This window comes from Sceloporus occidentalis, unplaced genomic scaffold (genome assembly GCF_023333645.1).
Source record: "Sceloporus occidentalis isolate IW3139 unplaced genomic scaffold, rSceOcc1.0.p SCAF_316, whole genome shotgun sequence".
In the NCBI taxonomy this organism is placed as follows: Eukaryota; Metazoa; Chordata; class Lepidosauria; order Squamata; family Phrynosomatidae; genus Sceloporus; species Sceloporus occidentalis.
In genome coordinates, this window is record NW_028317296.1 from 348,314 (window position 1) to 420,402 (window position 72,089).

The window sequence follows — 72,089 nt, forward strand, 5'->3', positions numbered from 1 at the left end:
GCATTCTTCTTTAACGTTCTTTGTTATTGTGGCTGTCAATGACCATAAACTCTCTCTTAAAGTGGTAAAAAGTGGTATATTTCGTATTTATCGCAGCTAAAGATGCTGTACCACTTAGCCATAACATTATGTTATGTACATAAACTTTAGCATAATTTAAGGTAGCCCTTTGAGTCCCATGCAAACAACCTGCGTAAGCAATGAGTGCGCATGTAGAAGCCGGAGCTGTGAAGGTAGCTGCATCCAGAACAACCGCCATTGCTCCAGATTTTAAAATGTAGGTTAATTAAACGTGATCGCGGCAAAACTTCCTGATGGGCAAGTGGGCCATTTTATTCTTACACTAATGAAATCCTCTGCAATTAGAAGAGGACTAATTTGTTACCACTGGCTGATCTTTGTGTGAAACTCACACCTTACTATATAATAACAATATATAGATGATTACACATCTCACACACACATGAGGTGATATGTTGAGTCAGAGCCATATGGAACAAAAACAGTATACATGCATGTTGGGCCCCTAAACACAGTTTACAGGGGGCTGCGTTCTGTGTTACTCTTTTGGCCATGCATTAGGCTGCAGATGTATCTATACCACCAAAAGCATAGTTATCTCTTCTTACGGTTCATTTACAGAGCAACAACAGAATCTGCAAAAGCCTTTGCAACTGGGCTGACAATATATAATGATATGGTAATGTATTTAAACAATTGAGACAGAAGATGCAATGAGTCTTGATTGCTTGAACTTATGGTCTATTCCTAACGCCCCAGAAGCTAAGGGTCCTCTGATATGACATAACACTCTAGGGCTCACAGTCAGTGATGGCACAGACTGATACATGGGAACAGGAGAAGAGCACTGGATACCATCCATCCTGTAGCTCACCATTATCACTGTCCCTTTAAACCACATACATACTAAAGAACTAAGCACACTAAGCAAACATTTAAACAAAGGGCATTAACTAATATCAGCACCTCTTTGATTATAAAGACTAAATGTGTAATGTGTCTATGTGTCTGGCCATAGTATTAGGATAATTATAATACAATATGGCATGATCATATTGTATCATAGAAAAGACCTTTCTTTTCTATGTCTTTTAGCAACATCAATATTTGCACATTAGACTTGTAGACTAGGAAAGAAGATGATGAGAGTTGGAGTCAAACAACATTCGGATGACCACATACACACATTAAAGTTAATATGTGGCACAGAATAGGAAAATAATTTAAAATCCCACAGCAGCATCCTCCAGGGCAAAACTGATGAAGATGAATGCATTGCTGAGTAATGATCTACACAGCGATAATGACTATAGTGAGTAATACAATGCTGGATATCCCCTATAATATATACCCTACAGAGAAAGGTAATGTACTGCACATGAGTGATCAGTTTAGGATCAATAGGTCAGCCTGCGAGAAGTGGCTTCTCATTATGTACAGGAGAAGAGATTCTGGGAGAGCCCATTGGCCTCTGCAGCAACGCTTTCTCTGCAGCTAGTCTTCGCTGACGGATATAAATATTGTGTTTCTGCAGGTGTCAGCAGACTTGTTTCTTAAGGACATCAAGGGAGATCCCTGGTTATGCGAAGGATTTCTGATTATCGTGGTCACAAAGAATAAACAGAAATGACTGCCTAACACAATGCACTATTTTCCAGGATCTTAAGATCAGTTACCAAGCTGAGTGCCACAGATCACTGTAGGGATGTAAAACAATAAAGACTTTATGGGCTTTGCTGTAATGTGTTGATTTGTCCTCATCTCAGTGCTGCGTGATTATCTACACTATATTCTATACTATATCTACATCTACACCGTATTCTATACTATATCTATTATATCTATATCTACGACGTATTCTATACTATATCTATTATATCTATATCTATACCACATTCCTGAGGTTTGTGTTCACAAACATTAAGTGATATCGTTAAAACATCTTCAGGAAATCTTACAATGGGTCATCAAAAAAAGTAGTTACCTACGGACACTGAACTTTAACCCAATCTTTGTGTGCCAGCATCAATCAGTTTAGCTTAGACATTTGCAGATGCTTTGTTCTGTGCCTGCCAAATGTTTGGCAGTGGAATCTACAGATGTGCTTTTTTGCTTTATTTCCATTCCCAGGCTAAGTTGGCTACGTGTGATAGTAGTTGTAGTGTAACTAAAGCAGGAGGATACGGATAGCTAAAAAGCCCAGTGTAACCCGTTTCACAGGTTCTGTAACCTTAACCACATGAAGGGTACAAAGCAGGAAACACACATGCACTCTACAGAGGGTGGTAGGGGCAAATACAGTGAGGGATAAAGGGGTAAAGCTATCCTGAATCTAAGACAAGACCAAGGACTGATTAAGTTCTCAGTCTATGCAGCAGGAAAAAACTAAATGGTAATGGTTAATGATAATGGTTCTTATCTGCTGACAAATTCTATGTTGCTATCTTTCAATGTAATTTCATTTAAACCGAGCTTATCACCTTTAGTTGCATTTGGGCAGATGTGACACAGAGGGAAACCGCCACACGATTAGAGTCTGTGAATGTGTGTTAAACCATCACAGTTTGCAGGAGTGTGTCTAAACCACGCCATTGCCCTGTTGTGTTTTTCCTTTGTACAACGTTGCACCTTGCATTAGCACTATATAAATAAGCACATGTAGACAGAAGTATGTTTGATTTTATACAGCACAATTTATTTTCCGCTATGGCACATGGCTTTGCAAATAGAATAATAGATCAGGCTTAAAATGTTCCATCCCAGGAGACTCGATAGTTACTTTACAGTGTATTATATAACGCTCTATATGCTGCTCTTCTAGGGAAACACAGCCAATCACTAGAATTCCGAGTCCATCTATTAGGGTTAAAGGACCATGGACAGCTCCTTTATTCAGCACGTACATTTGGTTGGTGATTGAAGACAATACTGCCCTTCAAACATTGACTATAATTCCCATTCCCAATAGATCACATTAGAAGTTTCCTGAAAATCCACTTTATCTGCCTTTTACATATGGCTAAACGTTATGTCGATTGCTTAGTTTTTGTTGTTGCCAAAGCCTTTGGGATGAACTGAACTTTAAAGCTAATTGCCCTTGCATATAGCTGTTATTAAAGCTTGTCAATATAAACTGATAATGAATAAAGAATATTCGTGCTTTCTATTTCATTGAAAATAATGTTGTATTGATAATCGAAACCATCATCTTAGACAAATACCACATTAAAGGGGCATTCCAGTCCTAAAAATTTTTTTAGTGCATATTGGGATCTGTTTTGCTTAGACCTCAGTGCCTTTAACTACATACACGCATGCTTGCAGTATTATAGCAGCATTCTTAAAGGGAATACCACACCAAATAAAATTATACACTAAAGTACTTTATGAGTACTTTAATATGCATACTTTTAAACATTTAAAACAATGATTTACCTTAGGTAGAAGCTGCAGTTTCCTGCCTCCTGGTCTGACAATTCTCACCACTGATTGGCTGCTTGAAGCAGCCAGTGTCAGAAAACGCTTGCCTTGAAATGGGAGCTCTTTGCATGCATGAGCAGAGGGGGTTACGATGGCTGTATATGATACCTCTTTAAGTACACTGTGCATGGGTGTGATAGTTCTGCTTCAGTACTTGCAAGTTGTATGTCCATGAAATCACCGGGAGTTCAGGTACATCAATGTGCAACTATGTGAATAGATTGGAACTGCTACATGATCCAATATCAATTATTTATATCAAGAATATTGGAGTGCTGCACATTGGGCTTTCATAAACAGTGGAGCTGTAGTGTGCTGCTGTACATGCGCAGACAGTGGAGCTTAAGTACACTACCTGCTACAGTAGGAATACAGGCAGGTGGGGAAGAATAAGAGATACTTTTCACTTTTCTAAATGCATTTAACCCATTGGTGCTAAATGTGATTGTAATAGTACATTGAGTCATTAAAAAATAATTTCTGGGATTCCTCTTGATAAAATAGGGGTATTGGCCTGTTGTGATTCTCTGCACTGTACATTGGGTTTGACAGCCTGCAGATAGACAGGATAAGATAAAAGATTCTGCATTGAACACATCCTCCTGCCTGCGAACTGGGAGCCTCTCTGTGTATCTTGCTGCTCAGTAGTATTCCCTGGGTGTCTACCTTATCTCGCAGCAGCACATTGGTGTTTGAGATCTCATATCTGCGGGGCAGTGAGCACAGAGGCAACAAGGCACAGCAATGCAGCTTGTTTGCCTCTGATCTGGAAGCTTTGCTACAAATGACTTGACTCGCTGTATGGAAAGGACTGTCAATGCAGATGTTTATTGCCCACTGTGATAATCTACGAAACATTTGACGTAATTGTTCCAAGTGTTGTAAACAACAAATGTATATGCAGAACCAGAACGCATGCACACACCATATACTATAAATCTAGTGATATATGTACATTGATGTAATAAGGTATGGGAGATAGACATTATATATAAATAGTGCACAGCATGCATTATAATAACTGGAGAGATGGGTGTGATTGTATGCTAAAACTAGCAAACATAAAGTTATAGTTTAGGCTGTGAGAGGTTCCATATAGCACAGGCTGTATGTGCCGAGAGGGTATGGATGACCTTCAGCTCTCACCTGCTCCGTGACATCCACATCTGTAGCACTTGGGTTTGCACCTGGGGTCTCTGCAGGGGTCTCAGCAGCTGCTTCACTTTCTACTTCAGCAGACATTCTTTGCCATTCTATTTGTCCAGGTCACCCTGCTGTTGGTGTGTGCCTGAAAGTCCTTGTTCTCCAGGAGACGAAGCATTACTTGGAACAGGGATCTCTCAGCCAATACTGCAGACTGCACCCCATACCTACTAGCTCAGACCATCAGTCCCACAGATAAAGCAGGTTCTCCACATCTTCTCCACTCCCTGACTCTCCCCCTCCTGCAGTCCACATGCAGAGAGAAGGGGAGAAAGGGCACAACCCCTTCCATTACACAGCCTCAATGGAATGCTGTAAGGGGTCCCCTTTTCTGCAGGAGCAGAAAGGGCACTATGTATAAAGTAGCCTGGCAGCCTGCTGTTTACTGCAGGGATGAAGGTAACTTCAATGAAGCACAGAAGCAAGCAAGAGACAGCTAAATGCTAATCACAGGCTGGAAATGTGGCAGTGCAAAGACAGGCTTTCTTATTTTTCCCTCTGATGTCTCAGTTGTGTGAACACCCCCCTTTCTCTCCTCCTCAGGAATAAATCACAGGGCTGGAGGTATTATACACACACACACACCACACACACTGACACACACACACTACAGCTACTAGCGTACTTAAAGGGGTATTCCATGTTTACCTACTGGAAAGAAACATGCTGCATTGCCTTACAGACAGTGACCTAATGTAGTTACACCCTCTTGCGAAGAAATACACTGCACCATCAGTCTTCAGAGACTCCGCAAGGAGCACAGTACATTCCTCCTGAGAATATTAGCAGGTGAGGCAGTGTGCACCTTTAACTGTTTCAGCACCATGATTAGCAACAATGCAAGGAACTCATCAATTCTGTGAGGCTTCAAGGTTTATCTAGATCAATTCATGTAATCCTCATTATCCTTTCTCCTCTCAGGGAAAGTCATTGGGCTAGTAGGTGTTAAATAAAGGTGACCATGGATCTCAGCGCCTCCATGCCTGTACGGTAGCAATGCCTATGTACCCAACTATTTGGTGACAGAAGAGAGTATACGGCAGACAATATTAAAAATGGGTTAAAACCAACAAAGAGGCCTAATTAGAAATAAGAACAGAGACGTCAAAAAATTGCTCACTTGCTTTGAAGGTGAGAAGGAGATCACAAGGAAATGCCATTAAGGTTTCACTTGAAAAAATAGAAATGACGTCGCAAATTTAAATGCCCTGCATCGAAATTAAAAGAGAAAGAAAAAAATGTTGTCATTTTCTGTTTATTATACATGATGGTTTGCAAACAAAACATTCCCTCTTTCTGGCTGCTCTATTCTTAGAATTTGATTTTCGAAGGAGTGGTGGCATTTATCTTTGTGAACATGATACTCGTGTACTTGCTGTGAAGCAATAAGCTGGCTGGGTTTTCTTCGCAATGAGCATGTTAATAATGGCTATGCATATAGACTTCTATAGATCATATTCACTAAAGCAACGAAAAAGGTTACCAATTATGCTATTCTTTAATGTGCATGAGTTCTTGTGTACAGTTCCCCTGGTTTAAAAATATTCAGTATGCACTGCCCAATAAGATGTTTTATTAATGCATTTAGAGCAAATGTACGGGTAAAATTATATTTTGTCTCTTTAGATCTGCATGTTATCATCTTACATAGAAACTTGCACTGTGCAGGAGAGTTGGCTGGGAGCTAATAACCTCAGCTGAACTGGCGGTGAATCCAGAATGCATTGTACACGGGGTAACCCTCAATGCCATCTAACAATACTTTAGAATTGCACCTGTACATTTTTCAGCAGTATGTCTGGCTCAATGTATTCATGAAATTTTTAGCATCTGCACTACAACATTTTTATAAGGATATCAATTTCTGGAAATAGGATAAAGCAAATTCAGTTTTGATTACATTTTAGATAAAAAAATATCTACTGTCATTTTGTTCATAAATGTAGATGGAAAATATGGGCTCTAGATTTTTAGGGGCCATAAATCAAAAGACAATGGATCCCCACTGGTATGTGAGGTCTTGAAAGACTGTTGTATCCAGGCCCGGACTGGGACAAAAAATAGGCCCGGGCATTTAAGCCCGAGCAGCCCATTTTTATTTATTTATTTATTGTTAAAGCCCACCCTTCATGTACCATCTTTGCATTTACTCATTCACACAAATCATTAACACATTCATTAATGCAGTCTCACAAATCATTCAAGCAATTCATCCACACATGAATTCATTAATTGTCATACGCATTCACACAATTCATCCACACATCTATTCATTCATTCTCATACGCATTCACACTACCCCCTCTCCCCATCTTATCTGCCCCTTCTCACTGTTCCCCCTTTTCACTATGTACCCCCTCTCACTATCCCCATTTCTCACTATCTAACCCCCCTCTGCCCCTTCTCACTGCACCCCTCTCCCTCACCCTTCTTACCTTGTTGCCGGAGCAAGCAGCAACTGCAGCAGGACCGCACTGACTGGGCCTATACGGCCGCATTAACGCAGGGCATAAGGGGCACCTGCCCCTTAAGCCCGCCGCAACTGCGACCGGATCCGCCACTCTAAGGGGCCGGGAAGCCCCCACCAGGGCCGGCCTTTGGGTTCTGCGGCCGCACGGGGCTTACATTAAAACATCGGGGTTTTTTTTTTAACTTTATTTAACATCCTCCATGTTAAATAAAGTTAACAAAAACTTTATTTAACATGGAGGATGTTAAATAAAGTTAAAAAAACCCCCCGATGTTTTAATTTAAACCCTGTGCTTCCCGTCCCCCTAGAGTGGCAGACCCGGTCGCAGTTGCGGCGTGCTTAAGGGGCAGGTGCCCCTTATGCCCTGCGTTAATGCGGCCGTAGAGGCCGTATAGGCCCAGTCAGTGCGGTCCTGCCGCAGTTGCTGCTTGCTCCGGCAACAAGGTAAGTAGGGTGAGGGAGAGGGATGCAGTGAGAAGGGGCAGAGGGGGGTTAGATAGTGAGAAATGGGGAGAGGGGATAGATAGTGAGAGGGGGTACATAATGAAAAGGGGGAACACAGTGAGAAGGGGCAGATAAGATGGGGAGAGGGGGGTAGTGTGAATGCGTATGAGAATGAATGAATGAATAGATGTGTGGATGAATTGTGTGAATGCGTATGACAATTCGGTCCTGACTGGGCCTATTTTAAGGTAGGGGCCTGGAGCTGCAGCTCCATCAGCCCCTAAGTCAATCCGGCCCTGCCGCGGCCCGGCCCACCGGGCAAACGCCAGGTTTGCCCGATGGCCAGTCCGGGCCTGGTTGTATCAACTAAACCTCATGCCTAAGATACTAAAACTTCCTAGCTACATTCTTCTGCTTTTTTCTTGTGTGAACCCCACAATCCTCTAGTGCAATTAGAATGCTCAGAACATGTTCTGTTCCATGTAAAGTGAACCTGTCTGTAGAATTTATCCAAATGAGCTTTGATATCCTCTCAAAAAAGCTAAACTGCAAATAACATCAATAATGTAATAGCACTTAGGCGAAGATAGTTTTAATCTGATTTTGCTTTTCTGTCTCAGTGAGTCAAAAATGGCAAAAGGGTAAATATCCCTTTGGCACTGTACATGAAAACTGTTTAACTGCCACATGCATGAACTTGAAGTTGGGATCTGGTGGCCTGTCATATATCTGACACAAGCATTCTTATTATTGCCTTGTTAATGATTTTTGCCCTTCATCTGTTTTTTTACATGCAGATTACAGAGGATCAGTGGCGTCTCCAGGTTTCATATTTAGGGGGGGCACATGGGGGGCCAGGGACCAAAGTAGGGGGGCCAATTATAAAACGGTACATATACACTATATATATATATATACACACACACGTTAGACGTGCATTTTTAACTACATAATATGCACTTATCTCTTTGAAGTAAAGACTGTGATTAAAATATGATTTCAAAATAACAGCTAAAGTGACAGTTATTTTTCATTCTTTAATATTAGCCCCTGCTGACAATATATATAAATATTAGACCCTGCTGCAGATATATAGAAATATTACACCCTGCTTCCGATATATATTAATATTAACCCCTGCTGCGGATATATATTAATATTAGCCCCTGCTGCGGATACATACTTATATTATACCCTGCTGCCGATATACATAGAAATTATACCCTGCTGCCAACATATATTAATATTAGCCCCTACTGCCGATATATAGTATTAGTCCCTGCAGCCAATATATATAAATATTAGCCCCTGCAGCCAATATTTATTGATAATAGGCCCTGCAGCCAATATATATTAATATTAGCCCCTGCTGCCGATATATATAAACATTAGTCCCAGCTTCCGATATATATTAATATTAGCCCCTGCAGCCAATATATATTAATATTAGACCCTGCTGCCAATATATTTGCCACACTGACTGCAGATCAGGGGAAGACAGTGAGAGTCAGTCCTGCACCGTGACATTGAGAGGTCCTCTCCCCTGTAATCATCCCCAGAGTCCCTTTGTCCCCTCATTCACTAAACCATTTTTACTTACACCCTGTAGTTCAGGTATAGATCAAATAAACAACACATGGAAACAGCACATGGAACTGAATGAGATAAAAAAAAAACAACTTGTATTTGCAGGTATACATAAATAATGTATGGAAACATAGCATTGCAGGTATAAACCAACAGAACACACAAACCCAGCATTGCAGGTATATATCAACTGGAAATCACATGTACACTCAGCACTGAAGGTTTAGATCAAATAATCAACACATGGAAACAGCACTCCAGGTATTGATCAACTGAATAAGACATGCAAATCCTATATTTGCAGGTAAACATTAATAATGTATGGAAATATAGGCGATACAGATGAACAGAATGACACAAAACCCAGCTTTGCAGATATAAATCAATTGGAAATTACATATAAACTCTGCATTAAAGGTATAGATAAAACCCCCTAAATTACAGGCATAGATCACTGGTCACAAAGTGACCCCAAAGCCAACCCTGGTGTCCACACTGCCCACATAGAACCTGACCAGCACCTAAGTTACACATTATGTCAACTTTGTCCCCAAACAGCTGAACGTACGCCGTTTTTGTCCCATAAAGACCTCTCCCTACCAATCTATCCTATCTACCCCCTCTCCCTCCCAATCTATCCTATCTACCCCCTCTCCCTCCCTATCTACCACATCTGCCTCTCTATCTACCACATCTGCCTCCCAACCTATCCTATGTACCCCTCTCTCCCTCCCAATCTATCCTATCTACCCCCTCTCCCTCCCAATCAATCCTAACTATCCCCTCTCCCTCCCAATGTATCCCATCCACCCCCATCTCCCTCCCAATCTATCCCATCCACCCCCCTCTCCCTCCCAATCTATCCCATCTACCCCCCTCTCCCTCCCAATCTATCCCATCTACCCCCCTCTCCCTCCCAATCTATCCCATCTACCCCCCTCTCCCTCCCAATCTATCCTTATCTACCCCCTCTCCCTCCCAATCTATCCTTATCTACCCCTTCTCACTTCCTATCTACCTCTTCTGACTCTCTAACCCCCTCCTAACTTTCTAACCCCCCCTTTGAAGTTCACTTACCTTGGGCTTGTCCAGCGGTGAGATCGTGAGGTCTCTGTATCCCTGGTTCTGCCGGCTTCACTGCTGGGCGCCGGATATGACGACATATACCGGCGCTCGGCTTGAAATGCCGGCACTGCGAACCAGGAAGAGGCCTCTCGGTCGCGGAGAAGAGTGAGAGGCGCCGAACGGTTGCTGAGAACTTATTCCTCAGCAACCGCTCGGCGCCTCTCACTCTCTCCTCCGGGTCTATTAAAAAAAAAAAAAAAAAGACGGCGTTTCGATTGGGGGGGCACAGCATGATGTAGGGGGGGCCATGGCCCCCTCTGGCCCCCCCCTGCCGACGCCACTGCAGAGGATAGAACTACACTTCATAACATATCTAATCACATCAGATGAATACCTTTATTATAATATACAGCAAAATACGTCAATTTTTGATTTGCAACCTCTTCACTGCAGGCTAGGGTTGCTGACAACATTTGGCCCAGGAGGCAAGTAAAGCCAAGTGGCCCAGTAAGAAGCAAAAAGCACAGAAGGTATCGAAAAATGTAAATGTTGTCACTGTCACTCTAGCACATCCCCACTCCGGTAAGTGCATGTCTAATTGCAAGCAGGACAGAAAAAAACAATGTAGTTGCGTCAGATCCAGGAGGACAACGGTCTCACAGAATTGAGAGGTAAATCTGCTCAATCGACTAGTTACAAGGGAGAGCCCATTTATGAAAGAGCCTGCTGAGTCAACACAGCATGCATTGACTGCATTAAGATGCAAAGGGGGATACTGCAACATTCCCCAATATGCCTTTGTTCCCCCATACCCCGACTATATGCCATGCTGGCTTGGTGAATGCTGCAGGGGGTCTGTCCAGATCACGAGCACAGGTGTGGAAAGTTCAAAATTTCAAACTGGAGTGCTTTCTGACACTGATTGGCTGTGGTGGCAAGAATTATTGGACCACGGAGGAGGAGGGCAGCTGCAGGGCTGCAGCTTCTAAATCTGGTCAAATTATATTTTGGCAAAATGTACCTCACAGGTTTAATATGGCAATTCTTTAAATCCTTTAAATTCTTCCATTCGTCTAAATCTTTCTGCACGGCCATAGGATTGCACGTGAGCTATTTGGCTAGTTGGCTTTTCTGCCCCAAGTGCATTTTAGTAAAATATCTATTGTAGGCACGAATAATATTTCCCAGAAAACAGAATCTATCGCTATGAAAGAAATGTGTAAGATTACAAAGTAATCTGTTAAAATGTATTATAGCACCTTAAATATGATCTGTGCTGCTTTAACAAATTTAGCTTAATGCTTTTGATGCAGCAATTTTATGGTATTACTAAAGATTGATTTTCAGTGTTGGAGACTGCCTAGACTTCGAAATTAACTCTTACAAACAGTAAACAAACTCAGCTTCTTGACTTTTTAAGGGAGAAGTTGAGAAATAATTCCCCTTCTTACAGTCACAAAAAAGAGACATCTTTTTAGCATATAAAGATTTAGATTTTTGTCTAGTAGTCAGAAACAGACAGCAACCTATATCTGTGGTCTCTTGAGAAAGACTAAAGAAGTTGAGAAGCTGCCTGTTTTTTTACTAAAATAAGAGCCTCTGTCACTATCCAGCATTGATGATGGCACAGAATCATTTAATGTACACAATTGAAACCACTTGGGGCTCCCTTTACGTTTCTTCTATATAATTACTAAGAAAGAGAGTCATTTGCCTCGTTATCCAGCAATGTACTCATGGGGGTAATCTCCACCCCATAGGATGATAACAAAAGGAGACTGTTTACAATCAGAGGAGCCACAGTTCTAGATTAGACAAAACATTCACGGTAAGGGTACTAAAGCTCTAGAATGTACTGACTTTGGAAGTGTTCACCATAAGTACCGTGGAAAGTTTTACAAATAAACTGGGTTTTTTGTCAAGAAGGGATATTCAAGCATGCATATTTTAATTGAAAAGTTGATTACACCGACAGTCCATTGAGTCATGTGCAGTGCTTGGTACTTACTTAAAAGCATTTCTTCCCTTTATTGACACAATTGACACATTTTATAGCTTTATTATTAGATTATTCTACAAGGAGAAGAATATGCTCCATTTGCATTTGGCACATTAACTCTTCAACTAGTAATATCAAGCCAATATTTCATTGGGTGCAGCTGAGCAACGGAACTAAGAAACCCTCTGTAGTCTAGTTACCAGTGCCAAGTCATTCATTTGTCATTAAACTTTACACTGCAGATTAACGAGGTTAGTACCACACTTAATATGCCTGGAACATATTCTATCATGTCAGATAAATATCTATATTATACAGTGAAACATATACACACTCTGCCATGGGTGTCCGCAGGATTTTTCCTGGGACATCCTTCACAGCTTTTCCCTCTCCCACCCCAATGTCTCCTTACCTAAGGCTGAGCTTATGGTTATCCCGCCATGCCCTCCATCCACAACACCTGACATCTCTATCACTGTTGATAACTCCACTATCCAACCAACTGACCAAGGTCGCTGCCTCTGTGTCACACTTGACTCTGCTCTCGCTTTCATCCCTCACATCTAGTCCTTCATCAAATCCCACCGCTTTCACCAGAAAAACGGGCTATTCCTCACAAACGAAACAGCTTCTGCCACACCGACACCAAAACATACACACACACCAGGACAGGCTCTGCCACACCAACAGCCAAATACACACTCCAGGACAGGCTCTGCCACACTGACACACAAACACACCAGGACAGGCTCTGCCACAGAAACACACACACCAGGACAGGCTCTGCCACACTAACACCCAAACACACACACCAGGACAGGCTCTGCCACACCAACACCCAAACCCACACACCAGGAAAGGCTCTGCCACACCGACACCCAAACACACACACACACACACCAGGACAGGCTCTGCCACAACGATATCCAAACACACACATACCAGGACAGGCTCTGCCACACCGACACCCAAACACACACACCAGGACAGGCTCTGACACACTGACACCCACACGCACCTGGACAGGCTCTGACACCCACCAGATGGGCTAAGCTACAACAATAATAAATAAAAAGTATTTTCCACACTGCTTTGTCATTGACCCCCCTTTTAGTGTTTTTGCCCCCTTTTGTGTAATAGCCCCAGTTGCTACCCTTGTGTATTGATGCCGCCAGCATATATAAAATGCTGCCCTGCAGTATGGGGGATGTATATCTGACTAATTTGTTCCTTCCATGCGTCTATAAATCCCCCATACTGCAGGGCAGCATTTTATCTGGGCTGGAATGTAAAAGCTATATGTGTCCTGGAAAACATGGCCAATGCAGTCACCCTAATGCGCCCACACCCTTGTGTATTGCCCCCAGCTAGCCCCACATTGTATATTTATCCCACCACCCAGCCCCCCATTTAGTATTGATTTATGTGATGCCCCCAGCCAGCACCCTCTCATGAATTCAGATTTCACTCATCTGCCCAACAACCAGAATGGAAGCATAGGACTTCCCAACTTTTCCCCAAACAACCTGCCTGTGGTATCCTAAAACAGCCTCCCTGTGCAATGGTTTCCCCCCACTTACACATCCATGCAATCACACATGTATACATTCATTCATTATTCACAAACATTCATTCACTCATTCATATATTCATTTCCTCATTTACAGATACTAATCATTTACAGATACTAATTCATTCACTCATATTCATTCATACCACCTCCCCCACCCCCTTACCCGTACTGCGTTCTTCTCTTGTACCGCCTGGGTCCTCTAACGACCTGCATCTCTCTTCTACCATCATTACCTCTTCTCATTTCACTCATGCTGTAACCCTTCTCTGGAATTCCCTTCCACACGCCATCAGATTTTCTTCCTCATACACAAATTTTAAAAGCTCTCTGAAAACCCACATTTATGAGAAGTGTACAACCTAACCCTCTTAGCCAGCGTCCTAATCAAGCCATCTTAATGACAACAACCTCTACAGATCATCCTAACTCAACCAGCTTATCCGCATCCAGCCTTGCAGGTATAAATAAACTTAAAATCATGTAAAGTCAGCATTGAATGTATAGATTAAATAAACCCTAAATTGCAGAGGTACATTACAGGTCACACAACCCAAAGAGCAACCCTGGCACCCAGATTGTACACACAGGACCTGCCTAGCACCTAGATTGGATGCATACTTGCCATATTTGCCCCAAACAGCTTCTCTGTGCCATCTTTACCCGCCGGTGCTATATTTGCCCCAAACGGCCTGCCTGTGCCATTCTTGCCGCAAACAGCTAGCCTGTGCTATAGTTGTCTGTAACTACAATTCCCATGATGTTAAGCTAGCTGAATAGTTGTGTAGATTCAATAGTCATAACCAAATAATAATAATGTAATAAAATAAATAATAATATAAAAACCCAGCCTTGTAGGTATAGATTGCCTTAAAATCAGATGTAAACTTAACTAGGGCTGCAACAACGAATCGATAAAATCGATAATAATCGATTATGAAAATCGTTGTCAACGATTTTCATAATCGATTAGTTGAATCGATTTTTATCGATTTATAAAATTATGTTTTTCAGAGCAAACGCTCTGAAAAACTCCCGTCCTTCTATAATCCGATCTCAAATAGAGATCGGATTATAACTGTAGAATCCAGACCCCCCCGCAAAGCTGCAGGAGACCTGGATCCTCTCTGCCACCCGGTGAGGGTCTGTGCAAAACACACAGACATCCTCCGCTTCTCCCCTCCACTTCCGCCGGGGCTTCTATTACTGAACCCGGCGTCACGTGACCTTCCGGTGCGGCTTCCATCATGGAAGCCCCAACGGAAGCGGAGGGGAGAAGCGGCTGTCTTCGCGCATCACACAGACCCCTACCGGCTGCCGGAGAGGATCCAGGTCCCGCTGCAGCGCCTGCTGGGGATTTGGATTTTAGTGCGCGATGTGCGCAACCTCGCTACTTCATCTCACTGCCACTTCCACCTGCCCCACCAGGGGTTAATATATCAACAGAAGAAAAACAGGACAAGTAAGCAGCACTGGGTAAGTATTATCTTTATTTTTATGCTCATTTGCCCTGTGTTTCTTCTGTTGATATATTAACCCCTGGTGGGGCAGGTAGAATTTTTGCGGGATCTATTAATTATGTGCATTTGTGTTTTTTTTTTATGTCTATAATATTTGATTTATTGTCCATATATTTATATATATTTATATTGTATTGTGTTTTTTTTTTGTCTATATTTAATAAATATAAATATAAAAAAACAATTTTAGTGATGTCAGTTTTTCTTATATCGGGGGGGCATAAGACATATCAGGGGGCACAGTGGCATAAAGGGGCTATAAGGCATATCAGGGGGGACAGTGGCATAAAGGGGCTATAAGGCATATCAGGGGGGACAGTGGCATAAAGGGGCTATAAGGTGTATCAGGGGGGACAGTGGCATAAAGGGGCTATAAGGTGTATCAGGGGGGACAGTGGCATAAAGGCGCTATAAGGCATATCAGGGGGCACAGTGGCATCTCAGTGGCATATAGGGGTAAAAGGCATATCGGGGCATGGTGGCATATAGGGGGCTATAAGGCATATCAGGAGGGCACAGTGGCATATCTGGGCACTGTGGCATATATGGGGCTATAAGGCATATCAGGGGGCACAGTGGCATATTAGGGGACAAAGTGGCATTTAGGGGGCTATAAGGCATATCAGGAGGGGTATAATGCATATCAGGGGACAGAGTGGCATATAGGAGGTATCCCCTTATACCTCCTATATGCCACTCTGTCCCCTGATATGCCTTATACCCCTCCTGATATGCATTTCTGGGACAGAGAGGCAAGCTGGGGGTGAGATGTGCATAACTGGGCAAAAATAGTTTACATGAATATTTACTAGTAAAGCTTTTTTTGGTATTTTTTGAGTTCTTGTTAAAATATAGCTTTAATTATGTCAGTAAAATAAGAAGGCGAATCGTGAAATGCCATTGTAAATTATACGTTTTTATTTAAAATAAACGAAAAATTTGCATATTGTTTTTTTTTTACCCGATTAATCGATTAATCGAAAAAATAATCGGCCAACTAATCGATTATGAAAATAATCGTTAGTTGCAGCCCTAAACTTAACATTGAAATCAGATGTCAGTATTTAAACCATTGGAGTAAAACATTTCAATGGGATTGTTACATTATCTAATCTTGTGTTAAGACCAGTGGTGTTATTTGTTTAAAGAAGATATTTACAGAAGTAACTTTTGTGCATATTTACAAATTTGAGATTTATTTACAAAACACATGTATCAACATATTTATCATGCTTTTCATATAAATATTTTGGCTGTTATTAAATGTCTTAATGTTTTCTGTATATATTGTTGCCCAACAATGTATTTGATATAATAGCTTTACAGAGCAACTTCATTGTTACACAATCTGTAGTGGTACACACGCAAGAGCAGTCTGCTATTGAGAACACAAGAAGAATGTTAGAACTTCCTGCCTGGGCTTACAGCCGGATTCCAGCATATTCTTCACCGCGGGATCATAGGAAATAGCTTTAATAAATGTGTTACTCCTTCACTGACAAAAGCATATGGAATGTAAAATTCCCATGCAGACTGGATGATGGGGGTGGGTTAGAACAAAATGAGTGCACAATACATCCCACCACAGTCAAACAATCTATGACCATAAGATGGGTGATCTTCATATAAGGTGTTGCAGCAGATTTGTAAGGGAAGGTGACAAAGGGCTACACAATATAGAAATAGATAAAATAGTAGGTCTAACAGACCAGTCCAACTACCTCTAGAAGGATGGCTGATTGCTGTATTATTGCTCATATTTACAACTATCATATTCAAAGCACTCTACTATTGCACAGTTCTGCTTCCTGTGCAACAATCTATTTAGTTTTGTGTTCTGTAATAAGGGTAACTAGCACATAGGAGTGTGCGAGGTAGTGAGTCAAGGTACTTCATGTCGTAGACTGAAGCCATGGTTCAAGCAGAACATCTCGGATTAAATATACATTTTGGTGGGATTCTCTGCAGTTGTATGTAATATGTGTTAAAAAAACATGGAACGTTTGGTGAAAAAAATCTAAGAAAATTAATGTTACGGCTCCCTTTGTGGGAGATATGAGACCAAATGGTTGCATGCTAAGTGTCTAAATGCTCCTAGTAAAATATCCCAGCTTGTCTTCTCTCCATAAATATACTTTTGTAGGGGTATTTTTAGCTGGCAGGATGCTAAACAGCCCTAAATAAGACATAGGTATGTTCCATTTTCTGCCCCCATAACTTCACAAAAAACGTTTTTCAAATTCAGAATACTTACATTTGAGGTATTTTAGTCAACTGAACTGGTTTGGGGATAATTATATAGGAAAATAGTCAAAAACTATTTTCATTACTTGAATGTATTATTCATACTAAATGTTTCACTATGCATCTAAAAGAAAGCTCTATATGTCCTTGAAAAAAGCATTATATAACGTGTGTGGGTGCTAATAAAAAAATGTAGATATTTGGGTACAATATAACCTGAGTAAAGAAAAGGGTTCCCGTGGCCTGCGTGGGACCCAGTCCCAAACTGCTAAGCAGACTTCTATGTTTCAATTTTATGAATACATACACTTCACTTATGAACACATTAATACTGTTTACATATACATTATTTTCATTCTAAGCTTCTTGAAGATGTGGACATCAGGGGAGTGAACGGGCATATATATATATATATATGAGAGAATTGTTTTTCTAACTTTGTACAAGCTTTACACCAACAGATATATATTTGCATATAGCTTCATTGCACTATATTACAATTTCATTTTATATTCTATCTCATTCTCCACCCCTCAGATGCAGCATTTTTAAATAATAAACTGCAACGGTAAAATGCAGCTCACACATTAAGCATAACTGACACTATCATTATGTAATTACCAGGGGGACAAATTACAAAATACCACCTCTAAACATGTACTTTATCACATAAACTAGAGCAACCTTCACCTACATCACAAGGAAACCCGAATCTGCGTTCCAAAGGGCGGAAGTGACGTATTCATAGTGGGCATGGCGGAAGTGTACCCCATGTGGATTATAGTCCGTAAGGAACCGATGCGGGTGAGTTGTGTTTGAGAAGACCCGGGTGGTGTTTCCGCTGGAGATCAGTATGCTTCATAGCACGTTATTGTATATAATATTTCGGATGCTTTTGCTCCCTTGGAATTTATTGGAATATATATTAAATAAGATCACTGAAGTGGAACGTGTATAGTTAGATATGACAGGACAGTTAATGTGTCATGCTTCTCCTCCATTGATGCTTGGGCACATGATTACCTTGAGCGCCAGCCCTCCCGTTGTGTTGATTTATTTCGTCTTTCCTTTACACACATAACTACCCCAAATGTTACCTGGACGGACGCTTTTCTAATTAAACTTACGATAAAACAGGCTGCACATTAAGAAAAAGTGAATCAGAAATAAGTAAAATGGTCTGCGTGACAACATGCAGTGTGAAGGAATTAACCATATAGTTTGATAAAGTTTTGGTTTTTGCTGAGTAGATGAGACACAAACAGTATTGCATAGAATTGTTTAAGGAAGAATTACTGCAGAAATTAATGAAGTAATACGGCAGAATTTAAAAATGTAACTGATCCATAACTGGTGTCATAATTGTCTTGAAGTTTGTACCATGTACCTCCTGGATATTGTACATGAATAACTCCGGAGCTTGGTGCTTATCCCATATTACAGGGTATTTGGGGGTAACGTGTGCCCTTTGTAACTTGTGACCTGTATCACGCAACTGAATGACATGTTCTGAAACAATCCATGTGACAAATGATCTTTTGGTAGTGAAATAATTGTGTTCTGTTAGATGTACTAAGAAGTATCGAGATGCTGTCCCGTCCTAAACCTGGAGAGTCCGAGGAGGATCTCTTGAACTTCCAGAGCCAGTTTCTAGCTGCAGGCGCTTCTGCAGCAGCCAAGGTTGTCAGAAAAGCTGATAAGAGGAAGGGAACCACAGAGCATACGGTCACCCCAGGCCAAGAGGCAGACCAAGGAAGAGATGTTGTAACACTACAGGGTAAGCTGTCACAGTTTTCTTACTGATCTATGTCCCTTTTGGGAAATACATTATTTTTTAAGTGTTAAGGATCTGTGATTTCTATTTTTGTATATATAATGGAATTAAACACTGTGTATATACCACCTAACCCTTCCTTTAGCAAAGTGTGGCTTTTACAGGACTCAAACCTGTTTTTTATCACAGCTTTAATTAATGTAATAATATTTTTATCTCAATATATATTGAATGTTGTTCAGACTAGTTTCACCCAATTTAAAGCCATACACGGGGTTAATGTCTAGATTACCTTGGAAAGTAGGAAGCCTATGTCTTTACAGCGGAATCCCTTATGTTAAGTGTGTTTGAGTATCCTCGACTTTCATTCTGTGTAAAACTCCTACAAAGCGAAAGCCATAAGAAGACATTTCTCTATTTCATCATTGAGTTGGTAGTTCACAGCCAAGCAGAAAAAGAGAAAAATAAAACAGAAAGTAGCTCCTAGTAGCCCCTCTGGGCTAATTTCATGCATAAACAAAACCCTTTTTTCATAGTAATACTCCTTTTAAATATTTTTTTGTTGTGTTGCAGAATTCCCTGATTTGCCTCCTATTCTGACCCCGGGACCAACCAAGAAATCTAAGTTTGCAGGCCAGAGAGTCCATTTTGCAGATGAAGACCCAGATGACTTATTGGACCAGCATGATAATCACATCACGGCAGTTTTCACAAAAATCATTGTAAGTATCCTTGACTGCAGTTGTTCTCTCTTTGTATAGAACAGGGGTGCACAACTCCAGCCCCCATGTACAAAATCATGTTTTTGTTTACATGTTATGTGTTTTTTTGTAGCTGTCATTTGAGCACATCCAATTCCTAAATCACTGTACAAGGTTTGAGAGAGGTGTGTCTTTTTTGTTCCAGGAACGAGACACCAGTAGTGCCGTTATCACGGCTCCAATGCCTACTGGAGAAGCCTTTCCTCAGGTTTTTCATCGATCTGTGATCCCCAGTGAGGTAGGTGTGGCCATCATAGAGCTTGTGGAAGTCATTGCCTATGGAACATTTATTGTCCACCACAAATTGGTAGCTGCTTGTGTTTGTCCCTTTTGGGCTAAGTTTATTTATTAGATATAATGTAATGCATTAGTGATACAGGCGTTATTCTCTAAAATGGCAATTTACAGGAGAGATAGAAACATTAAATTTAATGCCAGATAATGACCATTGGGCCGACCTAATCTGCCCTTTTTATCCTGCTATAAAAAGTTGCATTGTGAATTGCCAACTACAGCAAATGTAATCTTCAAGAAGAGCCCTGCATGATGTATAGTTTAAATAAATTGACCATTAAGAAGTCAGGCTGATTTAACCTCTTTATCAGGTATAGTTGGCAGGGTTGGTATATAAATTACAACAGGGCATCCCTAAATCTGATGTTTTGTTCCACTGGTAAGAAAAGCATATTTTATTTTAACCCTTTTATGAGCAAGGCTATTATGCTATGCCTTTTTAACTCATAAAGCACCTTCCCCCCAATTTACTGTAGCCATGGATTTAATGCATATTAGACAATGATTATAATAAATGTGAATATAATTTAAATTTACACTGCGCTAATTATCAAGGGCAAATGTGTTACTTCTTTCCGTCTTTTATTCAAACTAACCTACACATGCACAGTAGGTACAATTTATTTGGCACTGTGATGTATTTTCTTTCTGGCACTAGAAATGGTTGCACCGTCATACATTAGGATACCAGGATTTTACAGTTGCTCTCAGTAACCATGGTGTCAACATTTTAACTTACTGGTGTTTTTCTGTCTTTAAAATAACCACAATAACTGGCTTTAGTTTTGCTGCTATTAATTTAAGTGATAATGCCAGCAGTCCTCGTTTTTGATGCCTAAACATAGACGGAATGGGCTGGGGACGAAGCCATATCAAAGAACTTGTTACTGCCTTTTGTCCCCAGAACCTTCAGCTCTGTGTATTACAGGACTCGACACACCTCAGGTGCCAGGTTGCCATGGCGACTAGAAACCACTTGGTGGCGCACAGGGTTTTGCAGGGCTGCCATCATGAATTCGGTGTAGTGTGTGCCGGGAGGCGCCCAGCGGGTTACATAATGCACACTATGTGACCACACTTGGCGCCTCAAGTCACTTGCTTTACCTTGCTACAGCAGGAAAGCATAGTGTGTTGGATGCGCAATGCCAGAAGATAGGCAGCGGTGTGGTAGGGGTATATGTTGGTAGGGGTGTATGTTGTGTATACTATAGTGTCAGAGTCAGTGTGCATGTGTGTATATGTATTGCGCTGTAGTAAGTGTGTGTATTGTGTTGTGAGTATGTGTATACTATATTATAAGTGTATGTGTGCTAAATGTAAAGTGCTAGAGTTAGTGTGTGTGTAAATGTGTAGTGCCAGAGTCAATATGTCTACTGTATGTAGACATGTCTACTTTTACAGCTAGATTCAGTTTGCATGTTCAGGTGTATACGAGTGTGCTGCTAGCGTGTATGCTGTTGTTTAAGGAACAGTATGGCATTAGCATGACTTTCTGTCAGCATATAGTCTTAGATTGTGTGTATTAGTGTACTGTGTTGGCATGTGTGTTACTGTAGTTTGAACAGGAACCATTAATATAAACAATGTAGATAGACCTGTCCTAACTTGTGACATTTGTCTTTAACCTGTTCTTAAAAAAAAAAAAATCCACTAAATCGACGTCACTGTGTATTTTGATAAAACCATTTTCCTTATGTCAGTGGCAAAACCTTGAAATCCACTATGCTGTACAATGAACCCCTGTTTCCTTGGAAACTAGAAAACATGATGGATTTCTTTGCTTGCTTGGAAAAGACAGCTCATTACCGAGGAAGCAATCAGAGGAGAGGCTGCCGCAGACATTGTTAATTTCATCTAACGACGCATTGGTTATAAACATCATTGTAGCACAAAATAACCCTCTAGTTATAAGTTACACCTTAGAACCCCTTTTCACTCAGAACCACATGGTTTCTGTTTTGCTGCTGGAGTTTTCAACTGTTCATTGTGCCTTTGTAGTGTATTCTTTGGTAAATATTGATTTTTTCTTTTTATTATTCAAGCAAAAAATCTGACAGATTATGGTTTGGGTGTTTGGAACAAAGGATGTTAAATGCAGTATCTATAGCTTTAAGATCTTTGGTGTTTCTTCTTTCATGGTAATCAAAGCAAGAATGGTCTTAAAAACCTATTAATCTCAATTATAAATTAACGAAGCAGTGAAGTGTATATGGGTTAAATGCCTCATAGCAGGGATCACAGCATATGAACTTGCAGTTTTATTATTTGTTTTATTTATTATTTGTTCGAATTTCTGGGATTTAGGTCTGGGATCTAGAATAAACTAGGCATATTAATACAACATTCCCATTAATTCCCATGATCCATCACGGAAGATTACTGGTAGCCCCTGTGGGAAAAATCCATGACTCCAATTGTCAGCAAAGCAATAGTAAAATAGTTGGTTTAAAACATCTGGTTATCCATCTCATAGCAGCCAATCCCTAAATATTATTCTCCATCCAGCTAAAATGACCTCAACGTTAGCATCCATTCTCCCCTTAAATAATATGTTCACTTATTTCTACATACGCATATTGTTGTCCCACACACCTGCGCACACTTGAGGTGGCTGCTCCTGCAGCTCCTATATGCTCCGGCACTCACCTCCTTGAAGGTCCCTGTACGTCCTGACTTAGTTGCATTTGATACTGGATACGGCTTGGCTGCAATCATATTTTATGGTAAGACAGAAATCCAGCATTACTGAGGTCAAGTTAATGACCATACTAAGAGCAGTCAGATCTCAGTGTTCATGATCACGTAGGAACACTTTCTTTCTTGGGTTTCCCCTGATTAATCTGCAATCCCTGATGCTCTGTACAAGCCCAGCCTCAAGTTATGATTTTCCATACCCTGTCCCTGATTCACTACTGTCGTGTGTATAACAGCCTCCATCATTCTTCTGGTATCCCTTGCATTGAGTATCTCAAGGCATAACCTCTCTGGGAAAGGACACTGCCCCAGGTTTATACAATGTTACCTTGATTTTGTTTTTGTTGCTGAATTGCTTGGTTACTTTATTTTTATAATATAAATAATAAGTGTGATTTTTTAAAAAAATGTTTTAATTTCAGGATATGCAGAGTCCTGGGAAAATAAGTATATTTTCACAGAAAATGGCTGCGAAGAAGGCAGCAGAAGCAGCAAAACAAACTTCTGTCCCCACAACAGATCCCCAAAGATTTCCTTTATCCAGTGTTAGAAATCCTCAGCTGGATGATGAAGTCAGCCCATCCAAACCCACTGGTAAGGCAAGTGATTAGGTGAATGATACATATCTTCTCACAGCTTCCTAGATTGCTATATATATATATATATATATATATATATATATATAATATTACACACTATATGGTGGGTGGCTATTCAAAGGAAATCTCATGTATGTGTTCCAGTAGCTCCTATATTTCCTCTGTCTATTGAGCTCTCTCTTTAAGAACATTCTTAAATATCTTATTGAAGAATCTGTATTATGAACAAAGTGTGTTGTGTTTTGTTATATTGTTTAGTCATGTTGGCAGGTTTATTGTCTATACAATTTTGATGATCCTGGCTTTGACATTAATGAACATATTTTGTCTTCTACAAGAAAGATCATGCATATTGCGTTATTATATACATTATACAGAACTGTGTGTGGTCACAGATTAAGTGAAACAACTTCAAATGTTTCAACTCATAGCAATACATCAAAAGGCCTTGGTTTAGTGCCTAACCCCTTCTTTATCATGTTTCAGGTGAATTGGACATAGACAAGCCCCGCCTCATCACAGGTGAGGGTCTCCAAAGTTCTTCTGGACATGAAGAAGCCCAGAGGATACATCAAGAAAATTTAGAAAAGCTCAAGGCCTTGTCTCGGCAGGATGTAATACAGGAACAAGGGAGGCTGCTTTCACAGCTTGGTAGGCGCATACATTTTCATGCTTCCTTATAAACAATAGCATGTAAAGCCTTAGCCCAGGGGTCGAAACATTTGGTTTTGATCTAGGACCCAGACAATTACAATTAGGAGACAATTTTTTTTGTTCCCCAATCATGTTTTTATTTTCATATATTACTCCCTGGTCTGGAGTTAAATGATGTTTATTAGGGCAATACAACATAAAACACACCTTTCTTCAGCGATCCACCACTTTGTATGGTACTGCAGTTAACCCCTTCATGACAGGCAGTATTTTTACTCCACAAGGACTTAAGCTTGTGTGTTTAACCATTATTTTTACATGTACACACACTAACACCTCACAGTAACACACACGCTAACATTGTACATGCATGCTGACATACACACTCATGCTAATGCCATACACAACACCATACACACTAATGCTACACTCTTATACACATGCGAACACTATCCAACAACATACACACACTGGCTAACACTTTAACACTTCACATTCAATCTGACACTACAGTGCAGTAGATATACTGACTATGGCACTATACATTTACACACACACTGATTCTAGCAGTATACATATATCACACATAAATGTACAAAAATAAAGTGAATGACGGCGCTTCTGATAAATATTTTGATATATAAAGTGAGTATAAATAGCTGCCAGCACTTAACACTTAACCCCTACGTGACAATAAAACAAACAAAAGAGAGTGCAGCGCTCCGTTTGTAATAACTCTATATTAATAGTGTTATGCAATATTTGAACATATCCATCCTTACAAAATAACACCCACGTGCATAGTAAATAAAAAAAAAACAAAAAAAAAAAGGTATACTTAGATTCAAATCACATGTGATGTCTTCTATGAGACTCTCAGCAGGTTCACATGAAAAATAAAAGAAGCATATAGATAATAGTATAATATTGTTTATACAAGAGATATTAACCCTCCTATAAGATTGGTACTCACAATCTTTTGAGCAACCAAGTTTGCTCAAACTATAGGGCGTCTGTGTAGAAATATCATAGGATCCAATAGTTTCTGGAAAACAGCAGCTTTGTGGTGTTCCACTCAATGTTGTTGTTCCTCAATGAGCATCAGCTCAAGATATACAGGAGGTCAAAATGAAGAGGAGGATTTGAAAGTAAAAATAGCAATTTATTAGTAGTAAAATCTAAAAAACGATATGCTTGCAACAAGCAAACAAAGTGTGTGCTACTTCCAGGTGGGCGTATCGCCAATTTGCATAACGCGTTTCACCCAATCAGGCTTCCTCAGATGCATACCAGTCCCTCCTCTTCATTATCCTTATATGCTCTGCTGCATTAGATCTGCCAGGTGGAGTCCCTTTATGTGCAGCTGATGTTTAAATCCAATAATATTAGAATGCATTATGTATAAAAGTTTGTCCATATTCAGCACCCATTTAAGTGTCCATAAAAATATCTATAACAATGTCCATATTGCACAAAGAGAATGAATTAAAAACACACTTAACTATAAAGCATTTTAATCATAATAAGTTAGAAATTGGCTCAGAGACCTATCAAACCCATCCATATGGGGCATGTAGTGTTTCTCACATATTAGTAAAATATTTATAAAGACCATGTATAAATACCAATATAAATAGATATACATTACATAATTTAAAACATATAAAACATATATGAGAAATATATATCTAAAACCACATATACATATATATTAATTATAAATTAGTTTCATATTTTATGAGGGAATAATTAATCTAAAAAATTAAATAGATCAAAATCCTGATTCAATCCCATAGGATGTAGTGTTTTCAATACATAGACCCACTTCATCTCAATCTGACCAATTTTTTTAATAAAATTTCCTCCTCTCCAATTTCTCTGGACTACCTGTATACCTATATATTTAAGGTGCTTAGGGTTGCTGTTGTGACATTCTTTAAAGTGTAGAGGTACAGTGTGATTTGTTTGAGCTCCCCTTATTGCTCTGACATGTTCATCGATTCTTTTGTGAAGTGGTCTCACCGTTCTTCCAACATATTGGAGTCCACATGGGCATTCCAATAGATAAATAACATTTTTAGTATGGCATGTTATTACATTTTTTATGTTATATTGTTTGCCTGTTCTACAACTCTTGAACACTTTAATTGCTGACCTGTTCATACAGTTTGTCCCTTGACATGAGGTGCATTGTCCACATTTATAAAACCCTGTATTATTATGTATAAATCCATTATCCTTATGTTGAGATTTAATAAAACTAGAAGTTAAACTTAAACTCAAATTTGGAGCCCCCCTATAAATCACTTTAGGGGTTTCAGGGAGGATTTGTTTCAGGTCATCATCCTTTAAAAGTATAGACCAATGACGTTTAACAATTTTTTTTAACTCGTGATGGCATTTATCATAATTGAAAATTAAAGGTATCGTATTATCTTGAACGTCCCTTTTTTTGGATGTTAATAACTGTGTCCGTTCTACCATCTCGGTCTCCCTCATCGCTTTTTGTAATATTGATTCTGGATAACCTTTTTGTATAAATTCATCGTTAACCTTATTAATTTGTTGTTGGTATATAGAATTATTTGAACAGTTACGTTTTATGCGCATGAACTGTCCCTTAGGGATGTTATTCAGCCATGGACTATAGTGTCCACTATTATAGAGGATATAACTATTTGTGTCCACTAATTTAAAGAAAGTTTTTGTGCATAATTTTGATTGTTCAATATATATTAAAAGATCCAGATATGAAATTTGTTGTTTGCTATGTTCTGAGGTTAAATTGATCCCCCACTGATTAGTATTAAGATGCTCCAAAAATGAATACAATCCTTCCGCTGGACCATCCCAAATAAAAAACAGATCATCTATTTCTGGCATATTGGTAAGAGACGTTTGTCTATTCTTCCCATAGCTGGGAGCAAAATTTGATTGCCTATCGTCGTTATATAGATGATCTGTTTTTTATTTGGGATGGTCCAGCGGAAGCGGAATTATGCACAAAAACTTTCTTTAAATTAGTGGACACAAATAGTTATATCCTCTATAATAGTGGACACTATAGTCCATGGCTGAATAACATCCCTAAGGGACAGTTCATGCGCATAAAACGTAACTGTTCAAATAATTCTATATACCAACAACAAATTAATAAGGTTAACGATGAATTTATACAAAAAGGTTATCCAGAATCAATATTACAAAAAGCGATGAGGGAGACCGAGATGGTAGAACGGACACATTTATTAACATCCAAGATAATACGATACCTTTAATTTTCAATTATGATAAATGCCATCACGAGTTAAAAAAAATTGTTAAATGTCATTGGTCTATACTTTTAAAGGATGATGACCTGAAACAAATCCTCCCTGAAACCCCTAAAGTGATTTATAGGGGGGCTCCAAATTTGAGTTTAAGTTTAACTTCTAGTTTTATTAAATCTCAACATAAGGATAATGGATTTATACATAATAATACAGGGTTTTATAAATGTGGACAATGCACCTCATGTCAAGGGACAAACTGTATGAACAGGTCAGCAATTAAAGTGTTCAAGAGTTGTAGAACAGGCAAACAATATAACATAAAAAATGTAATAACATGCCATACTAAAAATGTTATTTATCTATTGGAATGCCCATGTGGACTCCAATATGTTGGAAGAACGGTGAGACCACTTCACAAAAGAATCGATGACCATGTCAGAGCAATAAGGGGAGCTCAAACAAATCACACTGTACCTCTACACTTTAAAGAATGTCACAACAGCGACCCTAAACACCTTAAATATATAGGTATACAGGTAGTCCAGAGAAGTTGGAGAGGAGGAAATTTTATTAAAAAAGTTGGTCAGATTGAGATGAAGTGGGTCTATGTATTGAAAACACTACATCCTATGGGATTGAATCAGGATTTTGATCTATTTAATTTTTTAGATTAATTATTCCCTCATAAAATATGAAACTAATTTATAATTAATATATATGTATATGTGGTTTTAGATATATATTTCTCATATATGTTTTATATGTTTTAAATTATGTAATGTATATCTATTTATATTGGTATTTATACATGATCTTTATAAATATTTTACTAATATGTGAGAAACACTACATGCCCCATATGGATGGGTTTGATAGGTCTCTGAGCCAATTTCTAACTTATTATGATTAAAATGCTTTATAGTTAAGTGTGTTTTTAATTAATTCTCTTTGTGCAATATGGACATTGTTATAGATATTTTTATGGACACTTAAATATGGGTGCTGAATATGGACAAACTTTTATACATAATGCATTCTAATATTATTGGATTTAAACATCAGCTGCACATAAAGGGACTCCACCTGGCAAATCTAATGCAGCAGAGCATATAAGGATAATGAAGAGGAGGGACTGGTATGCATCTGAGGAAGCCTGATTGGGTGAAATGTGTTATGCAAATTGGCGATACGCCCACCTGGAAGTAGCACACACTTTGTTTGCTTGTTGCAAGCATATCGTTTTTTAGATTTTACTACTAATAAATTGCTATTTTTACTTTCAAATCCTCCTCTTCATTTTGACCTCCTGTATATCTTGAGCTGATGCTCATTGAGGAACAACAACATTGAGTGGAACACCACAAAGCTGCTGTTTTCCAGAAACTATTGGATCCTATGATATTTCTACACAGACGCCCTATAGTTTGAGCAAACTTGGTTGCTCAAAAGATTGTGAGTACCAATCTTATAGGAGGGTTAATATCTCTTGTATAAACAATATTATACTATTATCTATATGCTTCTTTTATTTTTCATGTGAACCTGCTGAGAGTCTCATAGAAGACATCACATGTGATTTGAATCTAAGTATACCTGTTTTTTTTTTTTGTTTTTTTTTTATTTACTATGCACGTGGGTGTTATTTTGTAAGGATGGATATGTTCAAATATTGCATAACACTATTAATATAGAGTTATTACAAACGGAGCGCTGCACTCTCTTTTGTTTGTTCATATATCACACATACACACTGATACTACAGTATACACACTCACAGACTGACTCCAGCACCATACATATACACACTGACTTACACTACAGCATACACTCATATACGCACTGCTCCACCCCACATTGCCGCTGCCTGTCTTCTGCCTTTTTAAATCCAGCACCCTATGCTTTCCTGTGGAGGCGCGGTGAAGCAGGTGCCGTGCAGGGCCCAACGGGTCATGTAATGCAGATTATATGTCCATGCTGGGTACCTCACGGCACCCTCTTCACTTCAACGCCAGAGGAAAGCGTATGGTGCCTGATTCACAATGGCAGCCTTGGCCAATTTTTACCCTCGTGTCCCGCGAAAGCTTGGGCACCAGGTTGCCATGGTGACTAGAAACCTCTTCCCTGCGGGGTTTGTCGAGCCCCATCTTAGCCTGTGTTTCCATTTGACATGTTGATTTTGATATTTTAAGAGTTGTCTTTAGGGTGCGTTCTGTAACCGAGGAGTTTGTAAGAGTGTGAGATGTTTTAGCTCCCTGACTTACGTTATGTATTGTGATTTTCTCCTGCAACAAGGGCTGTGTCAATTCTTCATAATGCATTGTGTTTTCGGGGAAATTAAACATTTAACTATCTAGCACACCCACAAACTCCTGGGTTAGTAAATATACCCAATCTCCTTTTTTAAGTCACTTGTGACTTCTCAGCTGACATAATAAGTATTTGTAACTTTATCTGATTTTCCACAGAAATATGTTTTTGCTATTTGTTTGGTATACACCACTAAATGTGCATTTGTACATTTCTCAGCTGCTTTTCTGCTTTGTTCCTGCTTGTTTTATAAAGACCCCAAGTTGATTGCTTTTTTGAAGTCCAAGAAGGAAGGTAAAGCCACGCAGGACAGAAAATCCCTTCACGGTGTACATGTGAAGCCCCACGCTGTCCAGCCAGAGAGACCACAACCTTCATCTGCTGCATCTGGCCTGGCTCCAAGAAAGGATGCAGAAAAACAAAGCCCGGTGTCGGGTAATCTATTGCTTCTGTGACAGGACCTCCTGCAGAGGGGATCAATAGCACTTAAATACTAGGGGTTGAGTTCTGTTTGAGAGAGAGGGGCTGTGAATACCAAACACCACAGATAATTCTCTTCTCAATAATAATCTGAATTACTCTATCCAATGTAGGGCAAGCATTTGTAGTGACACAATTCCCACACAAATGCCTAATGCCTTATATCAATACCTTGCTGACATGACGCATCATTCAAAGAAGACATTTTATGTTCAGGTCTTTGGAAAGCAGCTGAACGATGCACTGCATTGAGTCCATGGCTTGTGTGTGTGTGTGTGTGTGTGTGTGTATATATGGATCTGTTTTATCATATATAATCATCTAAAAAATATTTAAATGCATATTAAATTTTGTGGATATGTACATTAAGAATGAGTTGATAAAGTGAGGAGTACAGAGCCACAAAGACAGATAATTTTAACCCCAAAAGTAGACAGAGGAAGAGAGACAATAGAAATTGTTATGAACCTGAAAATGATTAGATAGAACATTCTCTTCCATATTAATATACCAATAATAACGATATCTGAGAGCTTTCTGAATTAGCTTACACTGAAACCATTTACATACAAACTCCTTTAATAGGCTGCCACCATGATAATGTGATGCAGCGGTGGCATCGATTAGCATTCCTTATATATGTCATCATTTTTTTAATCAGGGATTTCAGATGTAATATTCAAGTAAGAAAGGCTTTGTTTTGGGATGCAGAGATACCATTAAACTTTGGTAGAGTGATAAGGAATCCACTGCAGATTGTAAAATCCTGAGAATCAATGATCTAACTGCTTAAGGTCCGCTCTAGCTATTCCACTGGTTCCATCTGTATTACACAGCATAATTACATTTCTTAATACAATCTTTTATACAAGATATAATATATATAATATAAGTAATTTCCATTGCAGTATAGCCTTTGTTTGCAATAACTTGCAATTAAGTTTTTTTACTTTTTGTGACATTTAGGAGTTTTTGGTATTTAATATCATGCTTATTTTTTAGTGGATGATATCCCAGTCAAGCCTGAGAAGCAATGGGTTAATATGGGTGTTGTGGAGTTTGAGAAGCTGGAGTGGATGAAGGATCTTCCCCAACTGAGGCAGAAGAAAACAGAAAAGGTGTATTTCTATTAGTTATATAGATTCCCAGCTCCAGTCCTGAGGGCCCCAAATAGTTTGTACTTAGTACCGACTGTTCCAATGGCTCATTGATCCACAAGTGCTTTAAAAGAGCAGCCCCTACATTTTCAAGGTATCCTGAAATCAGCACTTTTTTGGCGGGGGGGCTCGTTTTAGAGCTAATGCTGAAACCAGATTTGTTATTTGGAGGCCTGAAAAAACATATATAGACTTTAAAGTCTAGCTAGCTCATTCATTACTTTTAGGAGCCATGAAATGAAGCCAATAGAAGATAGCCCAAACTTATGAGTTACCCAGCTCTGAATTTTTCCAGCCTTGATTATTTGAACTAATAAATATAATCACATTTAAAAAAATGTGTCATATTTAACCCCTTAATGACAAAGCCCGTACATGTACGGCTCAAAATGCATTGTTTTCAATGGGTTTAGGAACCACCCTTTGTCTTTAAGGGGTTAAATATCTAACAATTGCAGGGCTACATGTGGAGCAGTTGGCCGGAACATTACACTTGTATCCATGTTGAATGCTCCACTTTATAACTTTACCCCAGAACTGCTCGATTTCTGACTTGATACATGTAACATGGTTCCAAGGAAAGCCGATATCCCATAGCAAGCAGATAGGTTGGGGCCAATGCCTTGTCTTATTAATATTTGTATTCTGTTTTAGGGAATGCAAGCAAGGTTCAGTTTAAAGGGAGAACTGATCCCTCCAAACTCTGAAATTCCCACTCACATGGGCCTACACCACCATGGAGAAGAAGCCGAGGTAAAACATTGATTAATGTTATCTCTGTATCCTCAACACCCAACGTGCTATCACAATACAGTATATGGGATGCCAAGTGGAGGAGCATGTGGAGAATACTGTCCCATTCATGAAACAAATTTAATCGTTTTTTGCCATTCAGATCCACTTTTATTTGGGTAAAGCTTTCAAGCGTGATGCTTAAATGCATGACATTTCTGTGGGCATATGGAAAACATTTATACTGGAGATCTAATCTTGTTTTTATTTTACATTTGTTTGTGTATAGCACCTTCAAAGACTTTACTAAATCCTTGCTACTGTCTTAATGTGTGGCTCAAGGAATGTCAATACCTGTCTTGTAGAGACAAAATGATGTGTATACTGTTTAATGGGGTGGTTGATTGCCACAGAAAAAATACTACATTTTATGTGGTGCTATTACAGGACTGGTCAATCCAGAACAAGTTCCAGCCTCCTAGTTAAGCCAAATCTCCCATACCAATAAAAGTAGGAGTGCTGAAACTAAGAAGGCAGGATTTAAAGTTAGAGGATGAAAAACCGATGGGTGAGAAAATTCTATTTTACAGAAAGGGTAGTAGATACCTGGAAGAGACTTCCTGTGGAACTACTACAGGAAAACAGTAAAAAAGTGTGCTGTGCATAACACTGAGTAAAAAAGTGATTCAAAAAGGACAGACTAGATGGGCCAATTGGTTTTCTGTCTCACCTGAAAATAATGTATATTTTTGTTGCTGCCTCAGCTAATTCCCCAGCAAAGGTCAAATTTAGTTGTTTTGTTCATTGAGTTGTTTCAGAAAACCCAACCCATGGCTCATTACAGCCATCCACTGGATATTATTGTGCTGCTATCAATGAACAATGTTTCTTTGCATGTGGTTTAGCAGTCTTTTAACCCCTTCAGTACCGGGACGTACCTGGTACTTCCTGGTTAACAGTCACCGGTAGATCAGGACGTACCAGGTACGTCTCCTCCAAAAAACGCCCCCACATCACCACAATCGCGGTGATCGTGGGGGCGCTGCTGCTGCTGTCTGCCCAGGAGTCCTGGGCAGACAGCACAGCCTGTCTAAGCCCGCCCCCAAGCCCACGATCACTCCCACGGAGTGATTTTGTAGGCAGAAACTGCGATTGCAGAAAAATCTGCAATCGCGGTTTCAGCTGCCACAGGCAGCTTCAGGGAAGGGGGGGGGTATTGAATGGGTCCCCACACAAGTGTGGGGACCTGATCCAACACCCCCCTGCTGCCTGATCGCTCCATGAGAGCGTCAGTGCAGCGTTAACCCCTTCAATGCCGCGATCGCCCAGGCAGCCCAGGCAGACCAGCAACAGCAAAAAACGAGGTCCCAGAAGTCCTCTGATCAGTCCTGTAGGACTGATCAGAGAGACTCCTCCCCTACAATCTCCAGTGTATTGGAGATTGTGTCCCAGCTGCCAGAGGCAGCTTCAGGGACAGGGAGACAGGGTTCTTTGGTCTCCACATGAGTGTGGAGACCAGACCCCCCCACCCCCACCCTTCCTCAGTTAACCCCTACCCCCCTCTTCCTCAATTAACCCCTTCAATGCTGCGATTGTGTATGACCCCCATCGCAGCATTGCAGGGGTTAATATTAGTCCCCACAAGCTTGTGGGGACTAAATATCAATCAATGCTGTGCTTCAATGGAGCATCAGCATTGAAAGAGTTAAAAAAAAATAATGTAAAAAATAATAATAATAATAAAAAAATAAAATAAAAAAATAAATAAATTAAAAAAAATTAATAAAATAATAATAATAATAAAAAAAAAAATAACAGCACTGACCTGAAAGTCCAGGGTGCTTCCAGGTCAAATGCTGGGCTGATCAGATCGCTCCTGGCCAATAGGAGTGATCGGATCATTATGGCAGCCCACGGATGACCCTGCTCTACAAAGAGAGAGGGGTCATCTAGGGTAATTATGAAAAAACACAAATTATTAATAAATGAAAAAATCATAATTATTACCTGATCACTTGTCGGTGACATTTTAAGTCGCTGATTATTGATCGGTCTCCCTGATTGATGTCAGCGGCCTAAACCTGTCACTTACAAGTAATCTGATGAAAAAAAATATTTAAAAAAATGTAAATGCGCATGTTCCAGTTTTGCCCTCATAGCTTTCTCAAAAAATACATGAACCATGCATGTGAGGCCTTGTTGGAACCGGGGGGTGTTGGTGAACAAAATGTGGTGTTTTTTTTCCAGTGTTACACATATGCTGTGCAAGAAATAAATTGCAACACTGAAATGTATGCGTTAAAAACGCAATAAAATAATTTCCCTGTGAAGTTTGGCAGACATCAGTGAAGAAATGGCTGGCTGAAAACTGTCAAAACTACCCTAGTTGAACACCTTGACTCGTCTACTGTTCATAAATATATACTTTTATGGGATAATTTACAGTGGGGGGGCTTCCAAAATGTCCCAAATGGGATATGGGCCCAGGAAACCAATTTCTGAAAACTTGCGCATGTTCCAGTTATGGCCTCATGGCTTCCTCAAAAAATGCATGAACCATGCATGTGAGGCCTTGTTGGAACCGGGGGGTGTTGGTGAACAAAATGTGGTGCTTTCTTCCACTGTTGCACATATGCTGTGCAAGAAATACATTTTAACATTGAAATGTATTTGTTAAAAACGCAATAAAATAAATTTTCCGTGAACTTTGGCAGACATCAGTGAAGAAAAGGCTAGCTGAAAACTGTCAAAACTACCCTAGTTGAACACCTTGACTTGTCTACTGTTCATAAATATGTACTTTTATGGGGTAATTTACAGCAGGGGGCTTCCAAAATGTCCCAAATGGGATATGGGCCCAGGAAACCAATTTCTGAAAATTCCAAATGTGAAAACCAAAATGCGCATGTTCCAGTTTTGCCCTCATAGCTTCCTCAAAAAATGCATGAACCATGCATGTGAGGCCTTGTTGGAACTGGGGGATGTTGGTGAACACAATTTGGTGTTTTGTTCTGCAGTTGCACATATTCTATACAAAATATAATATAAAATCCAAAATTTGGCAGCAATTGGCGATAAAATCCCTGTTTGAAAAGTTTCAAAATGACCCTAGTTGTACACCTTGACTTATCTACTGTTCATAAACATATAATTTTGGGGGATAATCAGTATCTGTGACAACTATTGCAGTTATTAGACTGCCATGCCAAATTTGAAAAAAATTACATTTCAAAAACGTGATGCATGCCTTGCAATATTTGCCCTATACTGGTCAAAATAGATAAAAATCCTGGCCATGTTGGGTGGTTTCCAAATCAGGACAAGTTAATGAATATATCTGGGATAATTTTTTCCCATTGGTTTAATGTGTGTACAATTTGTATGTATACAAAACTGTAAAAAAATGCGTTTTTTTTCATTTTTTCCCCACTTTTTCCAGTTTTTTTCAAACAAAACAATGTACTACCCAGCTTACTATGGTTTCAAATGAAAGCCCTACTTGTGCTGAAAAAAACAATATATGATTTGTGTGGGTGCACCAATTGATAAGAGAGAAATTACAGTTGAAGAAAGACATGGCAAAAACACAAAAACGGCTCCGGTCCTTTAGCGACACGTTAGTATCAAAATCCCGGTCCTGAAGGGGTTAAAAAGGGCAGGAATTAGTGTGTATTGTTTTCAATTGATTTCCTACGTTAGACTTTGATTTGTCCAGTTTGAATCCCTCCATATTTCCACACCTTTAGTGGGCAACTCAACAAACAGCGTTTAAAAAACAAAACAAAAACCCCATGTCCTCGTATTCAGTTTGTGAGAACATTGCTTTGAATGCAGTTTATGTTCAGTTGTGGATTGCTTCCAGTGCCCAGATAGATTGGCGATGTTCTGTCTTCATGCTACGTGCTCACCGCATGCTGGGTTTGTGTAACCTACAGGAAATAAATCATTGTGTTAGAATATGACAATGTCCTATTTTGCTGCCAGGAGGAGGAAAAGAAAGTAATCTATTATATTGTCCTGTTTCAAAGTGTTGACAGTAGAAGTTCAGACTGACTTTCATGTATCAAAATGCTTCTTATCTGTGTGATCAGTGGTTTGCCTTTGACTAAGTTGCAAAACAGAATAGAACCAGACTAATATTCTCTTAGCTCCAGGATGCATATTGGGTCAGGGTCTCTTCAGAGATGAATGCATTGGTGCCAATGTTTTGTTAGGTATTTTTGCATTGTAATAGTTGTTTAGCATCATGTTTCTAACTCTATTTATCACTTCTGTCTCAGTAACCTCTTTCCAGATTTTATGGTCCCACCAAGTCTGAGAAAATACATAGATTCTGGTTCAATGGGCTATGAGAAGTTTACAGGACTTATGGCTCAGCATTAGCAGGAGACTTGCGATGGCTCACCATCCTTAATTGTGGCATTTTTATGAGTTGAGTTGTACATGTCTGAGTCCCCCTCCTGATTCTCTCCTTTTTACAGAGAGCCGGCTACTCCCTGCAGGAGCTCTTTCATCTCACCCGCAGTCAGTTCATCCAGCAAAGGACGCTGTCTCTGCAGGTCTTGGGACGCATTGTTCACAAAGTAAGAAAGGAACTTGTTTATTTTTTTGTTGTGTTTTCTATCTTGTTTTTTTTTTTTTTTTTTTTTTTAAGTGAAAGGAGTTCAAAGCTTAGCAACATAACAGATTGCTGTCCAGGCATCAAGAGGCAAATAATGTAGATATTGTTAGAATGATCAGCTATAACTGGAACATATGTCAGCAGAGGTCAATTGCAAGGAGAATTTTGGAGCTAGACAAAATTTTAGGAGGCAGCTTGATGGCTGTAGGACCCATGAAAGAACATACCCAAAGAGTTCAGTATCGGATTGCACAAAAGATTAGATGTTATCTTGTTTCTGAGATTTGTCCAGCCTTGATATATGTCATTTATGTGGCAATAATAAATGTGGTTGTGACTAATGAACAGAATAACTTAATTGCAGACCAGAAAGCATATATCATAAAGAACTATATCAAAGCAACATATCAGCTCTCCTAAAAGGGGTTCCTAAAACATATCAAACTTTTTTTTTCTTTTCATTTCTTTTGACCAATGTATGGAGTTGTTCTTCATTTGGCTAATTGGTAAATAAGGTGAAATACTGCCGACATGAGCCGTCTGGATTACTTTGATGTGACACATACGTAACTGGTAGTATAGCCCCCAAAAGAGACTATAAGATTACGTTATTGAACTATTTCAATATGTCTAGAAAGTGTACTATTAGGGGAAACATTTGAGTGGAATTTGCACGTGTATAAGAAATATTTTATTAGTACAATTGTGATATGATTGATAATGATTATAACCCTAATCTGCCAAGCGAATGCAGGTTATCATTCAGCTATAGCGTTATAGCCGAATGATAACCTGCATTCGCTTGGCAGTATAGATGAATGCTTGTGGCTGGCTGGGAGTGTAGGTCTATGTCTAGCCATTTGGAGGTGGGTGCCCATATTAAGAACATTGACACATAAGGGGTTAAGTATAAAAGTGATTCTTGGTGGTTAGTTCCTTTGATTGCAGGGAAAAGACCCTCATTTCAAGCTTTTTATCAGAATTACTTTTTATGTGTAAACTCGGCATTCTGGCACAAATCGTGTTTTATACCTGAATACACGTCACATAAATGCTACACGTAATTTGCTGTGGCTGTTTCTCTAAGGTGGACATTTGTAAAAACTCAAAGCTTAGCACCACCTGTGCCTTATTAAATCCCCACGTTTCTGACTATTTTTGTGTACTTTCTGGTAGGCTAAACAGGGAGATTTCGCCTCCACCCTGGAGGAGAGCATTCTGCGATTACTGCTGGACGCCGGCTTCCTGTTCTTGCTGCGTTTTTCCATCGACGATGCTACAGAGAACGTCATTGCCGCGTCTGTTCGCACTTTACATTTTCTTTTGGTGTCCCCGGAAGATGAGGTGAGAAATGTTTCTTGAAAATATTATCACAGGCGATGTTGTGAAAAAGTCTTTGCCCCCTTTCTGATTTCTTCTATTTTTGCATATTTGTTACATTTAAATGTTTCAGATCTTTAGACTAATTATAATAGACAAACATAACTCGCATAAACACAAAATGCAGTTTTTAAATTGCCCAGACTAGACTAATAATAAAAAACTTTGCTGCTATAGTTTAGTGGTGTCATTGCAGACTTCTCCTTACACGCAGCAAAGGAGAGACTATGAGGTCCAGCCTTCTATGGAGACACAGCAAGGATAGACTGGAGGTTCTTGGTATTGAGTATTTTATTGAGTGCACAGGGAGAATCAGCAAGTGTAAAGCATTCTGTGTGAAACAATGACAGCCCCTATTTCAGGATGTATAGAGTATCATCTAAATAGGATAACATAGGTTTCTAGGCAGATTACACAATTTGGCATAAAGTGAAAAGTGACCAGATTCAGGACAAAATACATAATTGGTCCTCCCCACAATCTTTCTCACAGACACATGTACAAGGTTAGTAAAAGGGAAAACATGGCTCCACTAGTGCTAGTCACTGAACCCAGAGTCCACCAGTTCAGTATTTCTTCCACAGTGGCTAAAACTTTCTTCCGTAGCCATTTTTTAAGGCAAACTATGAAAACATTACTTTTTGGCTGCATAAAAAAAAATCCACTTTGGAGCATGAGTAGAAGAAATATTTTGTTTAATGGTTAATAACACATTTGGAACACTAAAACGCCAGACCAAAAAAACCTAGGTGCGTTTTTATCACAGACTTTTTATATAAATTATTATTTATTGTTTTATATAGCGTAATCATATTCCTTAGCGCTGGACCATGGGTAGACAAGACATAAGAAGTAGTATATAGAATAACAATTTGACGTACAGAAACAGGTGAGGAGCTCAAACGAGCTTAAATCATACACAAAAGGTAAAGTCCTTTCTAAAGGTATATGATGGAGCTGTTCGGCTTTTGTATTTTTATTTGTTTACATCTAATTTTCCAATTCTGATCATTTTTAAAATTCATATATCAATCTATTATATGTATTTATATTCAGACATATTTTTATTTATAGACACTTGTTTGATTATCCTTCTGTCAAACAGGAATACCTAGACATGACCTTCTCATGGTATCAAGGAACTAAAACCTTCCCTTTCCTACCAAATCAAGAAGATGAGGATGACTATGATGACGATGAAGATGAAGTAGCGGAAAGTAAAAGAACTGGAAAAGAACACAGCAAACAGTCTAAAGAAGAAAAGAAGTCGGATGCTGACGTTGCACGTTATGATGCAATAAAGGTAAGACAGAGCTGATTGTTGTACCAATAATTCTGCCAACGATGTAACCTCCAATCTCATTCTAATGAAATAGCAACACCTCTTTTCCATTGCTTGAAAACTAAAGCCTTAGCTGCCATCTCAGGCTGCGTTGCAGAGCCACATTATCTATGAAATATAATAGTTCACTTCCCATCATTAAGACAGTAAGGGTAAGATCGTAATAGTGACTGTGGAGGAGAAATATGAACATGTTGATGAACATTATTCTGCTGATTCTCAGGGTCTTCTGAAGACAAAGCTGCTTCACCGCCTCAGGTACATATTGGAAGTTGTGCGTCCTGATCCTTCTGTAGTTCTGGATATTTTGGCTATTCTTACCCGTGTGGCCAGACACTCTACCGCAGCTTGCAGTCAGGTAACAACGAAAATGACTACTTAAGTTATAATGACTGTGTCATATAAACTTCTGCTTAGTGTTTTTTATTGTATTTAATCAAACCTGCTTACAACTTTTGCTTATTATTTTCTAGTCAACATAATTGCCTGGTATAAATGCTAAATGTATTTATCAAGTTCCTCCAGAATCTGCTCATTGTTTTTGTTATTGCTCTCTAGTTTAATTATTAGCGTTACATCCCTGCACCAGTCTCAGTCCTTCCTATAACCCTATGGGTTAATGTGTACAATTATTATGCAAATATGTACTATTTCTTCTCTCCTTTCCACAGCTTCTGGATTGTCCGCGGCTGATAGAGACCATAGTAAAAGAGTTTCTGCCTATACAATGGAGTGCGCAAATGGAAACAGGTGACCCTCAACCTCCTAGCCTGCATGACGTTCCTTGTTCATCTGCCATGAAGTTCCTGAGGGTGTTGGCGTCTTCTGGCCGTCATGCCGCAGCAAGACTTGTAAGAATACAGAAGCTGAAACTAAATCAGCCATTTTTTGGGTTATTGCGTTTTTAAATATAGACACACACCTGTACCTTTATGTGCTTTCTGTAAACATATTCAATTGTTTTAAGTGCAATAGCATGTGACAAATATCTTCAAATCTTGTGTATGATATGTAGCTAAGAGATACATCAGCTTAGAAAATAACATTTGGAAAGTGACAAAGCTCTAAACACAGTTTGCTAAGATCCCTTAGATCACCTGGATCCCTGTCACAGACCCAAGCCTCTCACTTCTGTCTGTGAGGGGAAAAAACCTCCTGGTGTGCACCGCTAACCAGAATTATTGACTTGCAGCTAAACACATTTGACTTGAAGTGCCGCCTTGGCCGATTTGTGGCCCAGGAACCCCAAGATCTTCCTCTGCCGAGAGAGGAAGCTGAGAGGCTGAACACGGAGACCTTTCGGCTGTGGGCTGTGGCTGCAGGCTACGGTCAGGCCTGTGACCTTTACAGGTGGGCTGAGATCCAGTAGTGATAGAACTGCTTACGATATGATTACTCTGTTAGATACTAAAGTACCAATACGGTTTCACACTGTGTGTGCATTGTTAGGGATATTAATGAGACAAAATAGGCAAAACCAATATTTTATCACATACGCAAAATAACGACGCTATCAAATATTGTAGTACCACATCCACAATATGAATTTAAGGAGATACCCTATATTTTATCTCCGATCCTAAATTCTTTCAGATCACCGAAAATTATAATTCAAATTAGATAGATATCGCCACGATAGTCAATCAAAAATATTTATTTATTGTGAATACAATTTATAAAATCTATGTATGAGTCACACAGTGCATAATATAAAACACAAAGTTCTTAAAACATGTCAAAATTGAATCCATTTAAATACAATATATTATCGATAGTTATCAATATGAATTAGTACTATATGAGTCTAACACACAATTAATTTCCAGTCCACTCAGCAACCAAAAATTTATAATAATCAGGGCAGTAATAAAAATATCACTATTTCTCTTATATTAGTTTAACTAATATGACAAATTAAAAATAATTTAATTGTGTCTAAGAGTATTAGTGAAATTCCTAATAGATGCAAATAATGTCAAACTTCATCTATAGGTAAAAATACCTTTTCATTATTGTTATTATCACGGGTTATAAGCTGCAGTCTCACAAGCCGCCATATACAATAATGCAATATAGTACTTCCCAGAAACAGGGAATTCTATACGAAGAAGACAAAATTCATCTCTATTCAGAATAATAAAACAATTATAATTACCACCACTTGTTGCTGTTGTCCAACTGGTACTTGTAGAAGTTAATCCAGGTTCATTGGCAAGAAATTAAGTGGAAAAGAAAATAACTTTCTACCAGTTATATAGGTTAGAACTCAAAGTAACTCCAAGAGTGAAATATGGTGCCAGAATCTTAAGATTCCAATTCTCTGGGGTAAATTTGGTGAATAAGTCCGTCCGGGTCTGTCTGTTTCAGGGTGCGATCTTTTTAAGGTCCCCTTCTTTTTTTTTAATTATCCAAGACATAAGCTTAAAAACAGAGCTTATTATCATAGCCTCCACCTCTTGATTGGAATTCTCCAATCATAACGGTGGGTTTTACCCATTAAAATTAGGATTTCTACTCATATTTACACCGTTGTAATTTCTTAATTTACCTGTGAGAGAGGCTCTGGTCTAAGAATTAACTTAAAACCATTAACCCCTTAACGACAATTGCCGGTCCTGGCACGACACGGAAAAGCATGTGCTTTACGACAATTGACGTGCCAGGACCGGCACGTCTTTAAACGATCTGTTTTCGCTTTCTGCACCCAAAAAACGTTGCTGAATGCCTCGACCTCGAGGCATTCAGCAACGCCGCTATCGGAACGAAGGGGCCATCTCTGGCCCCTCCACGGGGCGTCAACATCCGCCATACTTTGTATGGCGGCGGACGCCCGTATTAAAAGCGTTTAGGAGGCGATCGACGATCGCCTCCTAAACTTAAATGGTGTCGCTGGAATGCCTCGATCAGGAGGCATCCAGCGACACCAAACACTTACCTTTCGATGGGCTGTGACCGCTCCGGAGAGCGGTCACAGCCGCAGCTGCCGATGATCTTCGCCATCAAGCAAGATGGCCGCTGCCCTGTAACAGGAACAAACAAATTTTAAAAGTTCGCTAGACGGTCCAGACCATCTAGAGAACTTTGGCTCCACTTGCAGGTTGAATACAGGTACTGCATTCACCATGCAAGTCAATGGAAGCCAGCTTTCTAATCACAGTGTGATTAGTAAAAATAAATTAAAAAATAAAATAAAATTTATAATAATTAGAAAAAAAAATAGTAAAAAACTAGTAAAATGTAAAAATCATTTCCCACTGATGTCACTATCAGGGGAACCTCCAAGTTGAAAAAAAATGTTAAAAATTTTTTTTTAAAAAGACAAAAAAAATATATATATATATAAAAAATATATTTTTGTGAGCAAGTCCTAAAATTAGCATATTAGCTTAAAACAATTCTCGCATGGAAAGAGTTAAAATACTGGCATATTAAATGCCCGTGGGGTGTCTACTTTTAAAAAAGGTATGATTTGATGGGGTAAATTGAATTGGCCAGGTTCAACAACGTCCCAATTAACACCGGGGGAAGGATGGCCACACACCTAATTTCCAATTCGAAAAATGCACACGTACCAAATGTGGCCTTTTAGTTCCCACAAAAATGACACACCCATGCATGTGGGATATCACTGCACTCAGGAGATGTTGCTGAACACATTATGGGGTGTCGTGTGACAGCGGCATATACCAGGAGCTGTAAATTCATACATAAAGTAGGTGTGTGTGGGAAAAATACACACACAAAAATACTACTGCAAACTTTGAAAACATGCTGGTGGTAAAATGTGTGCATGCAAAGAGTTAAAATACCAGCATTTAAAATACCCTGTGGTGTCTAGTTTTGAAAAATATATGGTTTTGTTGGGCACACTGAAATGGCCCGGCTCAAAGATGTACCAAATAGGGCATGGGCAGTGAATCCCCAAATGCCAAAGTTCAACATTGAAAAATGCGCATGCCCCAAATGTGGCCCTTTTGCCCCCAAACGGCCAGGCAAAATCCTTCATGTGAGGTATCGCTGTACTCAGGAGATGTTGCTGAACACATATTGGGGTGTTTTGTGATAGTGACATATACGAGAACTTTTTAATTCATACCTGAAGTAAAATGTGTGTGGAAAACCAAATGCAAAAAAATGACTACCACAAAGTTTGACAAAGACTGGTGGTAGATATGGTGCATGGAAAGAGTTAAAATACTAGCATTTGAAATACCCTGGGGTGTCTAGTTTTCAAAAATATATGGGTTTATTGGGCACACTGAAATGGCCCGGCTCAAAGATGTACCAAATGGGGCATGGGCAGTGGATCCCCAAATGCCAAAGTTCAACATTGAAAAATGCGCATGCCCCAAATGTGGCCCTTTTGCCCCCAAACAGCCAGGCAAAATCATTCATGTGAGGTATCGCTGTACTCAGGAGATGTTGCTGAACACATATTGGGGTGTTTTGTGATAGTGACATAAACGAGAACCTTTTAATTCATACCTGAAGTAAAATGTGTGTGACAAAACAAATGCAAAAAAATGACTACCACAAAGTTTGACAAAAACTGGTGGTAGATATGGTGCATGGAAAGAGTTAAAATACTAGCATTTGGAATACCCTGGGCTGTCTAGTTTTCAAAAATATATGATTTGATGGGGTAAATTGCATTGGCCGGGTTCAAAGATACCCGAAATGGCACATGGGGGGAAGAATTACCAGATTTGGAAAAAAATGGCTTTGAAATAGCAAAACGCTACCTGTACTTATTGCCCCATAATGGGTAGAAAAAAGCAAAAAAACATAAAAACAGTGGGTATTTCTAAACTCAGGACAAATAGTAGAATCCATTTAGCAGGTTTTTTCATTACCTTTTATAGATGAGTAAAAGATTTTTCAACTAAAAGTTAGAAACAGTCATTTTTTTCTAAATTTTTCACCATATTTTATACTTTTTTTAGTAGTAAATAATATGATACAATCAAAACAATGTCATCTAAAGAAAGCCCTTCTTGTCCTGAAAAAAACAATATCTAATGTGTGTGGGTTCAGTAAACGGGAAAGAAGAAAATTACAACTAAACACGAGCAGCGCAGAAATGTTAAAACGGCCATTGTCACGAAGGGTACAAAAAGTAAAATCAGCCTTTGTCACGAAGTGGTTAAATATGTGTTTGGAATTTATCCTTGGTTACCCTAATCGCCAGGTGTTACCTCCTAGATAGTAACTCAGGCCTTGGTAGTCTTACCATGTATCCCCCATTCCAAGTTACATTTCTAAAGATATGCAGCGTCTACTCCTTAACTTTCTCATGGAAGATAACATTAATTGTATCATACATACTGAAACATCTCTATACATGAATACTTCTTTGTTCTCAATTATAGAAAGAACAAGGACAAAAAGAAATCATCACTACATGATTAAGTAAAATAAAATGGATCTGACTCCATTTTGATTTCATGTAAAATACAGAATATGTGAAATACATGTTTTCTATGATAAAATATCTGACAGCATTCAGATGGGTGCCTCTGGATGTGTCAGTGAGTGGCCGGTTGCTTACATTTCTTTCCGTAAGGAAGAACCAGATACAAAAGCTGACCATGATCTCTAAGGGTTTGCTACAATTCTCAACATTTTAAAAAAAAAGTATGGCTGCTAGTTTAGTGTTGGGGGGGGGGGGGGCAACTACATTTTCATTTCCAAGCCTGGCACAATGTCAAAGAAAAAGTAATTCCTGTTAGGCTGATAATGGCTGATGATATATATGTATTTTTTTTGCTTTATGGAGCGATGTAATAAAGCACTCATTTCCTATCCCATGTCTGTGTTTAATGTCAGGGAGCTGTATCCGGTCCTTGTGAGGATCCTACAGGCCCTGCCCCACCTTATCGCCTCCTCGAGGGCAAAAGACTCCTTACCCCGGCTCTCAGTTCAGCGGGCTGCGGCTGTTGTTGTCTTGCTCACCCATGTGACTCAAACAGCAGGTTGTACGGCGGAACTGGAAGCCCAGCTTCACAGGTACAGTATTTGACAGTCTCAACCGCTTTAATAATGCACGTGCGGCCATATCCCCGTGTACTCCTTGTGTAGTCAATAAAATTCACAGATAACAGATAGGTATTGGGAAAAACATTTAAAGAGAATTTATAGGATCTGCAAACTCTGGGAGATGTGACAGTGCAGCCTTTCTGGTACAATCATTTTGTACAGTAATTGAAGTTATAAATCACTTTTAAAAATCACATGGAATTCAATAAAAAGAGCTATTTCAGAAATCATCGGTAAAGATGTCTGGAAACTATAGACCTCACTTGTCAGGTGAGGGGGCGGACAGTGAAAGTTTAATGGGTAAGAATTATAATGTCTTACCTGTTTTTTTATGAAAATGTGTCTAAATCATGTCTGGTGTTCAGTCCTGACATGAAATAAATTGTAATAATTTGCAAAAACTGACAGCATCAGTTGGAGGTTGGCACCTATTACAGCTTGGATTTAGGAACCGCGCTAAGCATTCCTTCTGAAACCACATATGGCGCTACAGTAGAATTTTATCCAGTTAAACAGGAAAACATATCTACTGCTTGTACTTGCTAGTGCTCCAGAAGACTCGGGCCAACAAATCCCTCCTCCACCTGTATCGTGGGCTCATGTGACCGGACTCCTACCTTTGGTGGAAGAAAGCCTAAAGAGAGTTCTACAAGAGATTTCCAACCCAAGTTCCTGGGATGCTCTGCAACCTCTCACTACGGCATCCATCAACTTTGTAGCATCCTTCTACCAGGCTGCCAGTCGGCAGGTGGGTCAAAAGGAGTATTTGATTGCTTAGCCACGTTTTTACCATAATCCCCAGAATAAAACTACTTTTGTTAACACAGTGGAGCTTTAAATAACAGTCTGGTGATTCTAAACCATTACACTGTTAATTTTATCAATATTTCTTGAAATGATTACAAAACAGACAGTGTGACAAGTCATATTAACTCTAAAACTGATCTATATTTATGTCTATCACAGCCTTCCCTGAATACTGTTACATGTAATGAAGAAATAGAAAGATTGGCTGCTGATATTTTGCTTCCATTCCTGCATCATCCAACGACACAGTCAATGTGGAACCTTCTCAGGTGAAAGCTGTTATGTTCCCAAGTTAACTTTGTTTGCTGCTTTTGCAGATATTCTATTATACATGGACATGTTGGTCTATAACTTATTTATCCAAAGCAAGTCAAATCCTTCAGGCTCCTATATAAAATAGCTTCTGGACCAAGTTCCATTCGTGGCTTCTAAATTGAGAATCTGGGATCTGGTCAAACTCTTTGAGGGCTATAAATCACAAATCTTTGAATAGACTAAGTTTTGGATTTGTATTGGTGTTGGTGCAACGGTTTGAAATCTTTTGAGTTTATAGGCTCTGGTGGGCTTACACTCTTTTATGTGCATTGGGATCCCACCCTAAGCAGATAGTTCATGTTTATGAATCGGGACAACTTGGTATTTGAGGAGATCTTTTTGTGTGCCTGGGAAATTACAGCTTATTGTTTATTTTATAGATACATGATGATAAATATTAGCTCAAGTAAAATCCTTGGAATAAATCCAAAGTCTGGCACAGTCTTCATAAAATAATTGTTTAGGGTTTTTACTGTAAGGTCATTTTTTATTTTGTTTGTATGAAAACTGTTTCTCTTGCCCAGTTTCTGCATTTCTCAGTCTTTTTTCCTTATGCGTTTTACAGATCTTGCTCTGTGGTCTGTAACCCCCTTTCCTGCTCACCTCTGCCTGAGTCTGTCCCCAGCATTGTGACATTGAGTTGCACAGGGGATAAACCCCCTTTAAGCCTTGCTGGGAAGAAATCCCCGTTCTCTGTCTTGACCTCTATTTTGAACCTTATCTGCAGAATAACCAATATCCATAAAGGGCTGGTTAACAAGGTGAGATTGCTTGCTTTTATTTTTGTAATTTTTTTAACTGTGATTTAATGGACAACACAATTAAACAAGAAAAAATGGAACACTCAATAACAATCACAGAACTCAGTTCAAATGTTAAATTTGGATAACATAACTCCTTAAGATAGGACTGTTTTTCACTTACAGCGAAAACAAATGCAGCTATGTGCTTTAAGAATGAGCATTTTCCCACTTATTTGGTTATTTTTTCGAAAACAAAGTTATCCTCTGCCAATCTCAGATATTAAGTTTTGGATGCTGTATTTTATTCCATTGTTAGTGATTTTTGTTATTATTTCATAGTATACATATTCATCTTTTTACTTTTTTTGGCACACAGTTCTGCTTTGTTCTGGATCACAAAGGGCTGCAGGATTATCTGCAAACTATTTCTAATGCTCCAACTCCACACGTGACTCCTTCTTCCAGTTGGCTTCTTCGTCATGAATATCACCTGCAATATTTTGTGTTATCTTTGCTGTATAAAGTGGTAAGTAACTTTTTCACAATCTGCTAACAACATTCCTAATGGAATATACCATTTCTCATGTTACCAAATTATGTAATGCCTACTATTATCTGTTCCTGACTTTCTACTGGAGCTTTTGTCCTTCGTACAGCTAACATTGAGGTTCAAAAGCATAGATATCATTAGTTTGGATTTTTTGTATGTATCTGAGCTAAAATGATCATGTAAAGAGGGAGAATAATGTTTGGAGCCAAGACTAAGTATTCTAGAAGCAGAGGATCTAAGCTACAAGGGTATATGATGACACCAGTGCCTCTGATTGAACGTCTACTCTGCTGCTTCAGAATTTTTCTTTATGCTATTATGTCTAGTAGAGATAAGCTAGTGTAGAACAAAAAGCAGCTTCCACTTTGTGATACATTATTTGTTTATTTGTAGAATGCAGTATGCCCTGGTCTTTCCCAGCATGCCTCACTCTGTCACTCCGTCTCTCTGGCCCTGCTGGGCAGTCTATTACCGGGCAGCGAAAATTTGGCTCATAAACTCCTTTCTGTGTTTGCTTTCAACTCTGCCTTTATTCCGTAAGTATTTGCAATATACTGATGTAAAGCTCCCTGGAGCTGAATGTATTGCCTGAATGGTCTGGCCATGTTAGATTCTTACTTTATAACTATGAAATGGTATTGTGTACACAGCTGCACCTTCCCTCTAGTTGTCTCAACCAGAGATAGAAGAAGTTCATTTAGGATAGTGCGCTTCATACAAAATTGGCACCTTGCAAATTACAGATGTTAAACTCCACATATGTGCATAAAAAAAGAAATACAAAACAAAATATAGTGTAATAAATTCAACACAACAATGAACTTAATTAAATTTGGCTAATGTCCACTGCTTATAAAACCCACATGGGGTTAAAACCATTATGGTAACTGTGCTCTTTCCTTTATGGATCCAATTCTTCAGGTTGGATGTATTTTCAATGGGGGCAGGAAAGAGTTAATAAATAAGTATATTTATTTAAAATATATAAAATATTGTTCTTACATTGAAATACAAAGAAGTGCTCCCATCGTTAGGGCTGCAAATTCATATATGATGAAAAAACAATAGAAATAAAACTTAGTCCCTCCAAATTGGCTCTTCTCCTCCACATACTTCACGTTTCACCCTTCAGCTGGGCTTCTTCAGGTATTTCACCCAACTGAAAGGTGAAACGCGTAGTGTGTGGAGTGCACAATCCTAAATTGAGATTCTTACTTAAGGCCATTGGTCAGTTATTCTCATTCTTGTAACATACCATATTAATGTTTCACAGAGAAGGGAAGGAAGGAGGGCCAGAAGCAGCTGACTTATCTGACATCTTACATATCACCGCTGAAACAAAACCAACAGCCCCTGCGTCTGCCGCTGTGATTTCTGCTACTCCCAGCCGAGGTGTGCTCCTTGAAGATGCTTTCAGAGGCCTGCCTTCTATCAGAGCTTGCTATCTGGCTCACTTTTCCTATATGAATCAAGCCCTCTGTAACTCTCAGTTTATCTATCAAGAGAGGACTTGTTTTATCCAATCTGCTATGCTAGCTGAAGCCAGGGGTCCTATATTACCTTCTGACTGGCCATTCCTCCCTTTAATCAACCTTTACAACAAAGTGACTAATGCAGAGACAAAGGGGAACATAGTGAATACCCTTCCACCAGATCTGGTGAATACAGTCACCAGAAATTTGCAGTGGATGCTTCTTTTAGAGACGTGGAGACCTGGAATATTGCAGAACATCCCTACGGCTGCTAAGTTGGTCCGTCTTGCCTGCGTCTTCCTTACAGGAGGTGACCTCTTCTTAGAGGACCCTGTCCATTCATACACCGCGGCCTTACTGGTTCGTTACTGTCAACCAAAGGGTCTGGAATCCCTAGTACTTGACGTTCCTCTGCCTGGTCTGGCTTCATTTTATGATTTCTACATGGACCTGTTGGACCAGTTCGAGGGGGTTTCATTTGGTGACTCCTTGTTTGGAACATTTGTGCTTATTCCTCTGCTGAGACGCTTTGATGTAAAAATGAAGCAGGCTGTTTTCGGGGAGCGTGTAAGCAGTTTGCGGTCTCTCTCTGTGTCCTTAAAAGAGGTAATGTCCTTGTGACTATTGTCTCATTGAGTGGTATATAATTGCAACCTCCGGTTTCAAATTACTTCATCGTTCAGTGAAACGTACATGCCATAGTCTACCTGATGTACCTATACAGATCTTTGTCAGAAGCAAGTGTTTCTGAATGCTCTTACTGTGTAAGGCTGTATTGATTGATTGAGTAAGATTATACTTGTATATTTAGCCAAACAAATATTTAATTACTTAATTTGTGGGTTTATCCACTAAAGTGTGAATAGTTGTAGTTTCAGCTCCCTGACTTATGCATTATGAAGGAAGAACTTAAATTATCTTCTACTGCAGGAAGAGCTGCCCATGTATGATGTGTGGTTACATTATTACCGTATTTGCTCGATTATAAGACAAGGTTTTTATCAGAGCAAATGCTCTGAAAAATACCCCTCGTCTTATAATCGAGGTCATCTTCTAATCAGACCTCAGAAAAATGTCCGCTCGGGCCAGGCTGCTTACCGGTGCTTTGGTCGCGAGCAGCGTCTCTTCTGCTAGCAGCAGGAGAACCGGAACCTAGCAGAGTGTCGCATAATTCTGCCTCCCCCATCCTTCCTCTGGGGGCGGGGCCAGAGAAGTTGCTCGCACAGCCGGGCCCCTGCAGAAGTCTTCGAGTGAGAGATCTGCAGTTCAGGTAAGGGGGTGGGGGAGGGTTTTTGAGCAAGTATGTGGAATGAATGAGTATTTAAATGTTTGTGAATGAGTGTGTGTATGATAGCATGGATGTGTAAGGGGGGTGGTGGTGGAAGCATGGCATAGGGAGGCTGTACTCACACTCCTATCATCCCCAGGTTCCAGCATGTACTGGCTGCCTTGGCTTGATAGGAGTGTGATTGCTGTTAGCAGTTATATATATATATATATACATATGGAGGGTTAAAAGGCACATCATGGTTCAGAGTGGCAAATAGGGGGCATAAGGCATTTCTGGGGGAAGAGTGGCAACCCTGGGGGCAGATGTGCATAACTGGGGGGGGGCAGGTTGGCAAATAAAAGGAAATAAAAAAATATATATTTTTCTCAATCATAGCTTTTATTAAATAGGAAATAATTGTTTACATGAATTAATATTTACTAGTAAAACTTTTTTTCCTATAGGGTAGTCTTATATTCAGGCTTTTTGTTTTTTTCCTAAATTAATATTTAGTTTTTGCGGGGTCATCTTATAATCAGGGTCGTCTTATAATCGAGCAAATACGGTATTTTGATTTAGATTAGATTAGAGAGATTTTATTATAGAGTGAACTACTTAATAATGCCTACTAATTGATACATTTTCTATATGGCTCATAATATATTGTGCACTAGATTTCAAAATGCTTCCCTAGGGTGTATTTACTAAAGTATGGTTTAAAGTGAAATTTATTTTTTTTCTTACTGAGTTATCTTTGGATGAAAAAAGGGCAACTCTGGTGCATTTCTCAGTAAGATTTCTCAATACAAAAATTGCGCACTGGTCACTTGATAATGTGCTGATGTCTTTTGCCTTTAGTTTCCAATTCCTCTGGCCCTGTACACTTCCCCTCCTGAAGATAACTTGGATCTTTTGCGACTCTACTTCAGGACCCTGGTGACAGGAGCTTTGTGCCAAGGCCGGTGCCCCATTCTCTATGCAGTTGCCATCGCTCACGTCAATAGCTTCATCTTTTCGCAAGACCACGTGACTCAGGTTTGAAAATAGACTAGTTGTGCAAAAGCAACAAAATAAAAATGCAGACCAATACAAGAGATAATCATAAAAAAATCAGGAAGTAGTAAATCATTGCTAGTGATCTATGACTGAAGAAGAAAAACATCACTTTTTGTTGTGGCATAGGATGTAGAACATTGTGTCCCATTAATACATGGCTTGGCAACACACTCCCAGATGTTGCTAGCATACAAACCCCATCATGATCTCTTTGGATAACAGATTATAGGGGGCCTGTAGTGAAGCACCGACCTTATGGCAGCTACTGGTTTAGTATTGAAACTTGTAAGAAAAATGAAGTGTAACAGTATGGAAATGTCTTCTAAGCTAGAAGATTTAAGGGTTGCTATGAAGAAATTTGGAGCTCTCTAGATGTAGTACTCACCTTACATGCTGTTCCGTGCTATTGTTCGATATTCAGCAGCCTTACAGTACTGCCCAAGATGCTGGTCCATCAACTCTGGTGGATGTAAGACATCTATAACTAAATGCAGAGTTAGGAACATTATTCCTGTTCCATTAGTACTGTTGAATGCCCAGGCATTTCATAGAAAATAATACTCTAATCATGAAAAATGTCATGATCTTATGTCATTCTTATAGAACACTTAATTCTCATGTGGCACAGCAACAGACACTGAAAGGTTGTTGCCAAAGAAACCCTAAAAGCTTCTTAAAGGTTTCAGTGTTGTGTTTAAGTGGTTAAACCTTCCGAGGAAAGAATAACTGTTAAAGTGTATTAACATACCAGAGAGCTCAGTTACTGTTTTATCGGTGTGGAGCAGCACCTTATTAAATATATATATATATATATATATTGGCACGGATTGACCAATCCTGTAACTCCATTAGCTTCATGGAACATGTTCTCTTCAACAGTTAGAATGCTGGAGGTTTCAAATTTGTGATGTTTATTTATCTTATTAAAAAAAGATAACATTAGTGGCTAGGGTAGGGGTAGTTCGGGGAAAAAAACTTATATGAGCCATAATCTGCATTCCTCCATTTAAGCAGCCATAACAAAGAACACAGCTTTACTGTGAAAAGCTTTAAGCATGCAGAGCATCTTGTGAAAACTTATTTTGTAGGTTAAATCTAAGCAATTTTCCTGTTTTTCTTTTTCTATGCAGGATGTAGACGCTGTACGTAAAAGCATGCTCAGAAAGGCTTATTTGCTTGTTGATGAGGTATGTCAGTCCACTTGAAAAACAATTCACATTTTGAGTACTGCTTATCTTTGTCCAAAGCTGGCCCATCTGTATTGCTGTGGCCATTTGTCGCAAATATAACTGTTTACACATTTTTTTTATTGTATTATGTAAATGTAAATATTTCACAAACAGGTTGGCAGTAAAAGGTTATGCACTAATATGGCTAATACCTGGATGAATACATGAAAAAAATGAAAGTAGGTTTGATGTAGTACTAGTTAAAGTTTATTGTCCATAACACCTCCCTGTCTTTAATTTTAGGAACTGAAGAAGCATCTCCTGTATTATAAACAGACATCTAGTGACAGCGAGGTTGGCTTTGAACTGTATGACCAGCTACCACCTATTAGACTGAAATACCTGAAGATGGTGATTGAGCCGCAGCAGAAACCAAAATAAGCAATTTAATACTGGACCTCCAGTATTTAATACTGGAGCACTTTGACCCTTAAACATAGCCTTTGCAGATCATGTTGAACAAGTAATAGTATACCTTTCAAAGTCAATTACCTTAAACTCCAGTGTGTAACAATCCTAAAGATCATTAAAAATTTGTGGCTCATACTGAACTTTTTCATATGGAACTGATTGTCATTTTAAATACTTTCTGATAATCTTTACAATTATGTTCAATTTGAGAAACATAATATCTTTATCTCTCCAAACAGTGCAAAGGCAGTAGATTCCTTCTGTTTGGCCTGTTCTTAGATGTTCAGGCCGAGCGTTGCCTATTCCTGTGTTATATCCATCAAGAATAGTTTCCAAGCCTGTTATATGTCAAGCATCACCATAACATGCATATTTTTTTTGTATATGTCTTAAAACTGTACATACCCACATGTTGATGGAAACATAAACTTCCCATAAAAATTTATTTTCTGCCTAGTAATTTTCTTTGTTAATGTAAAAATAATTGAAATTAAAATCTAATAAAGCAAAGGTTTACTTTGCAATGTTTATTAAATCTGTCTTAAATGACAAAAGAGTATTCTATATCCTTCTGTGGACCCGGTGGCCTAACATTGAATACAGATAAGCGTTTTGGAGAACCCTGGAACATTGTCGCTATGGACACTTGTATTTACTGTGAAGAAATACAGTCTCAACATATTGTCTAATTCCCGGAATCCCCTTTAAATGAGCCATGTCACATCTGTCTTAACCTGAGCACTCACTGTAGAAGTTATTCCGCCCAGAACTGTTAGCCACCAAAAGTGTCTAGAGACCATATCCAGGGTCCGGCGAGCACTAGGGTGGCCCGAAGGAAGCGCTAAGTGAGCCCACTCCAACACATTCAGTCTATCAGCCTCAAGAGCAAATAACACGCCAGTAGGCCATTTGCTATGCGCTAGAGCTTTAGACTGGGAATAACTGAGCTGTGATAGCTACAAGATTTGGGGACCACTCCCCCACACTACCAGTATTTTCTCTCCTACTTATATTTCTGGGTGACAAAGATTATGCAGGCAAGCTGTTTGGTTGCAAAGATGGCACCGTCAAGCTTTTTGAGGGAAAACATGTCACTGACAAAGATGTTACAGAGAAGCTGTATTTCTTTTTATAGAATTCCGCTTATCTTACCTTATTTGCAGCAGTGTCCCAGTGTGCAAACTTCATGGAAGTGTTGCAGGAGAAAAGCAACAACTCTGAAGGTTCCTCCAGCCCCTATACAGGGGCATAACTAAAAACCACAAGACCCCAGGTGAACATTGTCTTGGGCCCCCCTGACTTCTCCAAGTAACATGTCCCACAGTGCAACCTTTGTCCCCAACCAGCTTGTCTGTCCCATCTTTGCTCCAGCTTGTCAGTGCCCCCAAACAGCAATTTGTCAAGTAAATCACATCTCAATATATGTATGCATGTGATCTGTAGCATTGTGGATCAATAAAATAAATTGACCTCCCAAACCTTATGAACCCATTCCCAATAAGAAGGAGTTTTATATTTTTGGCCAATAGATGGGAATTAAACACTTAGCCCCATCAAGCAAATGCTTGGTTAAATAATGTTTATAAGATGATGTAAGAGTTTATGTTTATAAAAGTGAAACACTATAGCATCACATGCAGGACAAAAGGAAGGGACCTCCCCATCACCCCCTCAATTATCCGATGCACCCTTTCCCAAAAGGGTTGAATTAGGCAATACCCCAGTAAATTTGAATAAATGACCCTAACTCATCCTACAACTCAGTCTACCTCAGGTAACTTGACGTCCTGTTCCATAGGGGTAATATTTTATATGCATTCTCATGGCGCTCAGATGCGACGGAGCACTTATGGGTCAAAATGTTGATCTTTTCCTCCTACTGATCTGAAAATGATGTATACAGCATTTCTTCCCATTTCTCTGTGAAGGCAGCATAGCAACTGGCCAACAGGACCCTGTAGATGAACCCGGGTTGAAAATCGTACTGAGGCAAGCGCTCAAAATCTGTGATGTCACGACTGTTTTCCAGGCAGCATTAAGATGTAATGCACCCATACTTTTCAATATGTTTATTACCGAGATTACATAAGCTACTAATGTCTCTTTGCAGATAATAAAAAGGCCTGCAACAGAATAGACATTCCAGGTGGAATTAGCCAAATGGTTAATTTAGAAGAATAGTCGAGAGTGGGGCAGTTGCAGTTTAATTTTGATAAATGTAAAATAATGCACTTGTGTCATTGATCACAGTGACAACGGAAGGAGAGCGGTGGTTCTGCCGCTTTATAGTTTTCTGTATTAGGTACAGTTCCGGAGACCCCACCTTTAGAAGGATATTGACATATTGGGGAGAGTTCAGAGGAGGGCTACTAAAATGGTAAATGGTTTGCAGAATAAAAAAATTATGATCAGGAAAGACTAAGAAATCTCCTTTTGTGTAGCTTGGAGGAAAGAAGGGAGAGGAGAGATGTGATTGAAACATTTAAATACTTAAGGAGTTTTAACAAAGCACAGGATGGGAGTTTATTTCATATGATATTTAAAATACAACAAGATGTCATCATGTAAAATTAGTGTATCATAAGTTTAGATGTAATGTTAGAGGTTTTACTTTACTGAGAATGTGGTAGATAAATGGAACAACTTCCCATCAGAAGGTAAAGGCTAATACAATGAGGGAATTTAAACATACATGGGAAGAACAAAAGGCATAAGCAACATAAATATACCATCAACAGTAACAGGAGCTGGACTGGTTTCTGTGGCTCAATCAAAACTACCAAAAATAAAATATCACGATGCTGGTTTTGTTGTAACTTCAAATGGGTGCCTGAAGATGGCAATAGAACACATATGCTTTATGTGCTCATTGTGGAAGAGAGATTTTTAAAAATACCATATTTGCTCGATTATAAGACGAGGTTTTTTCCAGAGCAAATGCTCTGAAAAATACCCCTCGTCTTGTAATCGGGGTCGTCTTCTCATCAGACCTCAAATGAGGTCTGACTATTAGACTAAGATCCAGATCCCCCGCATCGCTGCAGGGGACCTGGATCCTCCTGTATGGTAACCTCAGCTGCTGCCGGCGTCTATCACCGAGTGCCGGCGTAGGTGCCAGCAGCAGCCGAGGTTGCATACGCGTGTACCTTCCTACTCCCGGGATAGCCTGCCCACTGTGGGGAAGCAGAGCCGGTTTGGGGGATTCCTCCAGAAGCAGGACCAGTCCCAAAGCAGATCCGGTAGACCTCTTCAATTTTCTGGAGGAGGCGGGGCCTAGCGGGGTCACACAGCGTCATGCCGTGATCCCATGGGAGCTGCAGCAAGCGCCTGCTGAGGCATCGCGGTGAGGGAAGTGTCTGGGTGGGTAGGTAGGTAGGTAAGTGTCTGGGTAGGTAGGTAGGGAAGTGTCTGGGTAGGTAGGTAAGTGTCTGGGTAGGTAGGGAAGTGTCTGGGTGGGTAGGGAAGTTTCTGGGTATGTAAGTGTCCTCCTATATGCCACTCTGTCCCATGATATGCCTTTTAACCCCCTAAATGCCAGAGTGGCATATAGGGGGTTAAAAGGCATATCATGGGACAGAGTGGCATATAGGAGGGTATAAGGCATGCCTGGGGGCAGATGTGCATAACTGGGGGCAGGTTGGTAAATATAAGGAAATTAAAGACAAAAAAATTGTTTACATTAATTATTATTTATTTACTAGTAAAACTTTTTTCCTATAGGGTCGTCTTATAATCAGGCTTTTTCTTTTTTTCCTAAATTAATATTCAGATTTTGGGGGGTCGTCTTATAATCAGGGTCATCTTATAATCGAGCAAATACGGTAGTTTAAAAGGCAGCTCTTAACTTACCATTTGGCAAAATAGGCAGTTGTCTAGGGTACTGAGCTGGGTAGCAGGTGTTTTTTCTTGTGTTAGTAAGTGCATGCAGCACTGGGGTGCTAAAGACCATAGGGCTCACCCTATTAGAAAGAGAGTTCCATGCAATATGTTTTAAATGGACAACAGTTAGGAAAGAGAAAATATAAATAATGGAATTTTAGACCATTATAAAAGAGATGATACCTTATGCCCACAAAATAGGGTACATGAACAACACATTTGTGCTGCACTTTTACTAATGTTTGGTTTACATACCAAGACTTACTCATTTTACGGCCAATGGGTAAATGTATCTTAATTATGTATACAACATGGATTCTAATGCAATGTTTAAAATGTGGTCTTATGAACACAGTAACCAGTGGAATGACCCAATTGGCAAGAATATTTCCTCAGCTGGTATGGTATTGGCAAGTTCTCATATATAACCCCAACTGACTTGCTGACAAAAGCAATAATATTTTGGAAATGTGATTTTCAAAGCCAAATTACCCTGCAAACTCACACTAACACACACATATACACACTCATGGTACAAACATACCTATACTATACATTTACACATGTACACTCATGCAAACACATTCACACTAACTGTTAGGACTCGGGTGATCAGGTCGGATAGGACCCCATGCACAGGGGATACTTGGGGTTCAGTCTGTAACCCACGGTGCATGATTATGCAAACAAAGACACCACAAGCAGAAATCCAGGTAATGCAGTGTATTTTATGTATATAACAGGACCAGCAAATAAGGGTAATACAGTCTAAGCAAGAAACCGGACGTATGGTAAAATAAAATACCAGTAATAAGTCTTTTGGCAGGGAGCCCGCTTGGAAGGGTACGAAAGGCACACAGCCCGCTTGGAAGGACACAAAGCAGGGAGTCCACTTGGAAGGACACAAAGCAGGGAACCAGGAACAGTACAGGTGCAGAGCCACAGCAGGAAAGGTCCATAGACTTCAATACAAAAGGCCCTGACCAGAGGCGTATATAGGGTATGGCAGCCATGGCACGTGCCATGGGCGCCATCTCAAGGGGGGCACCGGTGAGCGGCTTTTAAATGGCGCTCACCGGCATTTTTTTTTTATTTTTTTTTTATCCGGAGGAGAGAGAGGGGCGCCTAGCAACCGCTCGGCGCCCCTCATTCTCCTCCACGAGCCCTCTACCCCCGTCCCGGTGCCGGCATTTCACTGGCCTATTGCATATTGCGGCACTCAGCATGAAATGCCGGCACCAGTGAGCGGCTTTTAAACACTGATGCGGAGGAGAGAGAGGGGCGCCTAGCAACCGCTCGGCGCCCCTCGTTCTCCCCCGCATCAAAAAAAAGAAGACAGCGTTTAAAAGCCGCTCGCTGGTGCCCGCTGCTTCACTGCTGGGCGCCGAAATATGACGTCATATTACGGCGCTCAGCAGTGAAGCAGCGGGCACCAGCGAGCATGCAGGAAGACAGCAGCATCGTGCTCCCGTCGCTGGACTTCAAGGTGAGAGAGGGGGGGAGGGGGTTAAAAAGTGATAAGGGAGGGAGGGGGGTTAAAAAGTGATAAGGGAGGGAGGGGGTTAAAAAGTGATGAGGGAGGGAGGGGGTTAAAAAGTGATAAGGGAGGGAGGGGGTTAAAAAGGGGAGGGAGGGGGTTAAAAAGGGGAGGGAGAGGGGGGTAGAAAGTGATAGGGGAGGGAGATGGGGTAGATATAAGTAAAGAGTGTGCATTAATGTGTGGATGCATTGAGTGAAAGAGAGAGCATGAGTTAATATGTGAATGTATTGTCTGAATGCGGGAGAGCATGAGTTAATATGTGGATGAGTTGTCTGAATGAGGGAGAGCATGAGTTAATGTGTGGATGAATTGTCTGAATGAGGGAGAGCATGAGTTAATGTGTGGATGCATTGAGTGAATGAGGGAGAGCATGAGTTAATGTGTGGATGCATTGAGTGAATGAGGGAGAGCATGAGTTAATGTGTGGATGAGTTGTCTGAATTAAAGTGTGAATTAGTGACTGTAGACTGTAAAAGTGTTTGTGTATCATAGATGTATAATTGTGGAAGGGCAAAGATGGCACAAGTAGGAGGTTTGAGCCTTGGGGACCAAGATGGCACAGGCAGGGTGTATATGGGACAAAGATGGCACTGGCCAGACTGTTTGGGGACAAAGTTGACTTGTGCTGGGCTATTTGTGGACAAAGATTGCAAATCTTATGTGTGTAATCTGGGTGCTGGCCAGGTTCTATGTGGGCAGTGTGGATGCCAGGGCTGGCTTTGGGGTGTGCAACGTGTGATCTATGCCTGTAATTTAGGGGGTTTTAAATATACCTTTAATGCTGTGTTTTTATGTGAATTCCAATTGATCTTTACCTGCAAAGCTGGGTTTTTGTGTTATTCTGTAGATCCATATCTGCTATGCTATGTTTCCATACATTATTTATGTGTACCTGCAAATACAGGGTTAATATGTCTTATTCAGTTGATCTATACCGGCCATGCTACGTTTCATATATTATTATTGTATACCTGCAAATACAGGGCTTGTATGTCTGATTCTGTTTATTTGATATATACCTTCAGTGCTGAGATCACAAGTGAATTTCAATTGATCTGGGTTTGTGTGTTGATCTATACCTGCTATCGGCAGCAGGGACTAATATTTATATATATATATATATATATATATATATATATAATATATGGGCAGCAGGGGCTAGTAAATGGGTTTTAGATATTTGGACAGGGGCGCAATTTCAGTGCTTGCCATAGGCGCTATTTTCAGTAGATACGCCTCTGGCACTGACTGAAGGGCAGGGCAGGTTCATAAAGGCAGGGTACTCCAGGTAACAAGGCCCAGCTGCGTGTATTGACTAGGGCTCAACCCAGGTAACGAGGCAGTTAGGGCTGCAAAAACTAATCGATAAAATTGATAATAATCGATAATGAAAATCGTTGCCAACGAATTTCATTATCGATTAGTTGAATCGATTTTTATCGATTATAAAATTAGGGTTTTTTCAGAGCAAACGCTCTGAAAAATACCCCTCATTATATAAACCGTTTCAGTGACTCACAGCAGCAGCTCCTACTTACCAGCCCCTCCCTGTAATCACTGTGACAACTGGCCCCGCCCCCTTCCTTCTCCCAGAAGGCCAGAACCACATGGCTGTGACACTCATCTAACTGTAAGTATAAAATTAATATTTGGGCTGCTGAAAGTTAGGGGAGGTGGGAGTTAATTTAGGGGCTGTTATGGTTAATGGGGTGTTTAGGGTTCATTTAGGGGCAGTTATGGTTAATGGGGAGTTTAGGGTTAATTTAGGGACAGTTATGGTTAATAGGGTGTTTAGGGTTAATTTAGGGGCAGCTATGGTTAATAGGGTGTTTAGGGTTAATTTAGGGGCAGCTATGGTTAATGGTGTGTTTAGGGTTAATTTAGGAGCAGCTATGGTTAATGGGGTGTTTAGGGTTAATTTAGGAGCAGCTATGGTTAATGGGGTGTTTAGGGTTAATTTAATGATGAGGACTGAGGGTTAATTTTATTAATTTATTAAAGTTAACTTAAGGTGCAGTTAGAGATAAAGGGGGGCAAACTAAGGGGAATCTAAATCCTGGGGGCAGTGAAGATTAACCCAGTACTTATTTATAAAAGTATGGTCTGTGACTCTATGAGGGGACTATGAGATATCTGGGGGGTATAAGGCATATCTGGGGAGGACGGAGTGACATATCTGGGGGTATAAGGCATATAGGGTATATAAGGCATATGTGGGGAGGGCAGCGTGGCACGTCTGGGAGGCAGTGTGGCATGTCTGGGGAGGATGGAGTGGTGTATCGGGGTATAAGGTGTATCAGGCACAGTGGCATATGTGGGGGTAGAGTGGAGTGACATATGTGGGAGGCAGCGTGGAGTGGCATATGTGGGAGGCAGCGTGGAGTGGCATATGTGGGAGGCAGCGTGGAGTGGTATATTGGGGAGGCAGAGTGGAGTGGCATATGTGGGAGGCAGCGTGGCATATGTGGGAGGCAGCGCGGAGTGCATATGTGGGAGGCAGAGTGGCATATGTGGGAGGCAGCGTGGAGTGGCATATGTGGGAGGCAGAGTGGAGTGGTATATGTGGGAGGCAGCGTGGAGTGGCATATGTGGGAGGCAGAGTGGAGTGGTATATCTGGGAGGCAGCGTGGAGTGGCATATGTGGGAGGCAGAGTGGAGTGGCATATGTGGGAGGCAGCGTGGAGTGGCATATGTGGGAGGCAGAGTGGAGTGGTATATGTGGGAGGCAGCGTGGAGTGGCATATGTGGGAGGCAGCGTGGAGTGGCATATGTGGGAGGCAGCGTGGAGTGGCATATGTGGGAGGCAGCGTGGAGTGGCATATGTGGGAGGCAGAGTGGAGTGGCATATGTGGGAGGCAGAGTGGAGTGACATATGTGGGAGGCAGCGTGGAGTGGCATATGTGGGAGGCAGCGTGGAGTGGCATATGTGGGAGGCAGCGTGGAGTGGCATATGTGGGAGGCAGGGTGGAGTGGCATATGTGGGAGGCAGCGTGGAGTGGCATATGTGGGAGGCAGCGTGGAGTGGCATATGTGGGAGGCAGAGTGGAGTGACATATGTGGGAGGCAGCGTGGAGTGGCATATGTGGGAGGCAGCGTGGAGTGGCATATGTGGAAGGCAGCGTGGAGTGACATATGTGGGAGGCAGCATGGAGTGGTATATGTGGGAGGCAGCGTGGAGTGGCATATGTGGGAGGCAGCGTGGAGTGGCATATGAGGGAGGCAGTGTGGAGTGGCATATGTGGGAGGCAGCGTGGAGTGGTATATGTGGGAGGCAGCGTGGAGTGGTATATGTGGGAGGCAGCGTGGCAAGCCTGGGCTCAAACGTGCATAAATTGGGGGGGGGGCTGGTTGCGAAATAAAGGCAAGAAATGCATTTTATCAAAGTTTTTTTATTATGCTGTTTGTATTTAATATAATTTGTTTATTACATTATTTTAAATAAATGAAAAATTTACATTCATTTTTTTATCCGATTAATCGATTAATCGAAAAAATAATCGGCCAACTAATCGATTATGAAAATAATCGTTAGTTGCAGCCCTAGAGGCAGTAATTGAGTTCTGAGTGTTCCAGAGGGCGGAGGGTGGCCACTAGTGGTAGCAGATTTAAATGCCACAGGTATGAAAAAGCCATGGTTCAGGCAGCGAAAAAGTGGTTCGTGACACTAACACACAGACACATACACACAAGCACAAACACACACACCTAAACATCCATACCCATACACACATTGTAACACACATGCACACACATGCTAATACACACACTTACACCTATATACTCAGTGGTGTCACTATAGATACATAGAGTCTGGGGCTAAAGTATGCTTAAGTGGATAAAGCTAAAAATTCTTTAGCCCCAGAGTCTACATTCAGGACTATGGTCTGTTTGGGGAGCATGGGTGTGGATGTGTGTGAGCATTGATGTATATGTGTGTGAACATAGATGTGTATGTGCAAGCTTGTGGATGTGTGTTTGAGAAGGGCATGGGTGTAGGAACCCCTAAAAACCTGGGGGGGGCAGCATTTTCCCCATCAGATCCCCACTTTCTCCCCATCTCTCACACTATCTACCCCCTCTCCCCTACTCACACTATCTACCCCTTCTCACACTTTCTTACTATCTACCCCCTCCCTACCCTCCCTTCTCACACTATCTACCCCCTCCCTACCCTCCTCACACTATCTACCCTCTCCCTACCCCCCTTCTCACTAGTTACCCTCTCTTCTTACTAGCTACACTCTCCCTACCCCCCCTTCTCACCAGCTACCCTCTCCCTACCCCCCCTTCTCACTGTCTACCCCAGGGGTATCCAAGATTTTTCTGCAGTGGGCCACATCATCATAATTGTATACGTGTGCGGGCCAAACTCATTTTTCACTGTGAGAAAATATGGCCTTTAAAAAAATATGCAGATTAAAATAAAGTAAATGACACAAAACCTTTACTTTTCCTCTCACTGATTTCTGGGCCTAGAAAGTTTTGTGACTACAAATTCAGGACTCAGGATAATTAAAAATGAAATCGTTCTATTTATTCTAGGGATGCACCAAAATGAAAATTCTGGACCAAAACGTTCACGGTTCACTTCGCCAAAACCGAAAATGACCCCCCACCTTTAAAAATAATAATAATAAAAACTCACATTTTTTGTAGGTAACACACCACAATTGGACAAAAAAAATATATCAATATGACTTGGCATGATAGGAGTGTGATTGCTGTTAGCAATTACACTCCTATCATACCCAGGCAGCCAGCCAATACAGCCAGTGGCTGTAAGTGATGTTCAGACCCCATATTGCTGGCAGCATCAATACACAAGGGGGGCAGCTAGCTAGGTTTCAGCATGTACTGGCTGACTTGGCATGATAGGAGTGTGATTGCTAACAGCAATCACAGTCCCATCATGCCTAGGTTCCAGCACTTACACATCCAACCAGTAAATGCTGGAACCTAGGCATGATGGGACTGTGATTGCTGTTAGCAATCACACTCCTATCATGCCAAGTCAGCCAGTACATGCTGGTACAGGGTGGCTGTAAGTGATGTGCAGACCCCATACTGCTGGCAGCATCAATACACAAAGGGGGCAGCTAGCTAGGTTTCAGCATGTACTGGCTGGCTTGGCATGAAAGGAGTGTGATTGCTAACAGCAATCACAGTCCCATCATGCCTAGGTTCCAGCACTTACACATCCATGCTATCACACACTCATTCATTCATATACTCATTCATTCACAGATTCATTCCCTCAATCACGCATACTGATTCAAACACCCTCCCCACCCCCTTACTTGCACTGCAGCTCCTCGATGCCGCTCACACACTTCAGCAGGGGGCGCGGCCTCCCTCTGCGTTCTCTGGTACTCCACAGAGGAAGCAGGATGTGATGTGATGTCACGTGAACTCTGCTGAGTTCCGCTTCCTCTGTGCAGTACAGAAGACCCTCCCACAGGTAAATAGCAGGGCTCGAGGTGCGGACCGCTTAAGATTGGTTGCCCTGGCTGCCGATCTTACGCGGGCCGCACCTCGAGGTTTTGCGGGCCGCCTTTGCGGGGTTTCTATTGGGGGGGTTCCTACGGCCCTGGGGGGGATTTCCTCATGAGTTACTGGGGGGGGAACTGTCCCCCCCCCGGTTCCTACGCCCATGGAGAAGGGGGAGAGATAATGAGAGATAATGAGAAGTCGGGAGAAAAGGGGACAGATAAAGTGAAATAGGAGGAGAAGGGGACATACCAAGACAATGCTACGCCTTTAACTTTCTGGCAACAATTTGGGGAAGGCCCTTTTTTATTCCAGCATGACTGTGCCCCAGCACAAGGTCCATATAATCATGGATGAGCTTGGTGTGGAAGAACTTGACTGGTCCGCACAAGGTGCCCTGACCTCAGCCCCATTGAACACCTTTGAGATACCTGACCGTATGGGTTTATGGGCATGCATTTGTAAGAATAGAGTATACACTGATCAGCTATAACATTGTGACCACCAACAGGTGAAGTGAAAAATACTGATAATCTTGTTATCATGGCACCTGTCGGTGTGTGTGGGGGAGTATATTTAGCAGCAAGTGAATATTTTGTCCTCAAAGTTGATGTGTTAGAAGCATGAAATATGGGCAAACATAAGGATCTGAACAACTTCGACAAGGACCAAATTGTGATGGCTAGATGACTGGGTGAGAGCATCTCTAAAATGGCAGCTTTTGCAGGGTGTTCCCGATCTGCATTGGTCAGTACTTATCAAAAGTGGTCCAAGGAAGGAAAAGTGATGAACCAGCGAAAGGGTCATGGGAAGCCAAGGCTTATTGATGCATCTGGGCGACGAGGGCTGGCCTGTGTGGTCAAATCAAACAGATGAGCCACTGTAGCTCAAATTGCTGAAAACGTTAATGCTGGTTCTAATAGAAAGGTGTAAGAACACACAGTGCATTGCATTTTGTTGTGTATGGGGCTGCTTAGACCAGACCAGTCAGGTGCCTATGATGATCCCTGCCCACTGCCGAAAAGCGCCTACAACGGGCATGTGAGCATAAGAACTGGACTTTGGAGCAATGGAAAAAGGTGGGCTGGTCTGATGAATCACATTTTCTTTTACATCACATGGATGGCTGGCTGCATGTGTGTCGCTTCCCTGGAGAACACATGACACCAGGATGCATCCATGGAGGCCCACCTTGCAACTTACATAGTACATAAGGTTGAAAAAGACCTAAGTTCAACCCTTCTAACTAACCTTCCTACTCTTGATCCAAAAGAAGGCAAAAAACCCCTAATTATGTTACTTCAAATTCTGCCATCAGGGGGGGGGAATTCCTTCCAAAAGGCAACCGGATTACGTGATTTAAAGGATCTGCTGGTAACATCTTGGTGAAAGATACCATAGCACACCTTCAGAGGTTCAGTGGAGTCCATGCCTCAACAGGTGAGGGATGTTTTGGCAGTAAAAGGGGGCCTACACAATATTAGGCAGGTGGTTATAACGATATGGCTGAATAGAATGAAAGATATGCCTGAGCTGGACTGAGAAGAGCCCCGACTGAGTGGAGACTCTGAGAGGAGGCCACTTTGGGTGCAATCTGGGCACGGAGTAAGTCTTGTGGGTACAATCTGGATGCTGCTGCAAGTCCTTACATACATATTATACAGTTAATATGTAACTATTATGTGCCACTGTGTCTTCAGGGCACAAAATCATAGTCCATGCTGTGGTTCTATGGAGCAAAAGCATTGAAAGAGTAAAAAAAAAAAAGCCTTCACCAGCAATGACCTGGAAGTCAAATGTGCTTCTAGGTCAATTGCTTTCAGTTAAACTCTGCAGCATTTTAAGCCAGTCAGGAGTGGGTTATAATAGCCACTTGATGTCCCTCTTTTATAAGTGACTGCGGTCACAAAGAGAGAGATCATCCAAGGTAAAGAAAAAAAACAAATTATGAATAAATACCCCAAACATTTTTTTCAGTACATAACTATTGCAACCTGATCACTTATTAGTGACACTGTATTAATGTCAGTGGCCTAAGCCTGTCAGTTTACATTTGTATTAAATTTTACAATATATATTTAATTTTTTTACATTTTTAACCTAATAAAATTTTATGTGGCCACTGTTTATTGACCCTTAAGACATTGACCATTGACATACCTGGGAACTTCTGGTCTCTGGCTACCCGGAGACTACCCTTGCAGAACGCGGCCATGACTGCCCACTGACGTCAGTGGGATTCCTGCTGACGTCAATGATGTCGGAGGCAGCCCCACTGATGTTGGGGGCATTCCCACTTACGGCAGAAGGAAACACCCCCAGCGGGAAAATGGGCGTAGAGCGGTGCGTGTCAAGACCCCGCTCCTGTGACCCGGAGGATTCGGGTCTTGAACCGGAGAAGTGGTGCTTCACCCGGCAATCTCCGAGTGAAACACGGAGAGTTCCCAGGCATGATCATTGATCAGTCTGATTGATCAATAGCCAGGCAATTGGATCAGCTGAAGGGAAGCAGGAACACAGTGGGGTCATATTACGTGGCCTTGTGGTAAAAGTGAGGCTGAGGTAAGGGGGTGCAGAAAGGACTATGAATGGATGAATGCATTTTAGAATGAGAATTTATGTATAAATGTGTGTTAACATGAATGCGCACATAAATGTAAGCATGAATGTGGACGTGTACTTATAAAGGTGTTTTTGTGTTAGCATGGATGTGTTTGTGGGGCAAAGATGACACAGGCAGGCTGTTTGGGGCACAGTCAGGCTGTGTGGTGTACAAGAAACTGGTAAGCTGTATGGGGGCAAAGGTGGCACTGATCAACTGTGGGACATGTTGCTTGTGAAACACAATGGGCCCTGTGGTTTCTAGTTACGCACCGGTGTAACATACATGCATAGATAGATACTCTAAATCCCCCTTCTCCTCAAACTCTAATCTTCCCAGAGGCTTCTCTCTCTACCAGTGTGTGCGAACAACCATCCTTTAACGCGTGCTCATATGACCATGCCATGTTCCAGAGTGGGAGGCTCTAAGCTGGACCGGCCCTTTTCTGAAGGTTTTGGCTTGGCCCAAGGAATCACTGCCCCCCTGCCCCTGGGGAATACCACCTGAACTGTGACAGTAAAAAGCCCCATTGTCTATGAAATTGAAAACTCAATTTATCTTTGTGTATCCCATGCCTTTGCTAATCTTGGGTATCTACCAAATAAATCAGATCAATTAAACCGTAAAGTTTATTGAACATAGTGCTATTCCAACGTAAAAAGAGTTACAGATTGTTCTATACAGAAAATCCCTGTAAAAGGACAGTTGGTATTCACAGCAGGATTACTCCTGTTTTCATTTCTCACCTTCCAGAACATCATTAAAAAACATAGTTTGAAGGTAACAACAAGCCGCGTGATCTGCTGTCCGCTTGAAAGCTTGTGCTGAGAGGTTAAAGTTGTACCGTTTTCTTGAATAAAACATTTGATTGTGGAAAACACTGACATATGCCTACCCTATGATTATTGTAAAAATGAAACTCTTAAAGGAACAGTCATTTCAATTTCAATATTTAATGGAAAGCTTATATATTGTTTGGCTTGGCTCTATGACCTTGCCTACCCTGAAAGACAAACAGGGAGCTGCTGGGTTCCCCAATAAGCAAACAACTAAATGTAATGGATCCTTGGACATTCCCAATACTTGTTCACCATGAACTGATTCACCACATTGCTGTCACCCTAAGCAACCACCTTTGTCACCAGCGAATGATACCTCCTGGTGGCCTTTCTAGGGCTGACTGAGCAGTCTGCTATCGATGGGGGAGTAAGGAGCACGGCTGGCTGGAAATCCCTTAATAAATAAACCATCAGAATAGAATAGCGCAAGGTAGTGGAGATCCCCAAATTTAGCTCTATCTGAAGCTGCATGTAGGCTTAATGATGCTGTGCTTGTAATGGATCTGAGTACCCCGAATGAGTAAATCTGCCAAAGTCAGCTTCCTCCACTACTCTGACTGCTGAACCTTTCACTTTTTATCGACCACACTACCGTCTTCCTCTCAAGAGCCATCAGCTGAGACTAGATGCTTAGGAGTAAAATCATGAGCTGAGTTTAATGGGACACAGTGGTATTTAAAACAGTACATGGGGGTAACTTACATACAATAGTAACAGCCAAAGACACATACTTCTCACTCAGGCCCTCGTTTGCACACTATTTGCACCATTTTGTCTTTCATCTCTTCCAATTCTTCCTTAGTTCTGCATGGGAGATCAGATCACATAGAGCAGCAGTTACCTTTTCACATACAGAAATGGGAGCTCGTCCAAAAAATGGCCAACGTCAGTCTGCAAAGCCAAATGGCCAACGTCAGTCTGATGAATTACATCAGACATTTAGAAAATCAAGGTGAGGGAGGAGGAAGTTACAAGCTTTGCAGAAGGACCGTAACTTTATCCTACAGAACAAAAAAGACTGACCACACTACCAAAAGTGTGATTAATTTATCTAATGCTACACTGTCTGACAGCCAAATATCCTTGTTAACTAAAGGTTTATCATTGTGTCCCTCTAAGCCTTTTGACTTAGAGGGATGTAAACAAATTTATAAGAAAGTTAACCCTTAAAAAGTTTTTTTTCACAGGAGAAGGCATATAACGAACAACACTCTAAAATGGAATTGGTTGACGCAGAGCAGTTCTCTTGTGGTTCTTATTATAATTTTGATGATAATTTAAACCTCAATGTTTGTGTGGATTGTGATGCCATTGAAGACTTGATGTGTAACACAATTGACGAGACTGGGGTTAATCCTCGTGTTGAATTGAAAACTAAAGTAGGTTCAAGCACATGTTTGTCAGATATTAACCCTTCAAATGCTGAGCGTGGAGAATGTTTAGATCAATGTATGATCACAATCTTTGGCCATGGATTCGGACAGACTTGATTTTCTTAAATGTTGTAAGTCTAATGATACCTTCAAAGCCAAATGAATTTCTATCCGGTACAATATAGAGGCGAAAGTCTAATTATTTTTCAAAATGCAGTGGAGAAAGAACTGGATCTAGAGAGGAAGTTTAGGTTTAAATCTAATAGTCATAACAATTTAAGTTAGGTGGAACTGCAAGCCTATAAGGATTTTAAAATTGATACAAATATTGTAATTCACAATGCAGATAAAGGCAGGCTGTTTGGGGTACAAGAGATGACACTGGTAAGCTGTATGGGGGCAAAGGTGGCACTGATCAACTGTGGGACATGTTGCTTGTGAAGTCAGGGGTTCCGGGCAATTTTTGTGATTTTGAATGGAGAGGATTATTGTGCAGAACCACTTAATCAGTTGTCGGATGTTCATAGTTATTAACAATTACTATCTAATCCAACCATACCGTTCAATCCTTTATTATTTGGTGTTTTGGATGATGCTTTAGATAAATCTATCATTACTGTAAAAGAATGTAATTCTATTCAGGCTGGGAATATGTATTAAATGGGAAAACACTGGGGACGACTGACATGGAAAAGGACTTAGGAGTTTTAGTTAACAGTAAATTTACCTGTAGCGACCAGTGTCAGGCAGCTGCTGCTAAGGCAAATAAAATCATGGGGTGCATCAAAAGGGGCATATATGCCCACGACAAGGAAATAATTCTACCACTGTACAAGTCACTAGTCAGACCACACATGGAATACTGTGTACAGTACTGGGCACCAGTGTACAAGAAAGATATAGTGGAGCTGGAGAGGGTTCAAAGACGGGCAACCAGAGTAATAAGGGGAATGGGAGGACTACAGTACCCAGAAAGATTATCAGAATTAGGGTTATTTAGTTTGGAAAAAAGACGGTTTAGGGGGGATTTAATAACTATGTATAAATATATAAGGGGACAGTACAGAGATCACTCCCAGGACCTATTTATACCCAGGACTGTATCTATAACAAGGGGACATCCTCTACGGTTGGAGGAAAGAAGGTTTCTACACCAGCACAGACGGGGGTTCTTTACAGTAAGAGCGGTGAGATTATGGAACTCTCTGCCAGAGGAAGTGGTTATGGCAAACTCAATAAAAGAGTTCAAAAGGAGCCTGGACGTGTTTCTTGAAAGCAATAATATTACAAGTTATGGATATTAGATTAATAGGGACAGAACGTTGATCCAGGGATTTATTCTGATTGCCATATTTGGAGTCGGGAAGGAATTTTCCCCCTGGTATGGGGCAATTGGCATCTGCTTCATAAGGGTTTTTTTGCCTTCCTCTGGATCAACACAGTAGGGACACAATATGTATATAGGTTGAACTTGATGGACTTTGGTCTTTTTTCAACCTTATGAACTATGTTACTATGTTTTAAAACAGCCATATAGCGCCTGTATTTCACTATTTACCTAAAGTTCATAAAAACTTGACTAAGCCACCTGGGTGGCCCATCGTTGCTGGCATTGGCTCTATAGAGGAGGGTCTTTCTAAATTCCTTGATTACCACTTACAGCCATTTGTGAAACATTTGAAAGGTTACATACGTAACATCTACTTGGTTTACTGAATGACATCAAGTTAGAGAGCCTCATTACATGTGGGCCACACATGGATGTTATTTCTCTTTATTCATTGAACATTCTAATGGTGTAGCTGCTACAGAATTCTTTCAATTACACTTTAGTGGATACTCTATTGATCTTATTGATTTTTGGTACAATCTATATGTTCTTGCTTACACATTTTTTTTTCTCTTTGTGAAGGAGTTTATTATCTTCAAAAGCGTGGGAACCTGATGGGGACATGTTTTGCCCCTTACTATGCTAATCTCTTTTTGGGATGGTGGTAGCAGCCCCACATTTTTGGAGATGAGAACCCATTCAGGCAGTTTATTGTATGGGATGGCTGCTATATAGAGGACCTGCTGTTCATTTGGTCAGGTTGTAGAATATTATGTAGCATATTTGAACAATAATAATTAAATTCGCAGTGAATCATTTAAGACCAAATCTCTATTTTGGATCTTTTGTTATTACACAATGTTAGTAAGGAGATCGTCACAAGGTAATGGTATTTCATTATATTCTAGTTGTCATCCTAACCATGTGGTTTTGTATATTACACGGAAATTATTAAAATTAAGAGGGTTATACAAAGGAATCTTTCCATTCTTAAAACAGATAAAAAAAATTAGAAAACTCTTTGGTCACGGATGTAAAATTAGATTTATAGCCAGGAAAGCATGTTCTTTACAATGTATGTTATCTCCAAGTTGTTTACCTGTCCTTGAGACAACACTTTTCTATCTACCATAGGCATGTACCCATGTGGATCATCCAGATGTAGTTGCTGTAAATATGTTGACATTACAAAATGTTTCTACATCCAAAAAAAGTTGCATTACATACATTATATAATACATTAATTGCAAAGTAACATGTAACACATCTCATAACAATGTGTATTAAAATAAACAAATGGTGATAAGGCCCCTGCTCAAATGAGCTTAAAGTGTGTAGTTTACAATAGGAGCTCAGGGTCAGCTCTGTAGCTCATGCATGTTCAATAATTCACTGCGGTGTGAATTGGTTCACTCGCAATGCCCTAATGGTTACACGGTCATCTCTGAGCCTTCTATATGCAGCATTTGTAATGTGGTGA

General features: G+C 40.3%; 1 protein-coding gene across 1 annotated transcript; it reads left to right on the forward strand.

Annotated features, from left to right (window-relative positions):
• The first annotated feature begins 19,190 nt into the window (after positions 1-19,190).
• LOC149274861 (RNA polymerase II-associated protein 1-like) lies at positions 19,191-53,529 on the forward strand. The gene is made up of 23 exons (XM_089505183.1): positions 19,191-19,380; positions 19,951-20,099; positions 20,284-20,376; positions 23,549-23,729; positions 24,212-24,376; positions 31,441-31,556; positions 32,250-32,348; positions 36,809-36,910; positions 38,125-38,292; positions 39,434-39,631; positions 39,894-40,028; positions 40,342-40,521; positions 40,863-41,020; positions 45,497-45,676; positions 46,253-46,454; positions 46,673-46,782; positions 47,394-47,589; positions 47,948-48,097; positions 48,515-48,657; positions 49,395-50,199; positions 51,722-51,898; positions 53,050-53,106; positions 53,392-53,529. Exons 1-23 carry the CDS (start codon positions 19,191-19,193, stop codon positions 53,527-53,529), a joined length of 4,092 nt encoding a protein of 1,363 aa, XP_089361309.1.
• Positions 53,530-72,089: the final 18,560 nt, after the last annotated feature.

What these genes read in the sequence shown, in the direction of transcription:
- LOC149274861 (XM_089505183.1), top strand. Translation starts at nt 19,191, where the DNA reads ATGCTGTCCCGTCCTAAACCTGGAGAGTCCGAGGAGGATCTCTTGAAC. An exon ending in TGGGACGCATTGTTCACAAA is followed by an intron (nt 36,911 to 38,124) that starts GTAAGAAAGGAA and finishes ACTTTCTGGTAG; the next exon opens with GCTAAACAGGGAGATTTCGC. An exon ending in CAGGCCTGTGACCTTTACAG is followed by an intron (nt 41,021 to 45,496) that starts GTGGGCTGAGAT and finishes GTTTAATGTCAG; the next exon opens with GGAGCTGTATCCGGTCCTTG.